At 39.1% G+C, this 72089-nt stretch overlaps 1 protein-coding gene across 1 annotated transcript; it reads left to right on the plus strand.

Annotated features, from left to right (window-relative positions):
- Positions 1–38066: 38066 nt before the first annotated feature.
- Positions 38067–58890, plus strand: RNF103 (ring finger protein 103). The gene is made up of 4 exons (XM_021697778.2): positions 38067–38807; positions 41352–41491; positions 50586–50701; positions 56369–58890. Exons 1-4 carry the CDS (start codon positions 38582–38584, stop codon positions 57936–57938), a joined length of 2052 nt encoding a protein of 683 aa, XP_021553453.1. The 5' UTR covers positions 38067–38581; the 3' UTR covers positions 57939–58890.
- The last annotated feature ends 13199 nt before the right edge of the window (positions 58891–72089 follow it).

Genomic DNA, 72089 nt, shown 5'->3' on the forward strand with positions numbered 1-72089 from the left:
TGTCTTCTGCCCATTTTTTTTTTAAAGATTTTATTTATTTATTTGAGAGAGAGAGAATGAGAGACAGAGAGCACAAGAGAGAAGAGGGCAGAGGGAGAAGCAGACCCCCTGCTGAGCAGGGAGCCCAATGTGGGACTCGATCCCGGGACTCCAGGATCATGACCTGAGCCAAAGGCAGTCGCTTAACCAACTGAGCCACCCAGGCGCCCTCTTCTGCCCATTTTTTAACTGGATTATTTGTTTTTTGGGTGTTGAGTTTAATAAGTTCTTTATAGATTTTGTATACTAACCTTTTATTAGATATGTCATTGAAGCAAATATCTTCTCCCATTCTGTAGGTTGCTTTTTAGTTTTGTTGATTGTTTCATTCACCATGCAGAAGCTTTTTATCTTGATGAAGTCCCTATAGTTCATTTTTGCTTTTGTTTCCCTTGCCTCAGGAGATGTATCTAGTAAGAAGTTGCTACGGCAGATGTCAAAGAGGTTACTGCCTGTGTTCTTCTCTAGAATTTTGATGGTTTCCTGTCTCACATTTAGGTCTTTAATCCATTTTGAATTTATTTTTGTGTATGGTATAAGAAAGTGGTCCAGTTTCATTCTTCTGCATGTTGCTGTCCAGTTTTCCCACACCATTTGTTAAAGAGACTGTCTTTTTTCCATTGGGTATTCTTTCCTGCTTTGTCAAAGATTAGTTGACCATGTAGTTGTGGGTCTGTTTCTGAGTTCTCTACTCTGTTCCATTGATCTATGTTTCTGTGTTTGTGCTAGTACCATACTGTCTTGATCACCACAGCTTTGTAATATAGCTTGAAGTCCAGCATTTTGATGCCTCCAGCTTTGCTTTTCTTTTTCAAGATTGCTTCAGCTATTCAGGATCTTTTCTGCTTCCATACAAATTTTAGGATTGTTTGTTCTAGCTCTGTTAAAAATGCTGGTGGTGTTTTGATAGGAATTGCATTAAATGTGTAGGTTGCTTGTAGTATAGACATTTTAACAATATTTGTTCTTCTAATCCATGAGCGTGGGAGATTTTTTCATTTCTTTGTGTCCTCTTCAATTTATTTCATAAGTGTTCTATAGTTTTAGAGTACAGATATTTTACCTCTTTGGTTAGGTTTATTTCTAGGTATCTTATGATGGTTTTTGGTGCAGTTGTAAATGGGATCAATTCTTTGGTTTCTTTCTGTTGCTTCATTATTGGTATATAGAAATGCAACAGATACCTGTACATTCATTTTTTTATCCTGTGCCATTACTGAATTTGTGCATCAGTTCTAGCAATTTTTTTGTGAAGTCTTTCAGGTTTTCTACATAGAGTATCATGTCATCCACAAGTAGTGAAAGTTTTACTTCTTCCTTGCCACTTTATGATGTTGAGGTATATTCTCTCTAATCCTACATTGTTAAGGGTTTTATTTTTAAAGATTTTATTTATTTATTTGAGAGTGAGTGAGAGAGAGAGCATGATCTGGGAGAGGGGCAGAGGGAGAGGGAGAAGCAGATTCCTGTTGAGCAGGGAGACCAATGTGGGGCTCAATCCCAGGACCCCAGAATCATGACCTGAGCTGAAGGCAGACATTTAACCAACTGAGCCTCCCAGGTGCCCCTAAGGGTTTTTGTTAAGAATGGATGCTGTACTTTGTCAAGTGCTTTTTCTGCATCTATTCAGAGGATCAGATGGTTCTTAACCTTTCTTTTATTAATGGGATGTAGAATATGATTGATTTGCAAATATTGAACCACCCTTGTAACTCAGGAATAAATCTCCCTTGATTGTGGTGAATGATTTTTTTAACGTACTGTTGGATTTGATTTGCTAGTATTTTGCTGAGAATTTTTGCATCCCTGTTCATCAAGGATATTGGCCTGTAATTCTCTTTTTTAGTGGGGTCTTTGTCCAGTTTTGGAATCAAGGTAATGCTGGCCTTGTAGAATGGGTTTGGAAGTTTTCCTTCCATTTCTATTTTTTTGGGACAGTTTGAGAAGAATAGGTATTAACTCTTCTTTAAATGTTTGGTAGTATTCCCCTGTGAAACCATTTGGCCCTGGACTTTTGTGTTTGTTGGGAGTTTTTTTATTACTGATTCAATTTCTTTGCTGGTTATCAGTCTATTCAACTTTTCTATTTCTTCCTGTTTCAGTTTTGGCAGTTTATATGTTTCTAGGAATTTATCCATTTCTTCCAGATTGCCCAATTTGTTGGCATATAATTTTTCATAAGATTGTCTTACAATTGTTTGTATTTCTGTGGTGTTGCTTGTGATCTCTCCTCTCTCATTTGTTGTTTTATTTATTCGGGTCCTTTCTCTTTTCTTTTTGATAAGTCTGGTTAGGGGGTTATCAATTTTATTAATTTTTTCAAAGAACCAGCTCCTGGTTTCATTGATCACTTCTACTGTGGGTTTTTTTTTTTTTTCAGTTTCTGTATCATTTCTTTCTGCTCTGATCTTTATTATTTCCCTTCTTCTGCTGGCTTTAGGCTTCATTTGTTGTTCTTTTTTCTAGCTTATTTAGGTATAAGGTTAGGTTGTGTAGTATTTGAGATCTTTCTTGCCTGTTGAGGTAGGCTTATATTGCTATATACCTCCCTCTTAGAACTGCCTTTGCTGCATCCCAAAGGTTTTGGATGGTCATGTTTTCATTTTCATTTGTTTCCATGTATTTTTTTATTTCTTCTTTAATTTCCTGGTTGACCCATTCATTCTTTAGTAGGATGTTCTTTAACCTCCATGTATTTGTGGTCTTTCCAAATTTTTTCTTGTGGTGGACTTCAAGTTTCATAGCGTTGTGGTCTGAAAATATGCATGGTTTGATCTCAATCTTTTTGCACTTGTTGAGGCCTGATTTGTGACCTAGTATGTGATCTATTCTGAAGAATGCCCCATGTGCACTCAAAAAGAATGTATATTCTGCTGCTTGAGGATGTTCTGAATATATCTATTAAGTCCATCTGGTCCAGTGTGTCATTCAAAGCCATTGTTTCCTTGTTGATTTTCTGCTTCAATGATCTGTCCATTGCTGTAATTGGTGTGTTAAAGTCCCCTACTATCATTGTATTATTATCAATGAGTTCTTTTGTGTTTGTTATTAATTGTTTTATATATTTGGGTCCTCCCAAGTTGGGGTCATAAATAGTTACAATTGTTAGATCTTCTTGTAGGGTAGAACCCTTTATTATGATATAGTGTCCTTCTTCATCTCTTGTATAGTCTTTGGTTTAAAATCCAGTTTGTCTGATACAAGTATGGCTACTCCGGCTTTCTTTTGATGTCCATTTGCATGATAAACAGTTCTTCATCCCCTCACTTTCAATCTGCAGGTGTCTTTAGGTCTAAAATGAGTCTTCTTTTATGCAGCCTATAGATGGATCTTTTTTTTTTTTTTATCCATTCTGACACCCTATGTCTTTTGATTGGAGCATTTAGTCCATTTACATTCAGAGTAGTTATTGATAGATATGAATTTAGTGCCATTTTGTTACTTGTTTTGTCACTGTTTCTAGGGATTTTCTCTATTCCTTTCCAGTCTTTGTCACTTTTGGTCTTTCTTTCCCAGTCAAAGAGTCCCCTTTAATATTGCCTGCAAGGCTGGTTTAGTAGTCATGAGCTCCTTTAGTTTTTGTTTGTCTGGGAAACTCTTTATCTCTCCTTCTATTCTGAATGGCAGCCTTGCTGGATAGAGTATTCTTGGCTGTATATTTTTCTCATTCAGCACATTGAATATATCATGCCACTTTCTTCTGGCCTGCCAAGTTTCTGTGGATAGATCTGCTGCTAACCTTATTTGTCTTCCGTTGTAAGCTAGGGACTTCTTTTGTCTTGCTGCTTTTAGGATTTTTTCCTATATCTCTATATTTCACAAATTTACCTACAATATGTCTGAGTGTTGGCCTGCTTTTGTTGATTTTGATGGACATACTCTGTGCCTCCTAGATTTGGATGTCTGTTTCCTTCACCAGATTAGGAAAGTTTTCAGCTATAATTTCCTCAGATAAACCTTCTGCCCCCTTTTCCCTCTTTTCTTCTTCTAGAACTCCTAAGACACAAATGTTATTATGCTTTATGGAGTCACTAAATTCCCTAAGTCTACATTCATGATCTAATATTTTTCTTCCACTCTTCTTTTCAGCTTCATTATTTTCCATAATTTTATCTTCTGTATCACTTATCCATTCCTCTGCTTCTTCCATCTTTGTGGTCATTACATCCAGTTGGTTTCAAATCTTGGTTATTGCATTTTTCATTTCAGCCTGCCTAGTTCTTAGGTCTTTTATCTCTGTGGTAAGAGATTCCCTGGTGTCTTCTGTGCTTTTCTCAAACCCAGCTAGTATCCTTCTGATTCTTGTTTTAAATTCTGGATCAGGCATCTTACATATTATATGTATAATATTACACATAATAAATATATATATAATATATATATAATATTACATATTATGTCTGTTTCAGTTAGATCCCTGGCTGTGACCTTTTCTTGTTCTTTCTTTTGGGATGAATTCCTGTCTTGGCATTTTGTCTAGGTCTCTGTCTTCTGTGTGTTAAGAAAGCCTTTTATGTTTCCAGCTCCTGAGAGTAATGGTTTTATGAAGAAGAGGTCATATACTGTCCAGGGCCTGGCATTTCAGGAAGTGTCTCTGGTATATGCTGTATGCACTCTGCTGCTGTGTTTTGGCTGCTCTTTCCCTCAGGTCAGTCCTCTGCAGAGTTTCTACTTGACTGCAGTGGGAGTGTTTGGACCTTGGCCAGAATATGGCGAGTTTTAACTAGGTGTGCTCTGGTCTGCTTGTTAAAAGAGACCTGATGCTATTTCCACTGCAACTGAAGCATTGCAGGACTCTATGGTCAGTGGATGTCGTGTGTGTAGGTGTTTGTGCTGGTCTTCTGGGGGAGGGGCCTCCTGCACTGGTTCTCAGGCACACTTGCCAGAGAAAAGCAGTACTAGCAGAGCACAGGGGGGCATGCTTGGTGTAAGCGGTTTAGGCCACCACTGTTGGCGCTGGCAGGATAGGACTCCTTGGGCTCTATCCTAGGCAGGCCAGCTGAGTTTTGAAACTCCAGATCGGGGACCTGGTGTGGCAGGGACCCATGCTGGTTCTCTGGGGGAGGGTCTTGCCATGCTGGGACTGATGTAGGTTTGTCCAAGAAGGGCAGTTGCACCAAAGCACAGGCATGTGGAATTTGAAGTAAAGCACAGCAAAGAACCAGTGTCTGGGTTAGCTGCCCTCAGCAGATGTCTCTGCACCTACACTTTGGGTCAGGGAGGGAAATGGCACCTACCAGCTCTTTTGTCCCTGGAGAGGCAATGCTACTTCTCCCAGATGTGCTCCAAGAAGAGGAAACTATCTCTTCCAGTGCGTCCCAGGGGATCATTGGATTGAGCCATTTGCCCTGGGGCTATTTGCCCTCCTTTTCCATAGGGGCACTGCAGGGCCCTCAGGGCTCCACACTGGCCACCAGGGACTTCTAAAACTCCAGTCTTTGAGCCCTGCTGCTTATGAAAACTCAACAAAATCAGCCCTTCTGGTTTTCCCAGTCAGTGGCTTTGGGGAAGTGTTTTTTTGTGTGATCCCCTGTGCACTCCTCTCCCTCTCTCTCTGTGCCCATCTGTTTCTCCCCCCGCTCCACCACCATGAGGAGGGCTCCCTCCCCTCCATAGCACCCACAATCCCATTTCTCCCCAAAACCATGTCTCTGCACCTCCTCCCTTCCATCTCCTACCTCCCTCTAGTTGTGCAGTTTGTTCTCGGATCGATTTCTTGGGTATTCAGAATGAGTATCTTGGATATTCAGAATGATCTGATGTATATCTAACTGTGTTTGAGGCATGAGGCAAGCCTAGGGTCCTCCTACTACTCTGTCATCTTAGCTCCTCCTCCTCTTTAACATTTCTTAAAATGCAGATTGGCTCATGATAAATTCTTTCATCTGGTATGTCTGAAAAAGTCTATGATTTTTCCTTTTTCTTTCCCTTTTTTAGTTTTTTTTTTAAATGAGATATAATTCACATACCATAAAATTCACTATGGCATAAAATTCAGTGGTTTTTAGTATATTCACAAAGTCATATGTTGGCAAAGTACACAAAATTATTACCACTGTCTAACTCCAAAACATTTCATCACCACCACCCCCAAATCCATACCCATTAGTAGTCACTCCTCATTCTTCCTTCCTACCAGACCCTACTAAACACTAATCTACTTTCTGTCTCCATGTCCTTCATTTTTGAAAGATATTTTTCCTAGGTAAACAATTCTGACAGTTATTGCGTGTTTGTTTGTTTTTATAGTTCTTTAAAGATATTTTTCTGTTATTGTCTCATATTATTTTTTACAAGAAAACTGCTATTTTCCTTATATGTTTTCCCCTGTGATGTAGCTTTCCCCTCTGGCTGCTTTTCAGATTTTCTCTTTATCACTGTTTTTGAGCAACTTGATGATGGTGTCCTGGTATAGTTTTCTTCATATTTCTTGTTTTGGAGGTCCACTGAGTATCTTGGATTTGTGGGCTTATATTTTTCATCAAATTTGAAAAAATTTTTTTGGTCATTATTTCTTCAGATACTTCTGAGCTCCCCTAGTTCCCTTTCCACCTCATCTGAGGACTCTAATGACATATGTCTTAGGTGTGAAATTGTCCCACAGCTTAGTGATGCTCTTTCCTTTTTTAAATTTTAATTCCAGTATAGTTAATGTACAGTGTTATATTAGTTTCAGGTGTACGATATAGTGATTCAACAATTCTATATGTTACTCAGTGCTCATGGTGGTAAGAGTATTCTTAATCCCCTTCACCTATTTTACCCATCCTCCACCCGTCTCCCCCTTTGGTAACCATCAGGTTCTTCTCTATAGTTAAGAGTCTGTTTTTTGGTGCAAATATTATCTCCCACTCAATAGGTTGTCTTTTAGTTTTGTTTCCTTTGCTATGCAGAAGCTTTTTATTTTTATGTAATCCCAATAGTTTATTTTTGCTTTGGTTTCCCTTGCCTCAAAACATATCTAGAAAAATGTTGCTATGGTCAATGTCAAAGAAAGAACACTGCCTGTGCTGTCTTCTAGTATTTTTATGGTTTCAGGTCTCACATTTAGGTCCTCAATCCATTTTGAGTTTATTTTTGTGTATGATATAAGAAAGTGGTCCAGTTTCATTCTTTTGCATATAGCTGTCCAGTTTTCCCAACACCATTTGTTGAAGAGACATCTTTTCCCCATTGCTTTTTCTTGCCTCCTTCATCAAAGATTAATTGACTAAACAATCATGGGTTTATTTCTGGGCTTTCTATTCTGTTCTGTTGGTCTATATGTCTATTTTTGTGCCAGTCCAAACTGTTATGATTAACTACAGCTTTGTAGTGTATCTTGAAATCTGGGATTTTGATTCCTCCATTTTTTTTTTTTTTTCAGTACTGCTTTGGCTATTCAGGGTCTTTTGTTATTCCATATAAATTTTAGTATTATTTGTTCTAGTTCTGTGAAAAATGTTATTGGTATTTTGATAAGGATTGCATTAAATCTGTAGATTGTTTTGGGTAGTATGGACATTTTAACAATATTTTTTCTTCCAATCCATGAGCATGCAATGTCTTTCCATTTGTTTACATCGTCTTCAATTTCTTTCATAAATGTTTTATACTCTGGAGCGCCTGGGTGGCTCAGTCGTTAAGCATCTGCCTTCGGCTCAGGTCATGATCCCAGGGTCCTGGGATCGAGCCCTGCACTGGGCTCCCTGCTCCGCGGGAAGCCTGCTTCTCCCTCTCCCACTTTCCCTGCTTATGTTCCCTCTCTCGCTGTCTCTCTCTCTCTCAAATAAATAAATAAAATCTTTTAAAAATTAAATAAATGTTTTATAGTCTCAGAGTACAGGTCTTTCATCTCCTTGGTTAAGTTTGTCCCTAGGTATTTTATTATTTTTGGTGCAATTGGAAATGGGATAGTTTTCTTAACTTCTCTTTCTGCTACTTCATTATTAATGTATAGAAATGCAACAGATTTCTGTATGTTGATTGTATCCTGCAACCTTGCTGAATTCATTTATCAGTTCTAGTAGTTTTTTGGTGGAGTCTTTAGAGTTTTCTGTATGTAGTATCATATCATCTGCAAATAGTGAAAGTTTTACTCCTTCCTTACCAATTTGGATGCCTTTTATTTCTTTCTGTTGTCTGATTGCTGTGGCTAGGACTTCCAGTACTATGTTGAATAAAAGTGATAGGAATGGCCATTTTTGTCTTATTCGTGATCTTAGGGGGAAATCTCCCAGTTTTTCCCCATTGAGTGTGAAGTTAGCTGTGGGGTGTTCAGTCTTTTTGAATTTGTTGAGACTTGTTTTGTGACCTAATATGTGATGTATTCTGGAGAATGTTCCATGTGCACTTGAAAAGTATGTGTATTCTGTTGTTTTAGGATAGTATGTTCTGAATATATCTGTTAGATGCATCTGGTCCCATGTGTCATTCAAAGCAACTGTTTTCTTGTTTATTTCCTGTTTGGATGATCTATCCATCGATATAAGTGGGTTATTAAAGTCCCCTACTATTATGGTATTACTATCAATTAGTTCTTTTATGTTTGTTGTTAGCTGCTCTATGTATTTTGATGCTCACATGTTGGATGCATAAATATCTACAATTGTTATATTTTTTGTTGGATTGTTCCCTTTATGATTTATAGTGTTCTTCTTTGTCTCTTCTTACAGACTTTGTTTTAAAGTTTATTTTGTCTGATAAAAGTATTGGTACCCTGGTTTACTTTTCACTTCCATTTGTATGATAAATGCTCTTCCATACATTCACTTTCAATCTGCATGTATCTTTAGGCCTGAAATGAATCTCTTGTAGGTAGCATATAGATGGGTCTTACTTTTTTATCCATTCTGTCTCTCCATGTCTTTTGATTGGAGAGTTCAGACCATTTACACTTAAAGTCATTATTGATAGGTATGTACTTATTGGCATTTTGTTGATTGTTCTGTGGTTTTTTCCTCCTAGTTTTTCTGTTTCTTTCTTCCCTTGCTAACTTTTCTCAGTTTGCTGGCTTTCTTTAGTGATATACTTGAATTCCTTTCTCTTCATTTTTTTGCATCTCTATTACTAGTTTTTTATTTGTGGTTACCATTAAGTGTGTATATAACATCTGCATATAGCAGTCTATGTTGAGTTGACTCCATTCTTTACTTCTCCCCCTGCACACATACACACGTTTTAGGTATATTATGTCTTATTTTACATCCTTTTATTTTGTCAATCCCTTGATTGATTTTTATAGATATACTTTTTTAATTGCTTTTGTGCTTCCTACTTTTCTTACTCCTACTTATGGTCTTTCCTTATGGGGTTTCCTGTGTATGTAACTGTTTTCTTTTCTCTTACTCTTTTACAATTCTCTCCTTATCACTACTTTTTTCTATTTTAATTGCTATTTGTCTTGGCATGGACCTCCTTGGGTTGATTTTGTTGGGGTCTCTCTGTGTCTCTTGGATCTAGATTCTGTTTCCTTCCCTGGTCTTGGAACGTTTTCAGCTATTGTTTCTTCAAATAAGTTTTCTGCCTCCTTTTCTTTCTCTTCCCCTTCTAGGATCCCTATAATGCAAATATTATGCTCCTTGGTGTCATTGAGTTCCCTAAGTCTCTTTTCATTCTTTATTATTATTTTTTTCTCTCTCCTATTCAGCTTAATTGCTTTCTATTACTCTGTCCTCCAGATTTTTGATCCATTCTTCTGCTTCCTCTAGTCTACTATTTCTTCCATCTAGTGTATTTTTAATTGCATCTATTGAGTTCTTCACCTCTGATTGTTTTTTTCTTATGTGTTTCCTTTGTTAGGTCTCACTGAGGTTCTCCACTCTCTTCTCAAGTCTGGTGAGTATCTTTATGACCATTACTTTAAATTTTCTATCTGGCATATTATTTATATCCATTTTGTTTAGGTTTCTATCTGGCATATTATTTATATCCATTTTGTTTAGGTTTCTTGCTGTGATTTTTTTCCTGTTCTTTCATTTGGGACATATTCCACTGTCTCCTCATTTTGTCTAACTCCCTGTGTCTGTTTCTATGTGTTAGGAAAGTTGGCTACATCTCCTGATCTTGAAAGTAGTGACTTTACAGAGAAGAGGTCCTCTAGTACCCTGCAGTGCAGTTTCCCCTGTTCATGAGAACCTGGTGCTTCAGGGGTGTCTCCTATGTGTGTTGCATGCACCCTGCTGTTGTGGCTGAGCTGCTTTTGCCTTCAGTCATCTACAATGGCTCTCTTTGCCTGTTGTGGACAGGATTTGGTCCTTTGTTGTTAGTGGGCCAGTCTGGGGCTGCCTTGTGTTTGAGTTGAGTCAGATCAAATGTTTGCCAGAGATGCAGTAGCATCAAACTCCAGGGCACTTTCCCTTGATAAGCTTTCATCGTTGAGTGGGGCCTGCAGTCAGACCAGATGTATGCTCCCAGCCCACTGCGGGGATCTCAGTCAGACTGGTGCTTTTGCTTATCTTTCCCTCTTTCCAGGATAGAAGTCACTTTGGAGTGGTTCTGGCCCTGTTGAGTCTGCTTGCACACTGCCAGGCATGTGGCACCATTTTGGATAGGCTCAGTCCATATAGGAGAGGGCAGGTCCACAGGAGAACATGGTGGGCACAGCCAGCAGTGCCAGCAAGGTTTGTGCTGGCCCGCCCAAAACTCCTGTCAAGACCACCAGGTTGGAGGTGGCAAATCCACAGAAGCACATGGGCAGAGCAAGTGGTGTTAGCAGTTAGGTGAAGAGTGTTGACCCTGGGCTTGTTCTTGCAAGTGTCCACTTGTCTAGGCTGGGGGTGGGGGGAGGGAATTGACGCTCCCAGCTCCTTTGTTCCTGAAGAGGTCTCCCAATAATTCCTGCTCCTCCAGCACACCACTGAGATTAGTAAACAAATCTTCCCCCCCCCCCCCCCCCCCCCCCCCCCCCCCCCGCCGTTTTTTGAACTGCTGCCTACTGTATCTCCCCAGGGCTGTTTGTTGTGCTATCTCTTTAAGGGTGAGGACTCAGTTTCCTATCACCCTCCAGCTCTCTTAGAGCTCATTGTGCTGATTTTTAAAGTTCCAGGTGTTAGGGCCTGCTAATACTAAGAACTTGCAAAATTTGGCCCTTCGGTTTTCAAAGGCAAACCTTATGGGGGTTCATATTTCCCATGCCCAGGGTGCCTGGGGTGTCTATTTCTTCCCCCTCAACTTCCCAACTATACCTCCACCCTTCCTATCCTCTTCAGTGTGGGTTCTCTACATTTAGCTATGGAGAGTCTGTCTCCCATTCTTTGGGTCATTTTCTGGGTTATTTACACTGATGTGGGTGTTATCTAGTTATATCCATGGAATGAGGTGAGCTTAGGGTCCTCCTACTCTGCCATCTTCTCTGGAACCCTCCTTTTTCTTTTTTAAATTCAACTTTCCTCTCTGTATTTCATTTGAATGGTTTCTAGTGCTAGATCTTCACAATCTTACTAATCTTTTTTCAGTCATGTCTAATCTGCCATTAATCACATTCCAATGTATTTTTCATCCTAGACATTGTAGTTTTCATCTCTATAATTTCAGTTTGGGTGGTTTTCTATCTTCATGTTTCTACTTAACTTTTTGAACATGGAGAATACAGTTATAATAACTTTTAATTTAGTTGATTGCTTATTCTAACAGATGTATCAGTTCCAGTTCATTTTTGATTGATTGATTTTTCTCCTCATTTTGGGACATATTTTCCTGCTTCTTTGCATGTCTGGCAATCTTTGACTGGATTACAGACATTGGAAATTTCACCTTGTTGGGAGATAGATTTTTCTTAAGACTTTATCTTTTTAGAGCAGTTTTAAGTTTACAACAAAATTGGAAGTACCAAGATCTCATATACTCCCTGTTCCCTCACATGCATAGATTCCCTCATTTTCAACATCACTCACCAACATGGCACATTTGCCAAGGATGGATCTACATTGACACATCACAATCACCCAAAGTCCATAGTTTACCTTAAGATTCACTTTTCATGTACATTTTATGTGTTTGGATAGAAGTATAGTGATACATATCCATCATCATATTATACAGAGTATTTTCACCACCCTAAAAATCCTCTGTGCTCTGCTTACTCATTTCCCCTCCTCAGTCCCTTTCCCAGGTGAATATTTTTGATCCCTACAAATATTCTTAAGCTTTGTTCTGGGATGCAGTTACATTACTTGAAACAATTTAATATTTTGGAGTCTTACTTTCATGATTTGCCAGGTGGGACCAGACCACTGCTTAGTTTGGAGTTAAGTGTTCCCCTATTGAGGTAACATCCTTCTTTGTATGCTATTCAATGCCCTGTAAATCATGATGTTTTTCAGTCTGGCTGGTGGAAAGAGGCAGTCCTTGGTGGAAAATGCCAGTCACTGTTACCATTAATTTTTGTGGGTGGTTCTTTACCTGACTTTGGGTACTTCCCTAATACACATGTGCTGATCAGTAATCAAGGGGATTATTCTGAAAATCTTCAGAGTAGTCTTTCTGTGAAACTTCCTCCTGGTACTCTATCCTGCAAACTCTAGCCCCTTTGGTCTTTATGAACTCAGCTTCATCTCCTCAATTCAAGCAGACCACTGGCCTCTCCCTGGGCTCCTCCTCCCTGTCATTGCCTTGAAACTCTCCCCACACAGCAAGTTGAGACAAGGAGCATCCCATATACACACAATTGTATAACTAAATGTTTAAGGATATATAAGTAGTTCAGAGGCATGGATTTAGCCTACAATGGGTGTTGAGAAAGGGGGATTGTCAGCATGGGCTGAAGCAGCTGCTTGTGGCTTGGATGACACGGGGCTTGAGCTAGTCTCAGTAGAGGAAGAAGCAGGCCTGGGAGCAACTTCAGGAGAGGTTATCTCCTAGTGGGTGATACCATTAGCTGAGATTCTAGTGACAGAAGAAGCAGCATGATGGGGACCTGAAGTAGCTTCATGGAGAGGAAAAGAGCTGAAAATTTAAAAATGGTTCTAAAGTGGACAAATGGAGAACAGAGGAAGATATTCCAAGGAAATAGTTTGAAGAAATGCTAAGATGTGGGGAAGTAAAGGTGAATGTAAAGAGGAAATCAGATATGGGAGACATTTCCAAAGAAGGCTCTGTGGAACTGGGTGTTGCATTTGGACTCAGATAGATCATGGTTTGAATCCCAGGTCTACTTCTTCCTACTTCTGTGATTCTGGCAAGTTACTTTCCTGATCTGTAAAATAAAAGCAGATCTTGTTCTAAAACCTGAAAACAGCTTCGGACCTTGTTGGCTGTCAAAGTTCTTGTCAAAGCACAGATTATGCTCAGTTCACAGGATCTGGCTCTGTTAAGCACCAGGAAATTTCTGGAGTAAATAATACAGAGCTATTAACCCCTTACATTTGTTCAACAGGTATTTGAACCAGGTATCATTCTCGCTGTTGGAGATAGAGCAGAGAACAAATCAGGCAATAGCTCTTTAAGAGGTATTAATAAATAAATTAATTAATTTTATTAATTAATTAATAAAACCCTTTAAGAGTTTACGTTCTAGTTGTGGGATGTTAGATAATGTGTTAGTAAATGAATAAATTAGAGATTATAATAAGCGCTATGGTAGAAAGAAAATAGGGCACTATATTAGAAAGTGACTTGGGGAAGAGGCAGAGCGGGAAGAAAGTTACTTAAGCCAGGATGGTTAGGAAAGGCCTCTCTAACAAGGTAACACTTGAGCTGAGTCATGAAGGATGAGACTGAGCCAGCTATTTGTGTTAGTTACCTATTGCTGCATAACAAACTACCTCAAAACTTAGCAGCTTTAAACAATAAATGTTTATTACCTCATGATTTCTTTGGGTTGATGATCAAGATGTGGCTTGGCTGGGTGTCTCTGACTCAGCCTCTCACAAGACTGAAATCCAGATATTAAGTGGGCATGCAGTCAACTCAAGGCTCTACTGGGGAAGGATCAGCTTACCACTTCACCCACATGGCTGTTGGCAGGCCTTAGGTCCTTGATGGCTATTGGTCTGAAATATCAGTTGCTAGCCACATGGGCCTGTCTGTAGGGCAGCTCACAACAGGCATCTGGCTTCCTTCAGAGCAAGCCAGTGACAGAATGAGAAAGAGTGCATCCCAAATGGGAACCACCTTCTCTCTGTAACCCATCCCTTCTACTGCATTCTACTTGCCAAAAGCAAGTCACTAAATCCAACCCATTCTCTAGGGGAGGGGATTACACAAAGGTATGAATACCAGGAGGCAGGAATGGTCAGGGCCATCTCAGAGGCTGCCTACAACACCATACAAAGAACTGGGAAAGAGTGTTTAAGGCAGAAGAAAGAGAAAATGCAATGGTTCTGAGTGGGGGACATCCTACTTGTGTTTGAGGAAGCCAATGGAGGTAGAATGGACTAAATCAAGTTAAAACAAAAAAATAGTAGGAGATTAGGTAGTCAGAAGGCAGACCATGCAGGGCTGAAAAGAAGTTTTGATTTTATTGTAAGTGCAGTGGGGAGCCAGTGAAGTGTTTTAAGTAAGGGAGTCAGTGATGTATTCCACCCACTCAACATTTTCCAGACCTCTATGGTAGATGTAGCCCCAACAGGATTTGATGGAGCAAATGTGGTGAAGGAAAGGGTTTTTCTGCTAAAAAAAAAAAAGTGGCACCTAAATACCTATTCAGCTAAGTATAAAGACATCAGGATCCTAATAAACTATTCTCAAACTATCCTTCCAGCCTAATCTCCCACCACTCCCCTAACCTCTAGTCAAAGTGAAGTTTCTTGAGCATGCGCTATGTCTTCCTGTCTTGAGATTATGCCATTTCCTCTGCATGGAGGTCTGTCTCTACCATCTCTACCTGTCAAACTTAGACATTTTTGTCAAGACCCTTCTTAAATGCCACCTCCTATGTGAAGCCTTTCCTGATTCTTTTCTTCTTTGAGTCCCCTCTGTTCTTTGTTTAATCAGCTTTGGGATTTTACCATGTCTTTCCTACTATCAGTAGTTCATGTCTAACTTGTAAGTTCCTTGAGATCAAGAGCTCTGCTTGCTTTATTTCTGTAGCCTGCACTACCCAGATCTTTAGCATATATAATCAGTACTCAACAAATGTTTGTCAACTTGAATTAAACTGGGAACTAGATGATTACAGCACTTTTGTTGGCTGAGAGGGCTTCCTGAGAAATAAGAATTTCTCTTTGGTTGATATTAAGTTATAATTTTCCTATTACAACTCACAAGTCCTACATAGTATGTTCTTTGACTATAACGGAATTATTATAAATTATTATAATTAATATTAATTATTAGATACTAATAACAGAAATTTTTCTTAGAGAAACCTCCAAACATTTGGAAACTAACTAGCACACTTCTAAATAACACATGGGTGAAAGAAAGAATTAAAGGGGTAATTAAAACATATTTTGAACTGATAAAAATAAAAACATAACAAGTGAGAATTTGTAGGATGCTACTAAGATAGTTTTGAGAGGGAAATTCATAGCATCAAACACCTTTTTTAGAATAGAAGAAAGGTTTCATGGGCGCCTGGGTGGCTCAGTTGGTTAAGCGACTGCCTTCGGCTCAGGTCATGATCCCGGAGTCCCAGGATCGAGTCCCACATTGGGCTCCCTGCTCAGCAGGGAGTCTGCTCCTCCCTCTGACCTACCCCCTTTTGTGCTCTCTCTCTCAAAAAAATAAAAAATAAAATCTTAAAAAAAATAGAAGAAAGGTTTCAAATCAATAACCTTAAGACACACACACACACAAACGGCAAATTAAACTAAAAGTAAGCAAAAAAAAAAGAAAGAAAATAGTAAATATCAAAATATAAATCAATAAAATAGAAAACAATAGAGTAATCAATAGAATCAAAAGCTGCTTCTTTGAGAAAATCAATAAAGATAAAACACTGTGAGACTTATAAGAGAAAAAAGAAAGAATACACAAATGACAACAAGAACAAGATAGGTGACATCACTTCAGATTCTACACATAAAAGGACAATAAGGATTATTTTTTTTTAAAGATTTTATTTATTTATTTGAGAGAGAGAGAGCATATGAGAGGGGGGAGGGTCAGAGGGAGAAGCAGACTCCCTGCCAAACAGGGAGCCCGATGCGGGACTCGATCCTGGGACTCCAGGATCATGACCTGAGCCGAAGGCAGTCGCTTAACCAACTGAGCCACCCAGGCGCCCCAATAAGGATTATTATAAACAACTTTATGTCAATAAATATGACAACTTAGATAAAAAAACAGTTTCCTTGAATTACAAAAGTTATCAAAGCTCACTCAAGAAGAGATAAATATCTATATCTATATTCCTTATATCTATTTAGGAAAATGGGATAGTTCAAAACCTCCTCCAAAGAAACTCTAGGTTGAGATGACTTCATGAGTAAATTCTATCAAACATTTAAGGAAGAAATAATGCCAATTCAAACTCTTCCAAAAATAGCAAAGAGAAGAGAATAGTTCCCAACTCATTCTAGGAAGCCAGGATAAAGTAGTACATTTAAAATGAAACAAGACAAAGACATTACAAGAAAAGAACACTGTAAACCAAAATCCCTTATGAGCAAAAATTCCATACAAAATGTATAGCAAATTGAATTCAACCCTATATATATATTTTTTTTTAAAGATTTTATTTATTTATTTGAGAGAGCGAGAATGAGAGAGAGTACATGAGAGGGGGGAGGGTCAGAGGGAGAAGCAGGCTCCTCGCTGAGCAGGGAGCCCGATGCGGGACTCGATCCCGGCACTCCAGGATCATGACCTGAGCCGAAGGCAGTTGCTTAACCAACTGAGCCACCCAGGCGCCCTATATATATATTTTTTAATGCTATATTAAAGAGATAAAATATCAGGTGACCAAATGAAGTTTATCCCTGGAATGCAAGGTGGTTTAACATTTGAAAAATCAATCAATATACTTCAGCTTACAAATTAAAAATAAAAATCATGTTGCTTATCTAAATAAATGTCAAAAAAGCACTTAACAAAATCTAACATTCATTCCTGATAAATACTCTCAGTAAACTAAAATTAAAAGGGAATTTCCTCAACTTCATAAAGGTCATCTAAAGGAACTAGAAAGAATGGCTGCTATTATTACTTTAATTCAACACTGTACTAGTGGGTCTAGCCAGTGCAATCAGGAAAGAAAAAAAAGGCATTCAGATTGAAAAAGGAAGAACTCCAACTGTTTTTGTTTGCAGGTGACATGATCATTTATGTAGAAAATATGATGGAATCTTTTTAAAAAAGCTATTAGAGTTAATAACTGAGAGGCACCTGGGTGGCTCAGTCAGTTAAGCATCTGCCTTTGGCTCAGGTCATAATCCCAGGGTCCTGGGATTGAGCCCCACGTGGGCTCCCTGCTTGGTGGGGAATCTGCTTCTCCCTCTCCCTCTGCCCCTCCCCCACTCAAGCTCTCTCTCTCTCTCTCTCTTTCTCTCCCTCTCAAATAAATAAATAAAAATCTTTAAAAAAAAAACCCTAACAACTGAGATCAGTAAAGTTGCAGGTTACAAGATCAATATAAAAAATCAATTCCATCTCTGTGTACTGGTAACAAAATAATCAGAAGCTTGAACAGAAAAACATTACCATATATAATAACATAAAAATATGAACTACTTGGAGATAAACTTGACAAAGAAGTGAAAGACTTGTACACTAAAACTATAAAATATGGCTGAAAGAAATTAAAGAAAACGTAAATAAAGGAAAGGGTATATCTTGTTCATGGATCAGAAAACTCAATATCATAAAGATGTCAACACTCTTCAGATGAATCTATAGATGCAATACAATGCCAATCAAACTCCCAGTTGGATTTTTTTGTAGAAGTTGACCAGCTGATTCTAAAATTCTTACAGAAATGCAAAGAATCTAGAATAGCCAAACCACTCGAAAAAGACAAATTTGGAGGTATAACACTACTGAAAGAAATATTATGGGGGTGCCTGGCTGGCTCAGTAAGTTGAGTATCTGACTCTTGATTTCGGCTCAGGTCATGATCTCATGGTCATGGGATCAAGCCCCACCTTGGACTCTGTGCTCAGCAGGGAGTCTGCTTCTTTCTCTCTCTCCCTTTGCACCTGCCCCCACTTGCCCGCTCGCACTCTCTCTCTAAAATAAATAAATAAATCTTTAAAAAAAGAATTATTATAAAGTTACACTAATAAAAACAGTGTGGGTAGAGATGCCTGGGCGGCTCAGTCAGTTAAGCATCTGCCTTCGGCTCAGGTCATGATCCCAGGGTCCTGGGATAGAGTCCTGCATTGGGCTCCTTGATCAGCGGGGAGCCTGCTTCTCCCTCTGTCTGCTGTTCCCCCTGCTTGTGTGTGCTCTCTCTCTCTCTGTGACAAATAAATAAATAAAATCTTAAAAAAAAAAAAACTACCTCTGATAAAAGATTTGTTTCCAGAGTATATATTCTCAAAATTCAACAATAAGATAAACAAACCAATAAAAAAAAACTGAGTAAAACAGTTGAACAGATAATTTAAGATACATAGATGGCAAATAAACATAAGACAAAGATGCTCAATGTTATTAGTCATTAGGGAAATGCAAATTAAAACCACAGTAAAAAAAAAACATAATGAATAACACTATATAGCTATTAGAATGGCTAAAATTAAAAAAAAACAAAACAAAACATACCCTACCAAGTTTGATGAGGATGTGGAAGAGCAGAAACTCTTGTGAACTTCTGGTGACAAGGTCAATGTTACACCCACTCTGGAAGACAATTTGGCAGTTTCTTAAGAAGTTGAACATACAATGACCATAGGATCTGCCCAATCCATTCACAGGTATTTACTTAAGAGAAAAATAAATTTATGACCACACAAAGACTCGCACACAAATCTTTACAGAAACTTTATTTATAATAGCCAAAATCTTGAAACAGCTCAACTGCTTTAATTAGTAGGTGAATAGGTAAACAATGACATATCCACAAAGTGGAATTCTACTCAGCATTATAAAAGAATGAACTATTGGAGGAAGGAAAGATGGCGGAGGAGTAGGGGACCCTATTTCAACTGGTCCCCGGAATTGAGCTGGATATCTACCAGACCACTCTGAGCACCCACAAAACCAGCCTGAGATGTAAGAAGATCTGGATCTCTACAAGCAGAATATTACAGGCAGTTGGTTTTGAGGTATGAAGAGGGGAACCCTGATTCCGTGAGCAGATATTGGAGGATAAACGGCAGCGGGAGGGTGCCTGGCTGTGGGGACCTTACACCGCCGGTGAGCGACAGCCTTGCGCGCTGTGGACGGGCACAGACTCACAGACCGGTAGCGGCGGGGAAAAGATTTAGGGCAGCCCCTGGGGCAGGAACCCAGAGCAGTGGGGTCACGAGTGCGATCTGGGGGCGGCTGGCAGTTTTAGAAGCACAAAGGGCAGAGACGTGCTCCGACCTGGAGGCAGGACTGGGGGCACTGCAGAGGGGCACACAACCCAGGATACTGCAGTTTATAGCAGCACAGACAGAAATGGAGATGGTGTGGCCTGGAGAGCTCACTGAAGAACAGACTGTGGTCTCTCTGCTCTGATGCAGAGGGCTGGAAACAGTCTCTTCTGCTCTGACTCTCAGAAGAGTCGCAGAAAGCTGCCAGGGAAAGCCGCCAGAGAACAAAAGCCCCAAAAACTGATTCCCACTGAGCCCCTCCCCCACCACAGAGGGGCAGGGCAACTCCGCCCAAACAGGGTTTCCTGAGTAACAGTGCGGCAGGCCCCTCCCACAGAAGACAGGCTGGGAAAACAAGAGGCCAGCAACCCTAAGGTCCCAAGAAAACAGGTGCATCTTGCTTGGGTTCTGGTCAATAATTTGGACTCTATACATTCCCTCAAACACCAATCAACAGAATGACTAGGAGGAGGAGCCCCCAAAATAGAAAAGACTCTGAGATTATGACTTATGCTGCAGATTTACAAATAGATGCAGATATAACCAAGATGTCAGAGATGGAATTCAGGCTAGCAATTGTGAAGACAATGGCTAGAATGGAGAAATCAATTAATGGCAACATAGAGTCTCTAAGGGCAGAAATGAAAGCTGAATTGGCAGAACTTAAAAATGCTATCAATGAGATCCAATCCAATCTAGATAATCTAACAGCTAGGGTAAGTGAGGCAGAAGAACAAATAAGCGACCTAGAAGACAATTAATAGATAAAAAGGGAAAACAGGAGGCCAGGGAAAAACAACTCAGAATCCATGAAAATAGAATCAGAGAAATAAGCAACACCATGAAGTGTTCCAATGTCAGAATGATTGGAATCCCAGAGGGAGTGGAGAGAGAGAGAAGACTAGAAGATGTATTTGAGCAAATCGTAGCTGAGAACTTCCCTAATCTGGGGAATGAAATGAACATTTGCATCCTAGAGGCAGAGAGGACCCCTCCCAAGATCAAGGAAAACAGGCCAACACCCCAGCATGTAATAGTAAAACTTGCAAATCTTAGAACCAAGGAAACCATCTTAAGGGCAGTTAGAGGGAAGTTATTCCTTACATACAGAGGAAGGAGCATCAGAATAACGTCAGACCTATCCACAGAGACCTGGCAAGCCAGAAAGGCCTGGCAAGACATATTCAGGGTACTAAATGAGAAGAACATGCAGCCAAGAATACTTTATCCAGCAAGGCTTTCATTTAGAATGGATGGAGAGATGCAGAGTTTCCACGACTGGCAGAAACTGAAAGAATATGTGACCACTAAGCCAGCCCTGCAAGAAATATTAAGGGGGGGGTTCTATAAAAGGAGAAAGACCCCAAGAGTGATATACGACAGAAATTTTCAAGGACAATCTATAAAAACAACATCTTCACAGGCAACATCATGACAATTAATTCATATTTTTCAATAATCACTCTCAACATGAATGGCCTCAATGCTCCTATAAAATGGCACAGGGTTGCAGATTGGATAAAAAGACAGGACCCATCCATATGCTGCCTACAAGAGATTCATTTTGAACCTAAAGATACATCCGGACTGAAAGTGAAGGGATGGAGATCCATCTTCCATGCCAGCGGACCTCAAAAGAGAGCTGGGGTAGCAATTCTTATATCAGACAAATTAGATTTTAAACTAAAGTCTGTAATTAGAGACACAGAAGGACACTATATCATTCTTAAAGGGTCTATCCAACAAGAAGATCTAACAATTGTAAATATCTATGCCCCCAACATGGGAGCAGCCATCTACATAAGCCAACTGTTAACCAAAATAGTCATATTGATAACAATACGTTAATTGTAGGAGACCTCAATACTCCACTCTCAGCAATGGACAGATCATCTAAGCAGAAAATCAACAAGGAAACAAGAGCTTTGAATGATACATTGGACCAGATGGACCTCATAGATATTTACAGAACATTCCACCCTAAAACAACAGAATGCTCATTCTTCTCGAGCGCACATGGAACTTTCTCCAGAATAGACCACATACTGGGTCACAAATCAGGTCCCAACCTATACAAAAGATTGAGATTATTCCCTGCATATTCTCAGACCACAATGCTTTAAAACTGGAACTCAATCACAAGAAAAAATTTGGCAGAAATTCAAACACTTGGAAGCTAAAGACCACTCTGCTCAAGAATGTTTGGGTCAACCAGGAAATCAAAGAAGAACTTAAACAATTCATGGAAATCAATGAGAATGAAAACACATCGGTCCAAAACCTATGGGATACTGCAAAGGCGGTCCTAAGGGGGAAATACATAGCCATCCAAGCCTCACTCAAAAAAATAGAAAAATCCCGAATTCACCAACTAACTCTACACCTTAAAGAACTAGAGAAAAAGCAACAAACGATGCCTAAGCCACACATTAGAAGAGAAATAATTAAAATTAAAGCAGAGATCAATGAATTAGAAACCAGAAACACAGATCAGATCAATGAAACTAGAAGTTGGTTCTTTGAAAGAATTAATAAGATCGATAAACCACTGGCCAGACTTATCCAAAAGAAAAGAGAAAGGACCCAAATTAATAAAATTATGAATGAAAGGGGAGAGATCATGACTAACACCAAGGAAATAGAAACAATTATTAGAAATTATTATCAACAACTATATGCCAATAAACTGAGCAATCTGGATGAAATGGAGGCCTTCCTGGAAACCTATAAGCTGCCAAGACTGAAACAAGAAGAAACTGACAACCTGAATAGGCCAATAACCAGTGACGAGATCGAAGCAGTGATCAAAAACCTCCCAAAAGAGGCGCCTGGGTGGCTCAGTCGTTAAGTGTCTGCCTTCGGCTCAGGTCAGATCCCAGGGTCCTGGGATTGAGCCCCGCATCAGGCTCCCCGCTCCACGGGAAGCCCGCTTCTCCCTCTCCCACTCCCCCTGCTTGTGTTCCTGCTCTCACTATCTCTCACTCTCTGTCAAATAAATAAAATCTTAAAAAAAAAAAAAACTCCCAAAAAACAAGAGTCCAAGGCCTGATGGATTCCCTGGGGAATTCTACCAAACATTCAAAGAAGAAATAATACCTATTCTACTGAAGTTGTTCCAAAAAATAGAAACAGAAGGAAAACTTCCAAACTCATTCTATGAGGCCAGCATTACCTTAATCCCCAAACCAGGCAAAGACCCCATCAAAAAGGAGAATTTCAGACCAATATCCCCGATGAATATGGATTCCAAAATCCCCAACAAAATCCTAGCTAATAGGATCCAACAATACATTAAAAGGATCATCCACCACGACCAAGTGGGATTTATCCCCGGGATGCAAGGGTGGTTCGACATTTGCAAATCAATCAATGTGATAGAACACATTAATAAGAGGAGGGAGAAGAAACATATGGTCCTCTCAATTGATGCAGAAAAAGCATTCGACAAAATACAACATCCTTTCCTGATTAAAACTCTTCAGAGTATAGGGATAGAGGGAACATTCCTCAAGTTCATAAAATCCATCTATGAAAAACCCACAGCGAATATCATCCTCAATGGGGAAAAGCTGAGAGCCTTTCCCTTAAGATCAGGAACACGTCAAGGATGCCCACTCTCCCCACTGTTGTTCAACATAGTACTAGAAGACCTAGCAACAGCAATCAGACAACAAAAAGAAATAAAAGGTATTCAAACTGGCAAAGAAGAACTCAAACTCTCTCTTTTTGCAGATGACATGATACTTTATGTGGACAACCCAAAAGACTCCACCCCCAAATTACTAGAACTCATACAGCAATTCAGTAATGTGGCAGGATACAAAATCAATGCACAGAAATCAGTTGCTTTCTTATACACTAACAATGCAACTGTAGAAAGAGAAATTAGAGAAATGATTCCATTTACAATAGCACCAAAAACCATAAGATACCTCGGAATAAACTTAACCAAAGAGGTAAAGGATCTATACTCTAGGAACTACAGAACACTCATGAAAGAAATTGAAGAAGACACAAAAAGATGGAAAAATATTCCATGCTCATGGATCGGAAGAATAAACATTGTTAAAATGTCTACGCTACCCAGAGCAATCTATACCTTCAATGCCATCCCGATCAAAATTCCAATGACATTTTTCAAAGTGCTGGAACAAACAATCCTAAAATTTGTATGGAATCAGAAAAGACCCCGAATCGCCAAGGAAATGTTGAAAAAGAAAAACAAAGCTGGGGGCATCACGTTGCCCGATTCCAAGCTATATTACAAAGCTGTGATCACCAAGACAGCATGGTACTGGCACAAAAACAGACATATAGACCAGTGGAACAGAATAGAGAACCCAGATGTGGACCCTCAACTCTGTGGTCAAATAATCTTCGACAAAGCAGGAAAAAACATGCAATGGAAAAAAGACAGTCTCTTCAATAAATGGTGCTGGGAAAATTGGACAGCCACATGCAGAAGAATGAAATTCGACCATTCTCTAACACCATTCACAAAGATAAACTTAAAGTGGATGAAAGACCTCAATGTGAGGTGGAATCATCAAAATCCTAGAGGAGAACATAGGCAGTAACCTCTTTGACATCGCCCACAGCAACTTCTTTCAAGATACATCTCCAAAAGCTAGTGAAACAAAAGCAAAAATGAACTTCTGGGCCTTCATCAAGATAAAAAGCTTTTGCACAGCAAAGGAAACAGTCAACAAACAAAGAGGCAACCCACAGAATGGGAGAAGATATTTGCAAGTGACACTACAGATAAAGGGCTGGTATCGAAGATCTATAAAGAACTTCTCAAACTCAACACCCAAAAAACAAATAATCAAGTCAAAAAGTGGGCAGAAGATATGAAAAGACACTTCACTGAAGAAGACATACAAATGGCTAACAGACACATGAAAAAATGTTCATCATCATTAGCCATCAGGGAAATTCAAATCAAAACCACATTGAGATATCACCTTACACCAGTTAGAATGGCCAAAATGGACAGGGAAAGAAACAACAAATGTTGGAGAGGTTGTGGAGAAAGGGGAACCCTCTTACGCTGTTGGTGGGAATGCAAGTTGGTACAGCCACTTTGGAAAACAGCGTGGAGGTGCCTCAAAAATTTAAAAATAGAGCTACCCTATGACCCAGCAATTGCTCTCCTGGGTATTTACCCCAAAGACACAGATGTAGTGAAAAGAAGGGCCATATGCACCCCAGTGTTCATAGCAGCAATGTCCGCAATAGCCAAACTGTGGAAAGAGCCGAGATGCCCTTCAACAGATGAATGGATAAAGAAGATGTGGTCCATATATACAATGGACTATTACTCAGCATTCAGAAAGGATGAATACCCAACTTTTACATCAACATGGATGGGACTGGAGGAGATTATGCTAAGTGAAATAAGTCAAGCAGAGAAAGTCAATTATCATATGGTTTCACTTATTTGTGGAACATAAGGAATAGCATGGAGGACATTAGGAGAAGGAAGGGAAAAATGCGGGGGGGCATTGGAGGGAGAGATGAACCATGAGAGACTATGGACTCTGAGAAACAAACAGGGTTTTAGAGGGGAAGGGGGAGGGGGGATTTGTTAGCCCAGTGATGGGTATTAAAGAGGGCACATACTGCACAGAGCACTAGGTGTTATATGAAAACAATGGATCGTGGATCACCACATCAAAAACTAATGATGTATTGTATGGTGACTAACATAACATAATAAAATTAAAAAAAAAAAGAATGAACTATTGCTACATATAACAACATGGATGAATCTTAAAATCATGCACCATGGAAGAAGCCAACCAAAAAAAAAATGTACATATTGTATGATTAAACTATAGAAAATTTAAAACTAATCTATAGTGACAGAAAAGAGACTGGCGGCTGCTTGGAGATAGGGGTTAAGGAGGTGTGGGAGGGAGGAATTACAAAAATACAAGCAAAAACTTTTGGAGATGATAAATATCTTCACTATCTTGATTATAGTGATGATTTTACAGGTATAAATATGTGTAAAAATTATGTACTTTATTTTTTTAAAGGTTTTATTTATTTATTTGAGAGAGAGCGAATGAGAGAGAGAGAGAGCAAGCATAAGCAGGGGGAGAGGCAGAGGGAGAGGGAGAATCAGACTCCCCGCTGAGCAGGGAGCCTGATGCTAGAACCCTGGGATCATGACCTGAGCCAAAGGCAGACGCTTGAGCGACTGGGCCACCCAGGCACCCCAAAATTATGTACTTTAAACATGTAGTTTATTATAGACTCTCTATATAAACTTTAGTAAAAATATATATGAATAAACTTTATCTGTATATAAATTATACCTCTTTATTGAGTATACCTGACATATAATAAACTATACATAAAACTTTTTTTTAAACTTGGACCCAGAAATGAACATGTCACTTCCTGTCATGTTTCACTGGCCAGTGAAAGTCATATGTCCACTCCTAACTCCAAGGGACCAGGAAAGTAAGTATATTCTTACCACTTGCCTGGAAGAAGAGAGCTGACTCTTTGTGTATATTCCTAATGACTACCATACTCAGCAGTAAGCATGCTGTTTTTTTATAAACATTATATGTGCTGCCTAAGCGAGCACTGGTTGTTTATAAATAGAACACTAGCCCCAGTTGTTACGTAATAGAATTCACATTCATTTGCAGAACCACAGACAATAGTAGACTTAGTAGCCCTTAACTCAAAAGTCCTGCAAAGATTCAGCTGGTTGTTTATAATTTAAATCAAATTGGCCAAGTAACCCAGACCTTTTGCTACTAATTCTGAAATTAGTGCTTCTTAGAATCTAAGAAAATAAATAGAACTAGGAGAAAATGTGAACCACCATTTGATCTAGCTTCTGTTTCCCAGTCAATTAAGTGTAACCTAAGGCCTACAAGAGAAATGGAGGGTTAGAGATTCCTTTATGACAAGTTCCTTTTCTTACATTTATTCTCTTCACAGTTAAGAAATTGTTTCTCATGTTCAACTAAAAAAAATTTTTTTTATTTAATCTAATTTCCTTTTGTTCTGTTCTTATCAGTCACTTTGATGTACTGGTCTGACATATTAAAGCAAAAGCTCTATGGCATAGAAAAAGGCTAACATTCTTAATGTACTAAAAACTCTTGCACATCAGTATGCATAAAAGACAAACATTTTGTTTATTTTTCTAACAACATGGCAGACTGTGTTAATACAGCTCCTATCTCACCTCAGCGGGCCTTCTTTCTGAAAAACACATTGAAATGCTGTGTCTGCTATATTATCTTCTGTACTTTTTTTTTTTAAGATTTTATTTATTTATTTGACAGAGGGAGACACAGCGAGAGAGGGAACACAAGCAGGGGGAGTGGGAGAGGGAGAAGCAGGCTCCCCGCTGAGCAGGGAGCCCGATGTGGGGCTCGATCCCAGGACCCTGGGATCATGACCTCAGCCGAAGGCAGGCGCCCAACGACTGAGCCACCCAGGTGCCCCTATCTTCTGTACTTTTTATATGTACTTTTAAATATTTCTAATTTTTTTTTTTTTTTAATGAGATAGAGAGAGCATGAGAAGGAGGAGGGTCAGAGGGAGAAGCAGACTCTCCGCCGAGCAGGGAGCCCGATGCGGGCCTCGATCCCGGGACTCCAGGATCATGACCTGAGCCGAAGGCAGACGCTTAACCGACTGAGCCACCCAGGCGCCTAAATATTTCTAATTTTTTAAAAGAAAAACAAACATCCTAATTAAAAATGGTCTAAGGGTACAGGCAATTCACAAAAGAAAAAAATATGTATATGAACAATAAACATAAGAGGTAAGGAAAGAAGTAATATATTATTCAAAAGAAGTAATTAAGTCAAAATAGAAATTAGATGCCACTCCAGGTGTACAATTGGAAAATATTTTTTAAAATGAAAATGTCCAGTATTATCAAGGGTATCCCACCTATATTCACAGTAGGATAATCAATTAGTACAAACTTGTTCATTGTGTGAGAGTGGTGGGTTTGGGCATATTTTCAATTTTCTTCTTTTCGCTAATATACATCTTCTAAGTTTTCTTTAATAACCACATACCACTTTAGTAACAAAACAAACACTTTTAATTGAAAGCGATATTGCTTTTTTTAAAGTTCTCTTATCCTTCTGTTCTCCATGCTAACCAATTCCAATTTCTTTCATCTTTTCGTACAAGCCCTTTTTTCATTCTGAAATTCTATTTATCAAGATTTTCAGAACTTTCTTCATTTTCTCTATGTCCTTAACTCAATTGAGCTTACTTTCTAAAGTATTTTACCATAACTGGTTTGAACTTTTGAAAAGTGCTTTCTGGTTTCTCTTTTAAATAATAAAGGTAGTCAGGCCAACAGTTAGCTCAGCTGGTTAGAGCGTGGTGCTAATAATAAAGTTATATTTGCATTGCATTTCACCAAAAGCATCCATTAGTCAGACTGACATTTAAGATCATGTTATACTGTGTTCTTTTATCCAAAAAAAATAGACTTATTAAGTACCTTTTAGGTATTCTGATACTGTTACAGAAGAAATGTATGGGTATCAGTGTATGTGAGTAAATACATATATGTGTGTATGTCCATTTGTATAAAACATGTGCCACTCACTGGGTTTCGTGCCTTATAAGCTTGGCTTCACTAAGTACTCACAACGATTTTATGAGATTACTGTTATTATTTCTATTTAACAGATAAGGCTTCGAGAAGGGCTGTAATGTGCCAGAGAAGAGCTGGTAAGCTAAGCCTTGCAGATGGCATCCAGGAAGGGAAGCAGTTTATGTACAGAAATAAAATTATGTACAGGCAGCCTATGAGAAATGCCACAAATGTGATAAAAAATGTAGAATTTTCTGGACCTTCATTGAATTCAGTAAGTCTGCCCCACACAATCGGCCTCATGGGTGTGTGAACAGAGCAGTTGCACAGGAACCCAAGTGCGGAAGGACCCTGAACACTTGGAGTTTAATGTTCTGCAGTTGTGGTCTTGAAATTCTAAGTAATTTTTCCTTTGAATTTGTGTTTTGTAAGTGAAATCTGATGAACATCAGAGCATGTGCCAAGACCTTGGAGCCTTCAGCTCACACGTGGTCTGCCTGCTGTCAGCTCCCCACCTCCTGGCAGCCAGCTCCCCATCTCCTTGGCAGTCTGCTTTCTGTCACCTGGTGCCTGGGGCCCTGTCCCCCCTCCCCCCACCCTCCCCCCACCCCCCACCCCCTCCCCAGGTCGACCCTTCCCTCTGTGAATGGGGCAGCAACAGAGCTGTTTTTTCACAGTATGGAAGGGGGTGTGGGGGTGTCCATGTTCTGCTGTGGCCCTCTGCACCCAGTGGGGCCCTGGACTCAGGCCTGGCAAGGATTGGGGTCCGGCATGCTCACCTGGGGTGTTCTGAGGCAGGACATGGCAGCAGCCATCCTTACCCAGGGCTGGCAGCACCGTAATTGTTTGGAGGGTGACTCGCGGGGGACAGACCTTTTGCCCACCTCCAGTCCAGGTACTGAGCAAGTCCCAGTGCTGAGGTTGCAATCCTTTCGGGGCCCACCGTCAGCTGCAGGGTCTACGGCTGGAGAGAGGGAGTCTGAGTGCCTGTGAAGACCTGCACTTACCCTGTGAGTAGCCCCTGACCAAGGAAGAGTTACATTAAATGGCAAATCAAAAACACCATGACAGGTCAAGAAAGCCACCAGAAAAGAAAGGAAAAACTTTATATAGTACCCTTGTTTTGAAGATTTATTTATTTGAGAGAGAGAGAGCAAGAGCGAGAGCGAGGGTGCGCCCTCCCCACCCCACCCCCCTGGGTCAGGGAGGGGCAGAGGGAGAGGGAGAGAGAATCCTCAAGCAGACTTCTTGCTGAGCGCAGAGCCAGAGGGGGGGCTTGATCCCAGGACCCTGAGATCATGACCTGGAGATCAAAAGCCAGCCACTTAACTGACTGAGCCATCCAGGTGCTCCCATACAGTACCTCTTAAGGGTGCCTTTTTCCTGCATTTTGAACAAGGGGCATGCATTTTCATTTTGTACTGGGCAGGGGTAGGGGTGGGGGTGTTACTTACGTAGCCAGCCCCGCTGTGCTATGGTCAGACCTGTGTCATTGTAGCTTCAGGTCATCAGAGGAGGAACAGTTTACTCCCGGAGGCAAGGTGACTTTCTATTTGCTTACTCCTCCCTTATTTACCTTTGTCTTGCGAGTGTTTTAGAGTTGCACTGCTTGCTGTTCCTGGGTTGGAAGATGGGGGCTCTGGAGACTCTGGCTGGCTGGCCAGCCCGCCAGCGGAGAAGGGCTGTTTACCATATGGATGGCAATGTGGAGCAGCCTGCCCCAGGGTGCATTCATCTCAGCTTTATTGAAAGCCATTTCCTGCAGGTATCTCTCTGGCGAAAAGACGTTTCTTTTTTTTTTTGAAGATTCCAGCTTGAGTGCCAAATAGGTCTCTGAATATTGCTTTGGGACATCTTTCATTCCAGCAAATAATGGCCTTAATGCACTGGAAAACACAACTTGGTACCAATGCTGTGGTGATAGTCAGGAGGGTCCTCTCCACACAGAAAGGGCAGGCTGTACAGTTCTCACAATCACAGCAGGGGATGTTCCTGGGGGAGGCATTTGGGAAACTGCTTTTCTCATGGAAACAATGTAGTAGCTACATGCCTAATACCTTAATCTTAACGCTTCTCTTTATTTTATTTTATTTTTTTTATTTATTTGCAAGAGAGAGAATGAGAGACAGAGAGCGTGAGAGGGAGGAGGGTCAGAAGGAGAAGCAGACCCCCCCCTGAGCAGGGAGCCCGATGCGGGACTCGATCCCGGGACTCCAGGATCATGACCTGAGCTGAAGGCAGTCGCTTAACTGACTGAGCCACCCAGGCACCCTTAACGCTTCTCTTTTAATGAACATAAATGCCATAAACAAATCGGCTAGAAAGTATGTAATTGTGCACTGTCCAATAGTAAGCTTTCAAAATGTGAATCAATTGGACTGGCAATAAAGAAATAGATCATTTCAGTTATCTTTGTTTGGTTGTTTGACAATTGTTTGCTATGTACAGAGAGGGGGAACGCCAGGGGACAATAGCTTCAGCGGGTGGTACGTATGCACTGCTTGGCATCATCTCATAACAGGGCAAAGATCTCCCAGAAGACATATCTGAAAGGTGAGCTGATCTAAGTCAAGGGCTACCCATAGCATCATTTTATTAGTAGTTATGAATGAAATTTACATTTATGTGCTGAAATGGGAAATATCAAATATGTTTATATGCTGGAGACAGACTTAAAATGATTCCCTTACCTGCCTTGAATCTGTGCGTAGCGGGGTGTATCAATCAGACAGAAGATGATAAACACCTAACCTGCCTACATAGGACTTAGATTTCTAGCCTTTTTTTTAAACCATTGCTGGCCATTTTTACCACTCTCCCCCCCCCCCCTTTTTTTTTTAACCAAAATGTGTTCTTCATAATGGGGTTAGAGATCAAAGCAAAGAAAATGGGGTTATTTCCTTTTCATAGGCCACTCTCCTTGTCCTCACCAGAAGGTAAATTGGTAAATGTTGGCATCCCTTTTCCTACGCTCCTTGTCTACAATTCTGAGATTCTTGCAAGCCCCTCTCTTGCTCCTCTGGCTCAGGGGAATGGATCGTGTCTCATATTTAGAGATGTATAGATAAAAAATAGAAACTGAAGATAAGAACAAATCCGAGGGGCCCCAGAGCCTACTACAGTACAAAGGTCTCAGGGCCGTTCTCTCGGTCACCTCTCCCCCTGGCTACCTAATCTGGAGAGGGCTGAAGGCTGCTTATGAGGGCCAGTCTTGAAAGAGGTATACATCCCTACTTCCCTTCCCTGCTCTCAGTTCAGTCACTTACCCAATCTAACTGCAAGAAAGGCTAGAAGCTGTTCTCTGTCTAGACTGCTGGTCAGAGGCCATGGTGTAGGAGACCTGCATCACTACCTCTACTACACTAAACAGTTGGTGCCACAGAATCCAGGAAAGGTTCAGAAATTGGAAGCATGACACTTTGGAAGCCAAAGGTGGTGGGTGGGGCTGAAAACTGGAGGATTTGCGAAAAATTTCATGAGGTACAGTTTGACCCTGTACAGCCAAGCACTTGCCCCTCTCTGCCCCTAGAGGATGGTGGGAGGTTTGTCCTCTGAAATGAACATATCGGTTCTGGACTTAGAGATTCCTGGCATGGTCATGTGAGGGAGATGAGGAACCCTAATGGCTGAGACTTGATATTCCCAGCCTCCTTCTCCCACTCAGGCCCAGGATGTTGATAATCATACCTGAATTTTCCAGGCAGGATTCCTCTCTGAAGAAAGTGAACAGTTGAGGAGAAAAACTTACAGATCCTCCTAGTGAAATGGCTGTATCTTTACCATTTACCCTTGAGTGAGCCCCACCCATTCTCAGAGAACTTTTCAGTACCTCACATTTATGAACCTATGAACAAGGAGAGAGCCAGGGATCACCAAGTAATTAAAGACAGGCTCTAAGGCGAAAGACTAAGTCCAAAATAAACAGATTGAAAATGAACCCAGGTCTAAGAGGCAATGCAAAAAGCAAAAGAAAACTTGGGAAAATTACTATTAATTAATATCTTCAGAGAGATATGTGAATGTATTGCATGCATTTAAAAAAAAAAAAGAACATAGTGTTACAGAAAAGTCACATCCCTGTCACAAGAAAGAACTTTTGAAAATTAAAAACAGGATAGACAAAATTAATAATTCAGTAGAAGGGGTGAAAAATGAAGTTGAAAAAAACTCCCAGAAAGTAGAACAAAAGGCAAAAAGAGGAAAACTGGAGAAAGAAGAGAATAAAATTATAGGATCAATGTAGGAGTTTCAACATCTCATTAATAGGAGTCCCAGAAAAGTGAGAAACGGACAAAGGAAATTATCAAAGAATCTCCCAGAACTGAAGGTAACAAGTTGCCATATTAAAAGGCCCCACTGGGCACTCAACACAATGAAGGAAAGGAGACTTGCACTTAGGCACATTATCATAAAAGTTCAGAATACCAAAGATGAAAAGAAAAGCTGGATCAATGCCTTCAAAATTCTGAGGGGAAGGGATTTCCAATTTAGAATTCTATACTTGGCCAAACTATCATTTAAACATGAAGGGTAACTGCAATTAACTCTTAAATGGCTCAAGAAAAAAAATGTATATACAATATAGAGAGCAAACATGGCAAAAACATTAACTGGTGAATTGGTGAAGGGTATAAAGGAGGTTTTGGTAATATTCTTGCAAGTCTTCTCTAAGTTTGAAAAAAGAAAAGAATGAGGATAGAGTAAAGGGATTTTTAACTAACTGAGCCACCCAGGCACCCAGAGTAAAGGGATTTTTAGATGTATAAGGTCTCCAAAGTTTATCTCAATGTCCACTTTTTTAATATGTCACTGCAGGATGAGATGTGTTCCAAGCAAACAAGGAAGTGAAAAAACAAATATGCAACCATGGGATCAAGAAAACAGAATCCAACATAGAAGGGTTGTGAAAGGGAAGTCCTGGGATGAAGCTGCATCATAGTCTGGAGAGGAGCCAGTCTAGCCCGGAGCAGGAGGACCCAGACAGAGGATTTATTTCCAATAAAATATGGAATTGATACATAAACCATTTGAGTAGTTTTATAGTTCAGACAGAGAATTTGGGGGTGAATAAATGGACAGGGCCTTCAAAGATAGAACAAACCAAAATCCGAGTTAATTATTAACTCCAGGGAAAATGAACAATTGCACAAGAAAGGAAATATAAATGATGTGGTTCAGCCATCAACAAGATTTATGTGGTCCCATTAATATAAAAATGAATAGAGAATATAATCACTTTGGGAATGAGGGAGGGAAATGGTGTGTGAGTGGAGGGCATAAAAGAAATCATTCCTCATTTTCTGTAGTAAGAAATCAATAGATAATGTATCAAATGAAGAGATCAAGAAAAGTAGTAGAAACCTCTAATTTGGGATTTACAAAGAAAACATGAGAAAAATGCTTCAAAGAATTGAAGGTAGTGTCTCTGAGACATGGTAGCTTTGGAGTGGGTAAGGATAAGCAGAGGATGTGTTTTTCATAAACAGGGTTTGTTGGAAGAGTCCCAGTTTATTCTTGTTAGTCTGGCATAATGTTATTACCATTGTCCCTTTCACTTTCAAAATTATTCCAATTTGGATGAAGCCTTGAAGTGTTATTTGACTTTTTTGTTGTTGTTATTTGACTTTTTAAACTATGGATAGGTAATACTTTGATAAAAATAAAATTAAAAGAGAGAACTCTTTGGATCCTAAATAAAATAACCATATTTCATCCAGCTCAGCCAAAGACTTTGATTTTCTTTTCTCTAAAATTAATTCTTCATTTTAAATTAAATACAAGCAGGCTTCCAGTTATGGAATGAAGTCACAAAAATAAAAGGCATAGCACGGGGGATATAGTCAATGACATTATAATAGTGTTGTATGGTGACAGACGGTAGCTACACTTGTGGTGAGCACAGCATAACGTATAGAGAAGCTGAATTACTATGTTGAATACCTGAACCTAATGTAACGTTATGTGTCAACTATTCTCAAATACAAAAATTTTTTAAATTATTTTTTTTAAGATTTTATTTATTTATTTGAGAGAGAAAGAGCACAAGCGGGGTGAGGGGCAAAGGGAGAAGCAGACTCCCGGCTGAGCCAGGAGCCTGATACGGGGCTCGATCCTGGGACTCTGGGATCATGACCTGAGCCAAAGGCAGATGCTTAACCGACTGAGCCACCCAGGTGTCCCTCAAATACAAAATTTTAAAAAATAAATGAAAGTTATAAAAGAAAACAAATTACGATATATATTGAATTGAAACCTTTAAAGCCAGGAACTAGCTTCTATTTTTTTTCTATATTTTCATTTGTACCTCTCAATAGAGTCTGCACTTTATATTGCTTTAGAGAATTTGTATCTGTATTTTTCTTGTATTTCTGCTATTAGGTCTACAAGAGGCCTACATTTTTTTTTAATTTTAAATTTTTTTTTTTTTTTAGGTTTTATTTATTTATTTATTTGACAGAGAGAGCACACGCACAAGCAGAGAGAACAGCAGTGGGAGAGGGAGAAGCAGACTCTCCGCGGAGCAGGGAGCCCAACGCCAGGCTCGATCCCAGGACCCAGGGATCATGACTTGAGCTGAAGGCAGACGCTTAACCAACTGAGCCACCCAGGTGCCCCTTTTTTTTAATTTTTAAAAAATATTCAATTTTGGAAAGTTTCCCTTACTAGACTTCAAATAACCTGGCAACAAGGTCCTGTTTGACTTCATCCATGCACATGTCTCAGTAACAAAGCTCAGTGACTTGCTCATAAATACTGCTTGAATAAAGGAATGAATGCAAAATACCTACCTGCATACATACAAGCAATATGTCTGTTTCAAAGCACTTTTTACCTCCACTGCCTCATTTAATCCTTACAACTGCTTTACGGGATAAATATACCATCCTATTTTACAGATGATAAAAATGAGGTTTAGACAGATCTTGTGACTTTCTAACAAGGTGATACAGCTAGTAGATACTAGGAGACACCGGACCAGGCCCACTAATGATGGTTCCCATGCTCTTGCCACAATATCAAATGATAAGGATTTAAGTCATTCCACAAACAGAACCTGAGATGCAAAATCAAGAACTCAGGTTAATAGTCTGGCTGTTAGAGAAACAGATTATGAAAACCAATGAATAATTCAAACATCCTTTTGTCAGACTGGTCTTTGAACAGAAATTATAATTAGTCTGCCCAGTTAGGCATCGTGGAAACTGAAATCACCCTCATGGAAGGACAGCCCAGCCTCCCTTGGAGTCTCAGAGGATGAATCCCTGCTGCAAATCTCCAGACCAAGGAAGCAGTCCTAGTGGTTGTTTTATTTTTCAAAACATATCTTAAAGTTATAAAAACAATGCGTGATTATTTCAGAAAAAAATAATGAAATAGAGATAAAACACAAAATTAAAAAATTTCAATTATCTAAATCCCATCACCTAAAAATGAACACAGCTTACATTTCAGTGTATGTATCTCTACCTTTGTCTAATACTAACACAAAAAAATAGGATCATATGATGCAAACTTCTTAGTAACCTGCTTTTCTCCCCCAAACACTCTATTTTGGGCATAGGTTCATGTCTACAGCCATTTGTCTATATGGTTCTTTTAGTAGCTGCCTAGTAGCTCACCATTTAGATTACTGTATTTGACTAATCTTCTGTCACTAGATATTTGGGTTGCTTGTTCTTTCTCTTTTTTTCTATTATTAACAATTAATAATTTTTTTCCATTATTTCTTTCTATTTTTTTGTTCTATTATTATTCTTCTACAGCAACAACAAAACTCTGCACACACACCTCTGTGCACATGTCCAATTATTTCCTCAGGATAACTTCCCTGAAGTGAGATTACTGGGCCAAAGAGCATGTATTCAGGGTGCCTTCTAACTCCTATTGTAAATTGCCCTCCTGAAAAGTTGTACATCCTATTGATAAAGGATGTAAATGCCTGTACCAATGTATCCCACCAACCCTGTGCATTTTTTGATCAGTGCTGTTACCTTTTCTAAGAGTTTAACCAGGAGGGAACAAGGCAAGCGGGTTGAGATCGGATGCAGTTGAAACAAAAAGAAATGCCAAAAGAGTTCTTTAATTCCTTCTTTGGAGCCCCTCCCACACTCTGGTACTTTTCCAGTTTGAAACTCTAGCCTGGATGGTTCCATCCTCAGCTAACAGCCCAACTTTCCCCACCTGTCCCTCTTTTATATTATTTGATTAGGGGTCAGTCTCTCTTTACTAGTGAGCAAGCACATTGCTTTGAGATGAGGGTTCACCTTATATGTCAAGGTTTGGACAGCAACATTGCCCAGTAACAGGGTCACCTTGACATGCCTAAGGATTCCGAAATTTCAGAAACAGCCTTGTTAGAATGAACTGTTTAATACAATCTCCCACACTGATCTGCCAGCCATGGAAACAAGGCCACATTGAGGCTGGTTAAGACACAGGATCAGAGGCCTAGAGCTGGTTGTACATTCCTACACCTCCTCCTTTGATTCTTCCTCCCTGCTCCCTGGGCCCATCCCCTCCTAAGTCCTCCTCCACTGAAATGCCTTTGTGTGCTTTATTTTAAAGGGGTGCCATTCTGAAGTTACATTCTCATGGTCCATTCTTTGCTTTCCATTTCTCATTTGCTCCATGATGGAGGATCACATCTCCATTCTTCCTAACCCCCACCCCCAGTTCAGGACATTTGACAGCTTTGCACAATGACTAACGTTTCTCTTATAATTCCTGGGTCTTTTCCTTCCTCATCAAGGGAGCTGGTAGAAGCCAGACTCCTCAGTTTAATTATGCAACCCTTTTCTCCCTCACGACTGGCAGAGTTCGGCAGAAAGAGTATGCTCCACTGAGGTTAAATGCAAAACTGGATAGTGCATAGTCACCCACATTACTCACTTTATGTATCTTCCTGTTGCTGGCACTGGCCACACTCAGGGAGGGTAACAAAAGAAAAGACATGTAAACTTTGTACAGGGACATATCAATACTTAGCAACCTTTGTCCTGGAAACTCACCGCCTCAATACCTGGCTTTTAACACCCCTAACACTGAAGAGGAGGAGGAAAAATTATAACAGGCGGGACAAGTGGGCCTACTTCTAACTCCTGTTTCGGCCAAACCTCCTCCAATACACGTTGTGCACAAACTACATTCTCACTGAGAAACGGAAAATCATTGTTTTCTACCCGCTCAAACGAGTGCCCAAATTTTTCCAATTCACCAGAACCTAGCATAAACGTACTCATCTAGTTTTACCGATTTTAAGAGGATCATTAACTGCCCTATTTGTACGAAAAATACACAGAAAGTGACAGTCCAAAGTCCAACCCTTAGCCAAAATCATGTACTAAACATCTTCAGGGCAAAAGGAAAGACAGCGGAGAAGACACCGGAGAAGCAACTTTGGGAGCTGTGCCGAAGCCCAGCCAAGGTTGGGGCGCCGCACTGCTTTCCAGCCCCCTGGCTTAGCCGCCTCCTTCCCCCTCCGCACCCACTTCTCCCCTAAGCGGCCGGGTCGAGCGCTCCATCTTGGCCCCGCCCCGGCCCCGCCCGAGGCCCCGCCCCGCCGCCGACGTCAGTTGTTGTGTCTCGGCCCGGGCAGGGGCCCCGGCTGGTCCTCTGCTCCCGAGGCGACTGTCGCGGCCTCGCGAGGTGGCTGGGGCGTTGGGGACGGCGGCCGAGACCCGCGCCGCCCATCTGAGCGGGGCGGGCGCTCCGTGGCTAGGAAGCCGCCCCGGGGCCGCCCAGGGAGCCGTCTGGGGCCTATTTTTGCTTTTCTTCTTCAGGACCGTCGGCCCGCGCGCCCTATTTCTCTCTGCAGAGACCGCGACGCCCCCTCCCGGGCCGGGCCGCGGTGCCCGCCCGCCTGAAAGGCGCCGCCCGCCGGCCTGAGAGAACCTGGAGCCGCTGTCGCCGTGCCCGCCGCGCCTCTCGCGGAGCCTGGGCGGCCCGCGGGGCCTGGGGCCTGGGCGTCGGGCGCGGCGCTGCGGCGGCCGCTCCTCCCCGCGCTGGGCCCGGGGCCTGGCCGAGCGCCGCAACCTCCTGACCGGCCGCCGGCGGCCGGCGGCCGGCCCCAACCGCCTCCCCGGCTCGCCGCCCCTCCGGCCCCGGCCTCCCGCCAGGACCCAGCTTCCTTTGTGGATCTGAATGATTTTGGGGGGCCTCCTCCCTCCCTCTTGAGATTACGGTGCTGGAAGGCCGGCCCGCCACCTCGGTCAGTGCCCCCCGCCCGGGTAACGTCCCTCGTTTTGTTCCTCCCCGCCGGCCCTCCCCCGCCCCGCTCCTTTCGGTGTTTGATGGGTTTTTTTAGTTTTTGCCCTTTTATTTTTCTCGTCTCCTGACTGGAAGGCCCCGCGCGAGGCTCTGCGCCCGGGCCCCTCCTCGTCTTTTCCTCACCCTCGCACAAATAGCCAACCCCCCAGCCCCCCGGCCGGCGATGGCGCGACAGTGAGGGCGGCGAGGCCGGACCACGCTGGGACAGTGCCCGCGCCCCGGCGGGCGTGAGCACACACTCCCCCGCTCTGCGCCCCTTTTTCGTCTTCCGAGCTCTCTGAGAAGAGAGAAGACGCAGGGGAAGATGTGGCTGAAGCTCTTCTTCCTACTCCTCTATTTTCTGGTCCTGTTCGTCCTGGCCAGGTTTTTTGAGGCCATTGTGTGGTATGAAACTGGCATCTTTGCCACCCAGCTGGTGGATCCGGTGGCGCTGAGCTTCAAGAAGCTGAAGACCATTCTGGAGTGCCGGGGGCTGGGATATTCAGGGCTGCCCGAGAAAAAGGATGTCCGGGAGCTGGTGGAAAAGTCAGGCGAGTATCGGGCGCCCCTGGGGTCCCCTCCACCCGGTGGAGGGGGCGACTTGTACTTCCTCGTACTTGGTGGTTCCTCCAGAATGAGGCATTACCTGGAAGGGTTAAGCAGACTACTCCGAGAGCTGTCCAGGTTTTCTTGGGGGGAAGAAAAAAATCCCAGTTTTGAGAAGGGGGCTGGAATTATTTGCACGGGTGTTGCTGTATCTTTTTAAGGTGTGTTTGTTTTTTAAATAACATATAAGTGCAGCTTCTTAGCATTGTTTACTAAGAAACAATTTTTAAAAAAATAGGGAATGTCAGCTGGTTACAGACAAACTGGAAAGCACTTTTTGTCGGTTGAAATTCACAGGGATATAAGAAAAGGAAAACCCCAAAAAGTTGTCTGTAGATAGCATTATTTGTCACGATAGTAATCATAGCGTTATAACAGGAGGGGGAAATATTGGAATTCTTAATATTAAAGAGGAATTTAGGGCTAAGATTTAAATTTTAAATCATGAGTTTAAATATAGAGAAAGTGTAAACTGTACAGCATTAGCTTTTCATACTTCAAGTTTGGTGAAAATAAAGTGAATATGTTTTGTGAATGCGTATCTTGGTTTTTTTTTGGAAGAGTTTATATTTCTTTCAGCATTTAAAAAAAATCCTTACGCCTTGGATGTAAACTTTTCTTTTTCCTTTTAGAAGTCACAGATACAGCTGCATCAGCTTAAGTGGTTTGAGAAATAGAATGGAAATAGTGCTAAGAGAATATTTATTTAACATCTTAAGCAGTGCATTGTCAGTGACTGTTGGTTTGGGGGTAGGATTGAATAAGAAATATGGTTAATTTTTTCACCCCTGGACAAAATATATCTTTGTTTAGGTAAATGTCCTAGAAGGGGAATGTACTGTAGCTTGAGAAAGACATTCTGGGTTGCTGTAGGAAGCAGTTGAAACTGATGGTTATCTTTTTTGTTTCAAATATATCTGCTGTGTCTTTTACAAGACAGTTTTTTTTTTTTCCTTATTTAGTACCCTATAGCCATTGTTGTGGGATAGACGAGAATACTAACTCCAGAGGACTTTAGCACTACATATTTGCCAACCTTGAGGGTTATCAAATTTGTATCTCACTACAGGGGTAGAGGAGGGGACCGTCTGTAGATGCGATGCTTTTTTTAAGAGAAGACATAAAATCCATTTTTTTTCTTGCCTCTTGTTTACTGACTGGTTTATGGTGACTTACTTCTACCACAGGGGTGGGGGATGGGAAATGGAGTAAAGATCTCTAATAAATGAATTTTCTAGGTTTAGAAGTATCTTAACTGCCAAAGCTAAATCATTTCTCATGGTAAAAAAAAATTTAACAACACTTTTTCTTTTGACTTTTATTTAGTGTTGCTTTCTTTGGGCCTAAAAATACTTGTCGCTTCGGGTGTACAAGGAATGCACGTATCATTTAAAGAATACACACAGCCCACAAAAGTATGACTCAGATCACACATTTTATAGCAAAGAAGTCTTGATATAGCAATTTAACTTTATCATTTAAATATTCGTTGTGAACGATTTTGCTGCTGTCATGCTTGTTTTCACATTTAAGGCAAAAATTAAAATAATTCGACATTAGTGTTTACTTTTTTTTTTTTTTAAGATTTTATTTATTTATTCATGAGAGACAGAGACAGAGGGAGAGGGAGAAGCAGGCTCCCCGCGGAGCAGGGAGCCCGATGAGGGACTCGATCCCAGGACCCTGGGATCATGACCTGAGCCGAAGGCAGACGGTTAACCGACTGAGCCACCCAGGCGTCCCTAGTGTTTACTTTTTATTTGATGATACAAGCTCTCAATTTACACAGTAAATTTGAGTATGAATGTGGAGGTTTTTTTTCTTATAGGTAATCTTTTGTATCTAACCTTCAAGTCTTATAAACCTTATTGCTATTTTAAGCAGGTGGAAATGGCAAATTCTGTAAACCCATTTCTAAATCTTGTAAGTTATAAGTATATAAATCATACTGTTTAAAAATTATTTGAAGCCCGGCATGTTATACACAAAACTAAATAATACTGTGATGGCTTTTTGGACTGACCAGGAAATTAAGTAATTTCCTAACAAATTATGTGATGACCGCACTAGAATATAAGCTCCATGAGAAGATGGATTTTTGTCTGTTCATTTTTGCCTGACACGTAGTAGGTTTTTATGACATTTTTACTGAGTGAATCTTAAATGGGTAGGTATATTCAGGTTCTGCTTTTCTTTTCTATAGACTGAAATAGAAGTACTGTGACATGATTTTTAACAGTGTAAAATGGAATTAATCATTGAAGTTAGGAATGTAGAATTTTTTTTTTTAAGATTTTATTCATTTGAGAGAGAGAGAGAGCACAAGCAGGGGGAGAGGCAGAGGGAGAGAGAGAAGCAGACTCCCTACTGACCTGGAGCTCATGACCTGAGCCCAAGGCAGATGCTTAACCCAGATCTGAGCCACCCAGGAACCCTGAGAATGTAGAATTTTTGAAATCTTACTAGTGTTATTTTTTTCCTTTCTTCAGGTGACTTGATGGAAGGTGAGCTCTATTCTGCACTCAAGGAAGAAGAAGCATCTGAATCCATTTCTAGTACCAATTTCAGTGGTGAAATGCACTTCTATGAGCTTGTAGAAGACACAAAAGATGGCATCTGGCTGGTTCAGGTATCAGAAACAGTGACAGAAGTGAAATTATTTTTACCAGACTAGTATTCACCAGCTAGTGACACTTCTGTGTACTTGTGTGATGTTTCTTAAACATAACTCAGTCCTCATAGGGAGGCTCCAGAGTCCTCTGAAAGAGGTTTTGCAGACCAAGGAAAATGAGAAGTGAAGAGAGGGGGAAAGGAAGTTGTGGAGAAAGAGAGTCGACAAATCCATTGTAGTTGCTGGATCTTCATTAAAGTTAAGAAACATGGATATATTCCTTTTGTTGAGCGATTTGCCCTGTTTCAGTTTTGGTTAACCAGTTTTTAATTCAGTGATCCAAATGATTTTTGTATCTAAAGGAAGAACCCTGAAATAGAAGTAAGAAAATCCTGCTATTAGAGAAATAGCCAACTTTGTGACTATAGAGGACGAGATATTGTGGGGAGTGGTGGGGAGTGCTCATTACTCTGCTTATGAAATTGGTGAAATGATAATTTTAAACCCTAAACTCTTGTGATATCAAAACTGTGAAAATTAATTAGCATATTAGAGTTGTAGAGCTATGAAAGGCCTAAAAAATAGTCTTTTATGCTTCGCAAAGTGTGCTTTATGTACCACTGATGGTAAATGAGTGGGCACACATTATCATTTAAGGATTTTAATGCAAATTAGAAAATTCAATATTATATTGAACATGTCATAAATATGATTTAGGGCAAGGCTAAAGTTATTTAAATTGTTAAAAATATAAGATCACTTAAAGTAAAATATCAAGTAAATTAACAGCATGATTTTGGCTAACATTATGATTATTGAATCAGGATCAAATCCCAGGACCCCGATTTCTTGTCCAGTATTCTTGTCATTTCACACTGGGGTTAGCTGTTTGATTCAGGGTATAAAAATCCAAATTGCTCCTTCGTATTTCTTTCTGAGGACAATGATGTCAAAATATGGTAGAAAAAGCTAGGAGTTCAGAGAACTTAGATGCAGATCTGGTCCTGTCATAGATTTGCAATATAATTATGGATAGACAGATTTTCTGTTGTACCTGGCCTCAAATAAAACATATACCTCTAAAGAGGATGGAATAATACTGTGGTCCACGGAGCTAAAGATTAAAGAGTTGAGGTTTGGGAATTCTTTGGGTGATTACATTAGCTATTCATGACTTCCCTTTACATGCAGTCTTCCTATTGTGTTTGACCTTTTACCTGCCAAATAATCTAAGTCTGTAATTTTTAAATACAGCAAAGGGAGAACCTGGGAGGTTATGGGTATAGTCTATACATTATCCATCAAATTCTACTTTATTTCTCTGTGAATTAATTGGTATTAGAAAATAAACTAGCATCTCCAAAGCTTTAATTTATAAGTAAATAGTTATTCCATTTCCTTTCCCAGATATTTATATCTGATGGTCTGATCAAGAAAGACTTGTTGGCTTTGATCATTTTTAGTTTTATTTACTGAGGTTGAGTTGAATAGCCTGTCCCATTTACCTGTATTCTCTGTTTAAATGTTTGTCCATACATTGAATGATTCCATAGAGATGAATAATAAATAGATGCTGAACACCTTCCAAACTTGGAAAAGCCATTTCAAAAGTCTAAGTATATTCTTTTGGTATATAGGATTCTACCTATAGATAATTAACACATTCTGGTTCAATAATTAACATATATTCTAGGCTTATAAATGATATACTGTTCTTTAATTTTTTTTTTTAAGACTTTTTAAAAAAAGATTTTATTTATTTTTTTGAGAGACAGAACATGCACAAGCAGGGGAGGCGGGGCAGAGGGAATGGGAGAAGCAGACTCCCGGCTGAGCAGGGAGCCTGATGTGGGGCTCGTTCCCAGGACCCTGAGATCATGACCTGAGCCCAAGGCAGATGCTTAATCGACTGAGCCACCCAGGCGCCCCCACTGGGGTTCACCTGGGTGGCTCAGTCGGTTAAGCCTCTGACTCTGGGTTTTGGTTCAGGTTATAATCTCACAGTTGTGGGATCAAGCCCCTCATGCGAACGTGGAGCCTGCTTCAGATTCTCTCTCCCTCTCCTCCTCTGCCCCTTCCTCTGCTCTCTCACTCTCTCTCTCAAATAATAAAATCTAAAAAAATAATAAAGATAAACATGGATTAAACTCTGTTAATAAGTGACAAAATTCAAATAGTTTATTTAGCAGTTAGTTGTATGCCAGGCCCTGGAGATAGACTAGGAACATACACCAGGCTAAGTCCTTGCTCCTCAGGCAGCTCACATTCCAGTTGAGAGACGTATGCAATAAATAAGTAAATATTTAATATAGCATCAAGTTAGTAAAAAATGCTAAGAAGAAAAATAAGGAGACAGAGAGTGGCAAAAAATTCTGATAAGGGGACACTTGAATGAAATGAAGAACAAATAATAAATGATAGTGAATGTTAGCATTATAAATTCTAATCACTAAATTATTTTCCTCTGAAAATATTAAATAAGCCTCACAAGGTATTAGTAGTTGAAAAATGACTCCTAAGAAAAATGGAATGTATGTGGTTTTCCATGTGTTCGTGGTAGTAGGACATACATTTAATTTTTCCAGTGACCTTCAGGATTTGTACTGATCGCCAGTGTCTGGCTTGTGTCTCTTGGAGCCAGTCGCTTACATCTGTCAGATGGCTGGCTTGCATTAGAAGAACAATCTCTGGCAGGACAACTGAGAAGATTGAGATTGAAACCCTGTCTTCAGGCATTCTGAAGTCACCAGCTAAGCTAAACAGCACAGACAGTGGTGTAAGCACTTAAAAGAGGGCTGTTGGTTTTTTGTTTTTAAATTGAAAATGTCTGTTAGAAACAAGATTAAGTATTCTCTCGGTTGCTTGTCATTCTTTCAGCTTAGGTCATATTTATCTAATCTCTTTTGAAGGATAACTTTTAAAATTCTGTTCTTAGTAATTTGAATTATCATTCTTTTCTATTTATTTTAAAAGAAGCTGACTAATTTCAGTTTGCCCTGTCATTTTTTTTTTTAATTTTTGATTATGCATAGATCCCGGCCAGTTCAATCCTCTTCAGATTGCCTTTATTTTAGGTATGCTGTGTAAGAAATATTTAAGCACATCAGAATTCTTTCTTTTCCTCCCATTTTTCTAATATCATTCCTTACTCCTATGAATTATGGTTTTCTTTTATATTTATTGAGAAAAAAATGTAGTTAGATGGCATATAGTTGATAATTAGCACTTTAGGCTTCATAAATCATGTCACTGAAAGGATGTCTGGATTTACTTATTTAGAGAAAATGTGACTTTAATAAATGGGTATATGACTTAGCTATTCCATCACATGATCAGCTCATTATTTTTCTGGGATGGATTGGTAATCTAGGTTGATTATCTTTTTTGGTGACACCAATGTGGAATGGTGATACTACATGAGAAAAATTGAATTTGTACAGTTTATTTAATTCATCCTATATTTCTTATAATTTCTATCTTCTGTGCAATTCATACTTTTATTTTCTGCATGATACATGTTAATGGCCTTTTTATCTTTCTCTTAATTGTTTTAAGATATATTAATGCTCATAAATTATCCTTACATTGAACCAGAGTATTAGGATGCTCCTTTTCGTGTCAAGTTTTTCCATGTCTATCCTATATTCTCTGTAATATGAGGTGAAAAGAACTAATTTTAGTTTTCCAGGCAGCAACACATATGGGACATCTTTATCATCAATATACTATGTAACCCATGGAACAACTGAGTCCTCTTTTTTTCCTAACAGTTCTTTCTAACATTCTAAGTTTTCCTGCTTTGTTCCTAACCTCAGCTCATATCTCTCATCAGTTATTTATCTTTTGGTGTTCTGGATTCTTTGGTTTTACCACCACCCAATCTTCTGAGCATCACAAATTGAAGACGGTTATTGTTTTTTTTTCTCTCTCTCTTCAGAAAACTCTTAGAGAGGCAGATGGAGCAATGGCTAGGCTTCTGAAATGGAAAAGTTAGCACGCTCTTTGGGTTTTACGGGTTCATCCTTGTCTTAACATTTGTATTTCTCCTTTTTGACCTTGTTCAATGAAGGACTGTGGTATTTGTTCCCTACTGTCTTTATCCCCATCATAAGGAATTTACCGTCACTGGAATTGAGGTAGCAGTGAAAAGCATCATGTGATTTAAAGTAAAGCTTTGGGTCAATATTTACTGAAGTATTATGTTACTATATTTCCTGTTTGGGTAAAAAGAGTTAATAGCTATCTTAAAACTTGTTTAGCTTTGTTCTAGACAATAGTTCTGTCCCGGGAGATTCTAACCTATTTATTCCTTTCTTGACACTACTCTGAAGGTAAAATACATGGCAAGCCATTTTATCATTTATTTTGTACGGTGAAAAACTTTTATTTCTGTTTATTCATAAAGAAAGCTAGTGGGGATACCAAGGAAATAATTAAATGCCATTGAATTTTGTTTCTGTCAATCACTTGTCCTCACTTTTAATGATTTTATACAATTTGCATATATTTATTTAAGTTGGTCTGTGATTTTTAAAGTAGAAACTCCCCATTAATAATGAAATATTGGGGGATGCCTGGGTGGCTCAGCCGGTTAAGTGTCTGCTTTTGGCTCAGGTCATGATCCCAGTGTCCTAGGATTGAGTCCCGCATTGGGCTCCTTGCTCAGCAGGAAGCCTGCTTCTCCCTCCCCCACTCCCCCTGCTTGTGCTCTATCTCCCTCTCTCTCTTTCTCTGACAAATAAATAAATAAAATCTTGGGGAAAAAAATAATGAAATACTGAGAGCTGCAGAAAATACCATAGCCCAGCACTCCTGTTCTATGGAGTTTTGTTATTTAATTTAGCCTAGATTTATATGGCAGATGTTCTGATTAGTAATAAAACCCACCTCTAAAAATTAGGCAAAAGTATATGGTTTTTTTTCTTATACCAATATAACACCTATAATACATGTGGAAGGGAATAGACAATAATCTGAGGCCTAGTTTTTCTTTGTAAGTTTAACTGGACTACACAAGGTTGACATCAGAAAATATGGGCACTTAGCATCACACACTATTCGACACAGTTCCATGCGTGATGTGCTGGAGCCAGCTCATACTGCTTCATGAAGGGTGATTGTTAACATCTCTTCCCAGCTCCATGTTTAGAGATAACATGTTGGATGGGGCGCTTGGTTGGCTCAGTCGGTTAAGTATCTGCCTTCAGCTCAGGTCATGATCCCAGGGTCCTGGGATCGAGCCCCATGTCGGGCTCCCTGCTCAGCGGGGAGTCTGCTTCTCCCTCTCCCTCTGCCTGCCGCTCTCCTGCTTGTGCCCTCTCTCTCTCTCTCTCTCTCTGTCAAATAAATAAATAAATAAATAAATAAGATAACACGTTGGTAACTTGAAATCACCATATGGTAGTATTTATACCAAGGAAATCAGCAAGTAATAGAAATAAGAAGTCCCTTTTTCTCTTGGAGAGCTAGTTGTTAAACCTCTACCCAGCAAACCACTGGTTCCATCCATTCATCTAACCATCTAACAAATATTTATTGAAATCTAATGTGTGCCAACTGAACCTTAGGATTAGCACTGAGGGCACAAAGATGAATAACCTATAGCCTGTGCCTTAAGACAGCTTATAGTATGGTTTACTAAAATGTGTAGACCAGTAAAAATCTTAGTATATGATTATCTTTCAGCTGAGTTAGATGGCCCGTGATGGTGCTAGCATCTTGAGAGATCCTAAAGAACTCTATTAGATAGTGAAGTGGGACCTAGGAAAATTGTGGTAGTTTTTTTTCTGGAAAAAGTATATTTTTAAATTCGTTGAATTGAAAGTCCTTATGTCTGACCGGGGTCAAGAACATTAATATGCGGGGCGCCTGGGTGGCTCAGTCGTTAAGTGTCTGCCTTCGGCTCAGGTCATGATCTCAGGGTCCTGGGATCGAGCCCCGCATCGGGCTCCCTGCTCCGCGGGAAGCCTGCTTCTCCCTCTCCCGCTCCCCCTGCTTGTGTTCCCTCTCTCGCTGTGTCTCTCTCTGTCAAATAAATGAATAAAACTTAAAAAAAAAAAAAAAACGTTAATATGCAATTGCAAAGCAAGGTACTATTTATGCTAATGTTTGTCCGGAAAGTATTCCAGATGAGAGGTTGCTAAGGAAGGGACTTATAACAGATACCAAAAACTTGGTGGCTTTAGAGAACTTGTATAGTCAGAAGTAGAAGAATGAAGTTACTAAGCTGTAAAAAGCTGAAATAGTTCAGTTAAAGATAAATATTTAATGAGTACCCAAATGATTTAGGCACTATACTAGCTGCAGGAAATGCAATGGTGAGCAAGTGTAGGGATGCCAGTTAGAGAGGCAGATACCAGGGAAGGAGGGGGGAAAGATTCCTTTACTTCCAGCTTATGCTGCCAACTCTGTTCCAGACTTGGAACTTGGGCTGTACTTTCATCTAGTTTTTTTCTAGTCTCTGAAAATATTCCCCACAGAGAACACAATATCTTTCCTGAACTGCCGACGAATATATCTCTGCTTTTAGGAAGACCAGCAATGTGAGTGCCTCTCAGAATCATCGTGCATACTTTTGGATATGAGCTGTAAGTTGGGAACTCTTACTGGTGTGACACAGTAGTAATAGGCTTAGAGTATTTGATTGTGCCATGTGACTCAGCCAGATGCGTTATTTTGTGAAAATACTAAATTTTTAGTAGTGGTTTAATTCAGCCTCTACAAAATTTAATTTATGCTAAACCTTAAGTTGAATACTAGAACTATATAGGGCATTGAACAGAGCAATTTCTAATTGCATAAATATAACTTCAGAGTCAAATAAAATGCTTTCATGCAATGAATGCCTAGGGGAGTTTTCATTTTTGTGAGGCTCTCTGTGTTAGGGGTCATTAAACTCTTCAAAAGCAGGCGTGGGTACAGCTTGCTGAATAAATAAGGCCCTGGGGTTAAACATTGTCATGTACCTGCTCAGATGTCCTACCTCTGATCACAGACTTCTATTTTCTGTGCTGTAACCAGCAGTGCCTGCCAATGACCCCCTCTCATTCCTACTTCCTTTCCTAGCACTGGAGCTCTTGGAAGTCTGAAAGATACCTGTAAAGTGGTCAGGATATTCACTGAAAGATGCCCCTAGACTTAGGGCCATACCTTACATTGATTAAAACAACCTCTTAATTAACCCCTTGATGCAATGTCATTATAAACACTGATCTGAAATGTTTGGGTTATTTGCAGCCTTGATCAGGAAATGGGAGTGAAAAGAAGTTCTTTAAGAATTCTTTTAAAAAGTAGGGAGTATGGTGGTATGATTGCACAGAGACTTCTCAAACCTTCTCTAATCTGAAAAATAAGTCAAGATTTCTTTGATTACTTGATGGAAACAAGAACTACCATATTGACTCTTGAGTAGTAGGGGGAAAAAGAAAAGAAATGCTTGCCCTGCTTTTTCTTCCTGATTATTCAGATAAAATATATCCAGCCCTTTTGGACCATGGAAAAATGAGAGCTAGGGACTTAGTGGGTACCGTAACTGGCGTGAACCTCCTCAGAAAGAGCTTTCATGTCCTCAGATTGCCCTCTTCCCAGTTACCTCCACCATCTGAGCATTTGAATAAATGATTCGTGTCTCCCTCAATAAGGCCTTTATTTTCACTAAAAAGCACACAATGAATCATGGAACACTACATCAAAAACTAATGACGTAATGTATGGTGATTAACATAGCATAATAAAATAAAAATTTTTTTAAAAAGCACATCAAAACCATTTGTTTAATGCTTTCAATTGTGTATGCGTTGATGTATTTATGAAGCATCAGAGTTTTTACAAAATGTTACATGTAGCATGTATGTCTCTATAGATGTGGGGATGATGGTAGCAATGGTATATGGCAGGGGTTAGTGGACATAAAGTGAATTTCAAGTCATTTGTCACCACCACATGCTCTCTTTCTGCTGTCCTTGAAATTTATTAGGCTTCCCAGCAGAGGGGCCACAATGAGGTAGCTATACCACTCTTGTTTCTCCCAGGGGTACATATTGGCACTCACTTCACACGCACACCTGGGATTTCATTTCCTGGAGGCTTTGTGAACATGAAAATGGCCCTTCTTCCCAGAAAGGACCCCAGAGTATAGTGTTGTAATTTTGAATAGATAACATCAGTTACATAGCCTTTGTGAAAATAAACTTGGCCTATATACCCTAGGTTTAAAATAAATCAAACAGATGGTTTCGTGAAGACTTTAGACATTTTGGCTTTCCTTTAAGTTCCCATTTAGTTGTTTTTGTGTTTTTGTTCTTAACATATAATTTTGTTTTTTACTGGTATGTCTGTTGAAGTCCTGCCTTCATTCAGAGCAGAACGATTAGGGAATAAAAGGAAAAGGTGTTAACGATTAGAAAGGCTAAGAAGCCATGACACATTTTGAAGGTTAACTTACAGTTTTCCTTTTTCCTTTTATTTTTTAAAAAATCTTTTACTTCTCCCAATCTTGGTTGTGTTTGAAAGCTATTTGCAAGTTTGAAGTAGAAGTTCAAGAGTGTAGAATTCATTATGGTAACTTTTTTTTTTTATATGTTAGATCCTTTTCATGATTGTTAAGAAAAAGCCTTTGAAGTAAGAGTATTCATTTAGTTAAAGCATAGTTTAATAGAAAACATATGTTTGACTCTTGGCTCCATAATTATATTTTTAAAAAGTGAAATTTGAACTCATTGAACCCACATGTGATAATTTCTAGGAAGCTTTATTTACATTATTGTTTAAAATTTTTGGAGCATAGAAATGCCTCCAAAGGCCATTTTCTTCCTGTGTAACTTATTTCTAGAGAATAGGCCTACAGGGTGGAGAATGTGGCTAGCTTTTTAATATGGTTTTGATTCCCCTCGATGTAACTGCCACAGAGTGTGGAATTTTAATGCACTGTATTCAGTGTTTTAAGCCTTTTCAGTTGGGCAGTTGTTCCTTCTACGAGAATTGCAGTGGTAATATAACTGGGAACAGAATCTTTTTCCAAAGATAAAGATGTATTATAGATAATAACTGGTTGGTTTGACTTCATTTTAGGTAATTAAAGTTTCTGTTTGTTTGTTTTTTTCTGGGCAAATAGGTCATAGCAAATGACAGAAGTCCCTTGGTTGGTAAAATCCACTGGGAGAAAATGGTGAAAAAGGTGTCAAGATTTGGAATACGAACAGGCACTTTTAATTGTTCCAGTGACCCCAGGTGAGTTGATTAGGCAATTCTTAGAATTTGAGTTCTGACCAGAATTGTTTTAACTAATGAAGACAGTGATATTAGAAGCCTATTTGAACTGAAAGCTAATTATGTTTAGCACACTGTTAGTTACACAGGTGCTTGATTAATAGTTTTTGATAGATAAACTGGCAGGTACTTACTTTCCTTCTGAGAGAACTTTCTCTCTCTATTCCATTCTTCTATATTCTTTCTAACGGGGGTGACTCTTGAGTATGTCTTTAGTCCTTTTGGTTTCAATTTTCTTCCCCAAAAGACTGTAGCACATTTATAGCTTTGTACTGATTGAAATCTTTTGTCATAATTCTGACCTCTAGTTTGCGTGAGGACACTCATTTCCATCTGCCTTACCCCTAGATGTGTCCTTTTCTGTAAACCCAATGTCCAAATTCAGATTTCATTCTTTTTTTCTTTAATCAGACAGATACCCTTTCTACCTTTCCTTTTTCTGTTCTTTACTGTTGTGTTTTGTTTTGTTTTCCCATTTTCTCAGACAAGAATCCTTGCAGGCATTTCTCTTTTCTTTTGTCATCATCTCCAGTATTTCATCTGTTGTGTTATTTCTTGTTTCATTATTAAGTTATTTCTTTGAAATGCTTTTTATTTCAACTTCTAGTGCCATCAAGTTTTAACTTACATATATTCATTCATTTAATTACTCTTTCAGTAAATAGTTCATAAAAGATTAGCATGTACAGCATGTTCTGTTTGGTGCTGAGGAGGGGGCATATGATGTATATGTAGAAAACCTCACAACATTAGGTAGTTTCTAAGGTAAGAAATACACCTGACTTATCTATGTCCCTTACATGTGGCCCCAATGGGAAGCCCATTAGTGGTAGAAAACCCTCCTAAACTGTTAAACATCAGATTTTCCTTTCTTCTTTAAGCCCATGTTTGCTTTATTTTACCTCAAGATTGTTTTGCTGGTATTACAGGGTGTGATCCACACCTTAAGGTGTAGAATCCCCTAAGAGTTGGAGATAAGAAGGAAAGTTCTTGTATCTACTAACTCACAGTCTCCTCATCTACCCACAAAATTCACATTCTCTTCACCACAGAATCTTGATCATATTCTAATGCCTTTTGTTGAAATGTCCAAAACAGCCTTAGTGTTAATGTTCTAATGAAAAGGAAATCGTTGTTATTTTTGTCCTTTGTTTATCAAAGACAATTGCATTTGGTGTGATCCCATCATTCCCAAATAGACTCGGAGTGAAAGATCTTTCTCTCCCTTACTAGTGATTGCAATACCAGAACAAATGATAATGCCAATATTTTGATTTTTTTTTTTCAGGTAATGCCAAAAGTCAGTATCACTATTTTTTTGAAAAATATTCAGAATTGATTTTGTAAAAAATCTGTGAACTAATTAATACATTTCAATACTGTAACTTATAAATATATTAGAAAATATCAAGTAAAAATAAATTTACAAAATATAAAGGTTAAACACATATTACAGTCTAATATAAATTGTTACATAACATTAAGAATTCAAAAATAAACTAAGCAAAACAGAAAATGATAATCTATTAACATGAAAAACTAAAGGAAATAGTAGTGTTTGACTTTTTTGGATGTAATCTTATAAAGCAAGATGCATCAGAAGTATCATAATTGAGTCTAGCAGATTTTAATGCAAATTTTTCTAGCTTTTCTTTGGAAAAACTCTGAGTCTATACTAGCTGAAGAATGGTAAAGAGATACATTTAAGCAACTTCCATTTATTTTCCTCTAAATCCTTCATCTTCAAATAATCTCACCTCTTATTTATGATGGAACAGGTCATTTTTTAGCCAATTTTGATTTTTTTTGTTGATTGCATCTATTATTTTTTGTTACTAAAACACTTTTAGGGGCACCTGGGTGGCTCAGTCCATTAAGCATCTGACTTGTGATTTCTGCTCAGGTCATGATCTCATGGGTCATGAGATCGAGCCCTGTGTTAGGCTCTGTGCTAAACGCAGAGCCTGCTTGGGATTCTCTGCCTCTCCCTCTCCTCCTTCTCCTCCCTCTGCTTACGCATGTATGGTCTCTCTCTCTCTCTCTCTCTCTCTCAAGTAAATAAATAAAATCTTTTTAAAAAAACACTTTTACTTCACCTTCATTTTCATCACAAAGGTGAAGATTTTGATGCATAGTTACTCGTATCAGTTTCAATATCATTATATTCATGTTTCCTTTTATTGGGAAGGTCTTACAACTAAAGTAAGAACTATTCTTGCCATAACAGCTGTGCTTAGTCAGGATTATTTTTTTTCTTCTTTTGAGGATTTTGGAGATATAGAAGAACAAAATAGATATAGAAAAGTGTGTTCAGAGTGTCAATGCAGGGTCTCCTGGGTGGCTCAGTTGGTTAAGTGTCCAACTGTTGATCTCAGTTCAGGTCTTGATCTCAGGGTTGTGAGTTCAAGCCCTGCATTGGGCTCCATGTTGGGTATGGAGCCTACTTAAAAAAAAAAAAAAAAAAAAAAAAAGGAATGTCAATGCAGGGTGTAACTGGGCAGGGAATAGTGTTTTTCAGCAAGTGTTTTAATCGTATGTTGAATAATTGGGTCATCATCTTGATTTCACATTTTTAGAAACACCAAACTCTCTACTCCACTGTTTATACTGCTTTCTTTACCGGAGTTCCTTCTCTGGGGTGGCCTCTGGGCAGCCTCCTCCGGTGTGCTGGTCGCATTGTACAGCAGTACTTTCCTGACTTGGTTAGCTCCCCTAAGAATATTCAGGACCACCACCTCTGGGCAGTACCTGACTCTGTTGGGCAACAGTTTTAATTTCTTTCCCCGCATACTCAGCTTGCCTGGCCCAATTTCTCTCATTCCCCAACCAAGCAATATAGCTTACAGGGCTAAAAAGCCCTCTGGTATGTCTATTCTCTTTTCTTTGAGAAAGTAGAAAACACGATGGGGTGTGTCTTTAAGGAATTAGAGAGGTGGGGGATAGTAAAGAGCAGATGGAAAACATTGTAATTGCAGGAGCTGAGTGGCAAGTGGGTCAGGAGGGCTTATGGTGAGAGTAAAAGGGTAGAGGGCCTGTGGCATAAACAGAGAAGGGAAAGTGAAGGGGAGGTTGGAGAGCAGGCCTGGAAGGCCAACGAGGCCAATAACCTCTGAAGAAACCACATTACATAAACAGAAGTACTAAGGTTTCTTTTTAAGTACTGAATGTCACACAAGAAACTGGAGTAACAAACTCACTAAACATGTTTTCTATCATTTTTAGTCTTCAAATTCTCTGAGATCTCAAAAGGTTTAGGTTATTTTCATGGTATTATCAGTGTGGAAGGTTAAACCTTAAAGCTATCACCTAAGTGTAAACTGAAAAGAAAGCACATGATACATTTGTTTTCTTACATGAAGAAAAGTATGCACTAAGACCTTCTTTGCCTGTTTTACACAATAAGGTTTTCTGTTAGAAAGATTGGCATTTAATTTATGGCACAACTCAGAAGCCAATATTCTCTGAGGTAGTTATAGAAAGATAAAAGAATGATCAAGAGTAGAAATGTGTCATCACAAGTATCATATTAAGTTTAAAAATTAAAGCTACTTAAAGAAATTTAAGATGTAAATAAGGCAATTATCTATTTGACTTGTTGCTTTTGGGGGTGGAGGGTAAAAATAGAATTCATGTCAATGAGTTATTACTTTGCATTATACAAATACAGTGTTAAGGGTTTAAAGATACTGTCTTTGTAGGAATTCATAATTCTCAAACCATTCCACTTAAAGCAATATTGATATTAGTGGAATCTACGCTGTTAAGGAAGCAAATCAACTCAGCAAGAAGCTGAATCATGGTCTGTGATTCCGAGTCACCCAGATAGTTTCTCAGAGTTGTTACTAACTTTGTCTTTATGACATAACATGCTATCTTGATTTATCTGAAGTTATATCACAAAATTCCTGAGATACAACTAATTGTATTATCATTATAAAACCATATGACCTATGTTGAGACTTTCAATCTGATCATATAAATGTGTAATGTGCTTATTTTAAATAAAATATAATCCATGCTGGGACACCTGGCTGGCTCAGTCAGAGAAACATGCGACTCTTGATCTCAGGGTTGTGAATTTGAGCCCCACATTGGGTGTAGAGATTACTTGAAATAAATAAAACTTAAAATATATATTTATACACACACACAAACACACACACACACAATCCATGTTTACTAAGTAAAGCATAACACTTATGATTTTATGATTTTTATATTTTGAATAGCAAAATAAGAAATTGGACATTTGTTACCATCCATTTACAAATCTGTAACGAACAAAATGTACCTGCATGGTAGATTTTCTTTTTCCCATCTTTATTGAGGTAAATTTACATATCATAAAACTCCACATGGTAGGTTTTTGGAAAAAAAATACCTTTTTAAAAAAAGGGAAATGCTGCACTTACAATCTCTCCACTGTCATACAACAACTTTTTATTTTTCAGTATTTCATTTCTCATCTAGTTTTTTAGGGGGAGAGTGATGTCACAAATAATATAGCAAGAACTTGTCCATTTCCAAAAGGATTGGAGTCATGACCACACTGGTTAAATCTAAATAAATGGGGGCGCCTGGGTGGCTCAGTCTGTTAAGCGTCTGCCTTCAGCTCATGATCCCGGGTCCTGGGATCGAGCCCCGCATCAGGCTGCCTGCTCAGTGGAGAGCCTGCTTCTCCCTCTGCCTCTCACCCCGCTCATGCTCTCTCTCGCTCTCGCTCTCTCTCTCAAGTGAATAAATAAAATCTTTTTTAAAAAAGTCTGAACAAATGATTGAATTTTAGTTAAATTCTTCTATACTTACCTACCCTCTAACTGAATCTCTTCTTAATCTGAAAACTTACTTTGTTTCATCTGTATTAAATACTCTTCTTCATGATCTTCATTAAGGAGATGAAAGAATACAAAAAAGTATGGGACTTGCTCTTTCTTAGGTGAGCTTTTGTATGGATTACTTTGTAACCGTGCCTGCGTGCATCAGGTATTGGGTAGGTGCTTGGGTTAATAAATGGGTACAGCATGGCACCTACGCTCAAGGAACTTGCATTCAAGTCAGGGACTCAGCATGTAGGATAATCTATTCTCTCTTCTTTGCCCATTTGAATCTAACCACCTTCAAGACCTCATTCAGTTCCCAAACCTTTCAGGAAATCTTCACCAGCTCAAACTCTCAGTGATACTCCTTTTTTTTGAACTTCTTTTTTGTTATTTAGTAATTTAATATATATGGTTTTATACTTCTGTTTTGTTTCCTTAATAGGATTTTAAATTCCTTGTGAGCAGGAATTATTTTCTTTCTTTTGGATCTTATAAGCACATAATGAAGTAGTAGGTACATAATAGATGCTGAAGTATTTGCTGATTTCCTTGACTAAAGCCTTTTCTTTAAAAAAAAAAAAAAAGAGATATGAAACAAAACTACAAAAAGAGAGCTTGCTTTTGTTCTTGTACGACTGCCAGGTATTGGTATTACTTTTGATTATTTGGAGGTTATTTGGTTTTGAGGAGAGAGTATCTTTCAGTGCCAAAGAAATTTGTTAGGGGGAAACAAATTGTGCAATAGTGAAGATGAGCAAGCTAGCTCATCCATGAGCCTACCTTTTACTTACAGTTTACTCTCTTACAGATACTGCAGGAGAAGAGGCTGGGTACGATCCACACTCATTATGTCTGTCCCACAAACAAGCACTTCTAAAGGGAAAGTCATGCTTAAAGAATATAGTGGACGCAAAATTGAAGTAGAACACATTTTTAAGTGGATAACTGCTCATGCAGCTTCTCGGATCAAAACCATTTATAATGCTGAACATTTGAAAGAAGAATGGAATAAAAGTGATCAGTATTGGGTAAAAATATACCTATTTGCAAACCTTGACCAACCCCCAGCTTTCTTCTCTGCACTAAGTATAAAATTTACCGGAAGAGTTGAGTTTATTTTTGTTAATGTGGAAAATTGGGACAACAAGAGTTACATGACAGATATTGGTGTATATAACATGCCATCATACATTCTTAGAACTCCTGAAGGAATTTACAGATACGGAAACCACACAGGTGAATTTATATCCCTTCAGGCCATGGATTCATTTTTGCGCTCATTGCAACCTGAAGTAAATGATCTGTTTGTTTTGAGCTTGGTTCTAGTTAATCTTATGGCTTGGATGGACTTATTTATCACACAAGGAGCAACCATAAAGCGATTTGTGGTTCTCATAAGCACTTTAGGGACATACAATTCTCTATTAATTATTTCCTGGCTACCTGTGTTGGGCTTTTTACAGCTCCCTTACTTAGATAGCTTTTATGAATATAGCTTAAAATTGTTGCGATATTCCAATACAACCACACTGGCTTCATGGGTAAGGGCAGACTGGATGTTCTATTCTTCACACCCGGCCCTGTTTCTCAGTACATACCTTGGACATGGTTTACTAATCGATTACTTTGAGAAGAGACGGCGCAACAACAATGATGAAGTCAATGCCAATAACTTAGAATGGTTATCAAGTCTGTGGGACTGGTACACCAGCTACCTCTTCCACCCGATTGCTTCTTTTCAGAACTTTCCTGTAGAATCTGATTGGGACGAAGACCCTGACTTATTCTTGGAGCGGTTAGCTTTCCCTGACCTTTGGCTTCACCCTCTGATACCAACTGATTATATAAAAAATTTGCCAATGTGGCGATTTAAATGTCTTGGAGTCCAGTCTGAAGAGGAAATGTCGGAGGGTTCTCAAGATATTGAAAATGACTCAGACAGTGAGAGCACAGACACTTTTAGCAATGAAAAGGAAGTATTTGAAGATAAACAAAGCATAGTTCACAATTCTCCAGGAAGAGCAAGTCACTGTGATGCTGAGGCTTGTTCATGTGCCAATAAATATTGTCAGACCAGCCCATATGAAAGGAAGGGGAGGTCATATGGATCATATAATGCTAATGAAGATATGGAACCTGATTGGTTAGCTTGGCCTGCTGATATGCTGCACTGTACTGAATGTGTAGTTTGCCTAGAGAATTTTGAAAATGGATGTTTGCTAATGGGGTTGCCTTGTGGTCATGTGTTCCATCAGAATTGCATTGTGATGTGGTTGGCTGGGGGCCGACACTGTTGCCCTGTTTGCCGGTGGCCTTCTTATAAAAAAAAGCAGCCATATGCACAACATCAGCCCTTGTCAAATGATGTCCCATCTTAACCATGTGCAATTTGTCCTTTATAAGCTTTGAGTATCTTACAGCTTGCCTTTTTAATGTTAGTCACAATGTTTTTGTGGTTTGAAGTTTAGTTTAATGTTAGTGCAGTGACAGGAAATACACATTATGCTAATGTTGATAATTACTTGGTTGCCTTGTGTGTCAATTGAATGCATACTTAATTGTAAAAATTTTTATTTACAACATTGGAAATTCAGAAGTTAATGTTTTTTGTAAGCACAAAAGAAGTATGATAGAAATTTATCCTAGCAAGACTTTACGAGGTAGGATCAAATTCTAATGGAATTGAGGCAGTTTCTAATCCTAAATGTTTCCTCCCTTTTTACAATCTCTGTCCAGCACCTCTTGGTTAAATAATGTATGCTCTGAGACATGAAATTAAAACAGACCTATGAAATAAATTATTTTAAAACCAGAAGATTACAGTTTTTCCAATGTTAAATTGTTTTTGATGAGGTGACTGAATGCTATAGGTGTTTTGCTGGTTTGTTAATTTCACAGGTAAGTCAAATGGAATCCTTGACTCATGAGGAAAAACAAAAAGATAAATTATGTTGCTTATACTAGCCAGAGGTGACATTAGTCAGCCTCTTAGCTTGGTTAGCGTTGATGGGAAGGAATTTCATGGTGGGCTCTTTTTTTTAAGTATTAAGTCGTTCATGAGTAGTATATTAATCTAAGTAAAATCAACTATACCATATTAGCCACATGTTGATTACTTATGTTTTTCCTAACTTTGATTTTGAAAAATTAAAAAACTACAGAAAAATTGGAAGCAGTACAGTGAACATCCATTTCTCTAATTCACCAAGTGTTGATATTTTGTTACCTTTGCTTTATCTTCTCTATGTGTATATTTATCTTTTTTCTTTTCTCTGGTTTGTTTTTTGTTTGTTGCTGATCCCTTTGAAAATAAATTTTAGTCACCCTGATTCTTCTTTACCACTGAATATATCACCATGTATCTCCTAAGAACAAGAACTTCTTTTTACATAACCACCATACCATTATCACACCCAAGAAATTTATTAACATTGACTCAGTAATATTTAATATCCAATCCCTACTTCCCACTTGCTTCCAAAATATCCTCTATATGTTTTCATTTTTTTTTTATTGTGAACCTCAGGCAAGGTTCATGCATTGGGTTTGGGCTTCTTCTTTTCATCCTTCTCTCTAAAAGCAGTTCCCTGCCTTTTTTTTTTTTTTTAAGTCTTTCCTGATAAATTTTTGAAGAGTACAGGCTAGTTGGCTTATAGAATGTTCTACATTCTGGATTTGTCTGTTTCCTCATGATTAGATTTAAATTAATATTGCCTGGGTGGTATCTACCTCCCGTTTGTATGACATCAGAAGACATTTTGTATCAGTTTGTCCCATCATTGGTGAAGCTAAATTTGGTTAAAGTAATATCTTTCCATTGTAAGATACTTTTTTTTTTTTTTTTTTTTAAAGATTTCATTCATTTATTTGAGAGAGAGAGAGTGAGAGACAGAGAGCATGAGAGGGGGGAGGGTCAGAGGGAGAAGCAGACTCCCTACCGAGCAGGGAGCCAGATGCGGGACTCGATCCCGGGACTCCAGGATCATGGCCTGAGCCGAAGGCAGTCGCTTAACCAACTGAGCCACCCAGGCACCCAAGATACTTTTTCACTTAAGAGGGAACCTGTGAGGCTATGTGAATATCCAATTTTTAAAAAAATTTTTATTCCAGTATAGTTAACATTCAGTGTTATGTTAGTAACCCAATGGTTTTAACATCCACTGATGATTATTAGTCTAAATCAGTTATTAAATAGGAGTTGTACCATGGTGATTTTCTTCTTCTTTTTTTTTTTAAGAATGGTTGATTTATTAGAGACTGAGCGTGGGGGCAGGGATGGGGTGGGGTCAGTAGGGGCAGAGGGGGAGAGAGAGAGAGAATCTCAAGCAGACTCCCTGCTGAGCGTGGAGCCTGACTCAGGGCTCAGTCCCACGACCCTGAGATCATGACCTAAGCTGAAATCAAGAGTCAGATGCTCAACCGACTGAGCCACCCAGGCGCCCCATAACGTGGGGATTCTCTAATTGCATCCTTCATTCTACATTTTTTAGCTGGCATTTGTGTGTGTGTGTGTGAAGAACAGCTATTTTTCCATTTTTCTTTCTCACATACTTTGAATATTACTGGACTTACTGTCTTTTTATATTCAATGTGTTAAAATTCATTATTTTTGATTTCTGAATCCCAAATTTGGTAAGTGGGAGCCCCTCTAGGCTCTTCTGTGCTATTGATATATCCCTTTCAATCTTTTTTTTTTTTTTAAAGATTTTATTTATTTGACAGAGAGAGATACAGCGAGAGAGGGAACACAAGCAGCGGGAGTGGGAGAGGGAGAAGCAGGCTTCCCGCGGAGCAGGGAGCCCGATGCGGGGCTCGATCCCAGGACCCTGGGACCATGACCTGAGCCGAAGGCAGACGCTTAACGACTGAGCCACCCAGGCGCCCCTATCCCTTTCAATCTTGAAGTGCTTGCTTTTTGACACAAGGTGTCCCAAGCTCACTTTATATTTTCTCTGGCCCAGCACTGTGATCAGGTCTGAGTTTCATGGTGCACTTTTAAAATCTTTTCTTGACTGCCCCCCCCAAATGGTAAGAAAATATAATTTTCTTACTCTGAATTACTGCTGGGTTACTAGCAGAAACTTTTTTTGTTTGTTTGTTTCATGGTAGACGGAGCCTCATTTTCATACATTAATGAAAATATTAAGGACCAGCCATTAATATTTGGGAGCTCTTTTAAATTTTTAAATAAAAATGCAAACACTGCTCCTTGTGCTTTTAATTTTCTTTTGAAAAAAGGTAATCATGTCCTAGAGTTCTGCCGTTGGTTCACTGCTCTTTCATGTTTTCAGTGGATGTCCCCAGTCTACATGGCCAAAGTCCCCTTCCCACGTCTCCAGTTTTATATTCAGCCATCTGCTGAACAGCTTCTCCTGGGTGCATTTCAGTACTTAGTAAAACAGCTTTTCATTTTCTCCCCTACCCCCAGTCCTCTTAGGGTCCTGATTTCAGTCAATGGGTCATAGACCCATAATATTGTCCCATTATGAAATTACACAAAAGTATAGACATTTTAAAAGACAATTAAAATTTCTCCATCCTGGGGCGCACACGTCACACATTGGAGACTACTACCCTAGAAGATAAACCACAATCTCCTTACAACCAGCTTTCAAGGCCCTTCATAATCTTCCTGGTTGACTTCTTAGAGACATCATCACACTCTGGACTGCTTATCTCTCCAGGCCCATGCTCTGGTTTTTCTCAGTTTGGTGCTTTGCTCTCACCTCTACCTAGTGTTCTCATCCCTTCTCTGGTTTGTCTGGCTAGATCCCACCTCATCCAGAAATTCTACACCCTCCTACCCATCTTTTCCTTCCCCACCAGGCTTATAAAGAGACAAAGATATCTACACTGAAAGCTCAGGCAGCTGTCATCTTACTCAAGTGATCAAACTTAGTATCACCAACAATGGAGCAGATTGATACGTGCCCTTCTTCTAATCTTAGTGGTATCTTGCCCTTTCTTGGTACATGCCCTTCTTACATTCCACTGATACCTTGCACACGTCTGTCATACTTAACTGCATTGTCTTGAAACCATGCATGTGCGTCTTTTGGGTGAACTACTTTAAGGGAGCACCTGTGCACTAATCTAAATATCCACAGTGCAGGGCATAAAATAGATACACATTGTGAATGTTAGACACATAGTAAAAATAATACAATGAGGGGCACCTGGGTGGCTCAGTCGGTTGAGCAACTGCCTTCGGCTCAGGTCATGATCCTGGAGTCCCAGAATCGAGTCCCACATCGGGCTCCCTGCTCGGCAGGGAGCCTGCTTCTCCCTCTGACCCTCCCCCCTCTCATGCTGTTTCTCTCTCACTCGCTCTCTAATAAATAAATAAATAAAATCTTTAAAAAAATAATAATAATATAATGAAATTGGGGAGGAAATAATTGCCAGAGGGTCAGGTCTCCAGGGAAGCTTGACTCATCCCTTAACTGTTAAGCATAGCAAATAATGCTTTTGTCAGATTTTCCTGGAGGTGGAGAATTGAAGGAAATATTCAAGGTTGACAGACTCTAAACTTGAACTGTGTTTAAAAAGAAAGTTCGAATTCGTAGAGCAACCTATTGAATTTAATGAACTAAATTTTCCAAGTGTGTGGGCTTTGTAGTTACTGAACGCTGGTTAACTGTAATAGTAGGATACCTGATTGTGTTCTGTTCAAAAGTTTTTCTACAGTCTTCTCTCATGTTTTTGTGTAAGTCTTTCTTTAAGGATAAGAGATCCCTGAGGGCAGGAGTAATGCTATAACCTACTGTTATATCCTTAACATATTAGACCCAGAGTCAACATTCAGTAAGTAATTATTGGCTTGAATTTTAAAAATCTATTTTAATTTTGCCCTTTACCAAACTTTTTACCACCCATCTAGTGTAGGTAGAAAAGATAAATTATATTTTTAGTACCCATTAGTACTGACAAAGACCTCGGTATTTATGGCCTGCTCCAAGACAAAAATATTATTATTATTATTATTATTTTATTATTATTTTTGTGTGTGTAGTCCCAGACCTCTTTTCATCTCCAGATTATTTGGGAGCCTAGAAGATTATTCATGTAGTCTTTCTCTTTGCTCCCACATTTTTCCCCTTGACCATTTTATTATTACTTAAAACTATTCAAGGGACAGGGGCGCCTGGGTGGCTCAGTCGTTAGGCATCTGCCTTCGGCTCAGGTCATGATCCCAGAGTCCTGAGATCAAGCCCCTCATCGGGCTCCCTGCTCAGCAGGAAGCCTGCTTCTCCCTCTCCTACTCCCGCTGCTTCTGTTCCCTCTCTCGCTGTGTCTCTCTCTGTCAAATAAGTAAATAAAATCTTTAAAAAAAAAAAAAAACTATCCAAGGGACAAAAGGTAGCAGAAGTGTTGGGTCCTTTTTGCTATTGGATTTGATTAAAATTTAGAGAAGAAAGAATGGAAATTTAATTGTTAAAATGACATTTTGAATCATCTTTTAATCATTCTATTCTTGTTCTTGTTGCCAAAATTTAAGTATACTGATTAATGTTCAATTTAGGCAATCTCTTTGCTTAATTTTTTGTGCCATCTTCTCACCCAAAGTTTTTATTGATTCGTATATAATAAATCATCCCTGTGCAACAGGTGGACAAGAAGGAATCCCCACTTAATAGGTGATCGAAATTCAGGACAACCAAGGTAGTTAAAGATATGACTAGGACACAGCTTCCAAATCTGAACGTCTTCAGGGCCCAGTGAAACAGGCTTAAGGAGGAGTGGTGGGGGTAACAGTGTGTTTGCTCCACCTAAACGTACCCAAATATTTTCTTAAAAGATGACGTCAGCAAGTCAAAGCTGTGGTGGATTCTTTAAAACCTCTGGATAAGATTCTATCTTGTTCAAGTCTCTCTCTACCATATTTTCACTTAGAAATAAGTGCATTTGTGGAAAAGACAATAGGAATAGTCTTTTGTCAAAATTACATTATCCTTTATGCTGATGCTAAATGGTGTACTTGTTACTGTCAAGTTCTCTTAGTTTATGTGATGATGGAATGATAGGTTCTTTATATTATATGCTGAACAAATGGTGCTTGAATATTCTCATTTATAGTCTGTTTTAAAACATACTCTTAGAGGGCGCCTGGGTGGCTCAGTTGGTTAAGCGACTGCCTTCGGCTCAGGTCATGATCCTGGAGTCCCGGGATCGAGTCCCGCATCGGGCTCCCTGCTCAGCAGGGGGTCTGCTTCTCCCTCTGCCCTCTTCCCTCTCATGCTCTCTGTCTCTCATTCTCTCTCTCTCAAATAAATAAATAAAATCTTTAAAAAATAATAAAAAAATAAAACATACTCTTAGAATTGACAATACCTAACTGAATTTATAACATATTTACCTAATAAGAACAAAAATAAGCTTAAAAGTAGAGAGGCACCCAACAGATGTCAAAGGTCAGGTACTACCTGAGGGTTTTCTTTTTTTGTTTGTTTCTTTTTTAATTTATTTTTTCCAACTTTATTGAGATAAAATTGACATATAATATTGTGTAAGTTTAAGGTATACAATGTGTTGACTTGATAGATATATATTGCAGTTTGATGACCATGGTAGCATTAGCTAATACCTCCATCACATCACATGATTTGTAATAACATTTAAGATCCACTCTCTTAGCAACTTTCAAGTAAATAAATACAATATTTTAACTATAATCACAATGCTGTGCATTAGATACCCAAAACTTACTCATCTTCTCACTGGAAGTTTATACTCTTTGACAAACATCTTCCCATTTCCCCCACCCTCCAGTCCCTGGTAACCACCGTTCTACTTTCTGTTTCTATGAGTTTGGCTTTTTTGTTCTTTTTTTTTTTTTGTAGATTCCACATATAAGTGATATCGTATAGTTTTTGTCTTTGTCTAACTTACTTACCATAATGCCCTCCAGACCCATCCATGTTGTCAATGATGGCAAGATTTCCTTGTTTCTTGTGGCTGAATAATATTCCATTGCATATATGTGGTATATACAATGTGGTGGTACAAATACAGTGGAATATATACCATATTTTTATCCATATATCTGTTGATGGACACTTAGTGTTTTCTTATAAGCATCTACTGAATGAATGAAGAATCACACAGATGCTTACTCAGAATTTATTCTTACTTTACAAAGAACTTGAATGAGCTTGGTGATTTAGCTTCCCAATCTATAGAATAGAAACTACACAGAGAGTTTGAAGTAAGAGGTAGACCCTATTAGAGGCAGGGCAGGCAAAGAAGTCATAGTTACAGTAGTTTGACAGTTAGAGGTAAAAGGTATTAAGAAAAAAAAAAAAGACCCAAACACAAAACAGTAGTTTGTGGCCAGTAAGTACAGTGTCTCCTGAGAGAATATCACTATCTTACCAAACGATTTTGTGTTCGTCCAGAAAAACATTTTACCACTGCCATTTGCACAAGAAGTCAGAAAAATTCATTTTTTTATATTCAAAATAGTTTTAAAACTATTAAATTTTAAAATGTTCTGAAACCTTAAAATGTTTCAACAAAGTAAAAAGTTTCTGTTTCCTGGAAAACCCATTTAGGGAGATGGGGTGGCAAAGACAGAAATCTTGTTCCTTGCCTCCCTTATAAAAGGTTAACTCCTGGCAGTCTCACCAATTATCCATAACATGCTGCCAGTTGTAGAATAGAAAGATGATGTTCATGTACAATGTATATTTAGTCACCCTCACTACTGTTGGTAAAATTCTATGAGCTCTTCTCATTTGGGAATGTACTTTGAGACCATCATATATTTGTTGATAAAGCAGGGTCTGGTGATATATTTCCACATGGGTAACTTATTTGGGGTTTTATGAAGTCCTTTCACAAAAACAAAGTAGTTGGGTTTCAGACCAGCAAAACAGAAGTTAGAATTCTGGTATTTTCAGGGCTGCTTTTGTCTTTATTGTTTAAATGCTCCCCATTTAGTTTTACTTAATTCCTGAGTCAAGTGGCTAAAACAGTAGGTTTCTGGAACAAAATGCCTCAAGCTGACTCCCAGCTTTGTTGCCAGAGGCTTGGGTAAGAGACCCCTCTTGCCAAACACAGCAATATTTTGGGCTTTTAAAGCAGTATTGTTCAAATTATTTGTTAGTATCAACATGGTGGACTGTGACCAAACTTGATGTATATTGCTTTGCTTTAAAAGCACTTTATCTTGCCTGATGAGAAGGAAAAAAGAAAGAAGTGTGTCATTCTTAACAGTTTTCCTGTTTGTTTGTTTGTTTTCCTGTTTAAAATAATAGAATCTGAGTGTCAGAAGCAAATGTGTTTTGTCCAATCTTCTGCCTTAATTTAGGTTGTGGATGTCCCTGTCATGAATAAATTGGCACACTCATCATCTAACAAAAGGCATGCTACATTTGCAAAAACCTACAAACAGTCCACCTGCCAGGATTCACAGAAAATCATGCAGTTACCTGGCAATATAGCCATAACAGGTGCTGAATGCCCAGATTTGGATACATCCCACGTCACCATGGGAAGGAGAATGAAATTAGGAGTTCATCTGTTAAAAAAAAGCTAGTTCTAATATAACCTCACTCTGAAATATAATATGATATCTACATCTATTCATCAAAATGGCACATATTTAACCACGATTTTTATTTAGAGAGAAACCTGTGAACTGTAAGGTATTAAAGCCCAGCCTCATGAGTTCAGCGACCAACTCATCCAGTTACCCTGAATTATCTCCAAAACAGGGAACAGGGGAGACATGAGATCAGCTTTCTTCTACTTCCACTGAGCATATTCTCTGCTGTTACTGAATCAGGGCAGATCTACACAGACTACTGTATTTTCATGACTGGGGAATGGTTGAGAGGTAAAAGACCGCTTACGGCATAATATGCACCAGACTGGGTTATATAGAAATTGGAGAAAGGACCCGTCATTTCAGAGTTTTCTGACAGCTAAAAAAGACTACAGGAATTAATTCAGTTATATTCCTTTAATGCTAAGGAGGAATATATGTAATTAACCCATTCTGGGAAAATACATGCATTTTATTTAGAATCTGGTAACCAGACCTAGAGTTTATTCAAACAGCTTGGAGTTCTTGGTCCAGGAGAATGTGGTGTTAGCTATAAGATGCTTGTTTATCTGAGAATTAGTACATAGTTTGAGTGCGGACTAGTGTTTCTGAAATAATATTCCCAAATGGTGAACCATAGGTAGAAATCAAAAAAGGCTTTTGATGCCTCATAACTTTATTGATTAACTAAAAAAGGGAGAAGTAGGACAAGAGAAGGATGGAACAAATGGACAGTACCTTCTCCATCTATTCCTTCTTTAACCACTTCCAGTCATTCAGGGAAAATACATTCTTTTCTCCATTTAGTTAAAGTTTTTACTGAGAGGCAATACATCTCCATAAAAGTATATAAATATTAAATGTGCAGGTTATTAATTTCTCATAAACTCAACGCTCACATAACCCATCACCCATATCAAGAAACAGAGTAACTGTCACATCCTAGAAACCTCCTCTGGTTTCCTCCTTGTCACGACTTTCACCATCCTTCCCAAATTTAATCTCTATGACAACTTCTTAAATCCTGGGGTAGTTTTGCTTATTCTTGAATGATATGTGAATGGAATCCTGTAGTATGTTGTATTTTGTGTATAGCTTCTTTCATTTAAAATTGTATTTGTGTCATCTCTTATGTACAGCAGTACTTTGTTCATTTTCATTACTGCATAGTGTTCTATCATCTGAACATACCACAGTTTATCCATTCTATCAAAATAGACATCTAGCTTGTGCTCGCTTCGGCAGCACATATACTAAAGTAGACATTTAGCTTATTTCCGGTTTCTGACCATTGCAAATAGTACCACTATGAGCATTCTTGTATGTGACTTCGGTTCACATTTTTGTTGAGGGTAGAATTTCTGAATTAGTATGCCTGTGTTCAGTTTTGGTAGACACTGGCAGTTTCCTATAGTTGTATCAATTTGTATCCTCCCCAGCAGTAGCAGTATATGAGAGTCCCAGTTGTTCTACATTCTTGCTAAAATTTGACGTTATAATTTTTTTCATTTCTGAAATTCTGGTGGGTGTATAGAGATATTTCTTTGTGATTTTAATTTGTCTTTCTCCAACAACTAATGAGGCTGAGACCCTTGTCCTATGTTTACTGGCCATTTGAATTACCTCTTTTGTGAAATCTTTTGCCCATTTTTCTATTGGGCTGCTGTTTGTCTTTTTTTGTTGAATTATAGGAGTTCCTCATATATTCTGGATATAAGTCCTTTGTCAAATATATGTATTGCAGATATTTTCTCTCAGTCTGTGTCTTTCCTTTTGGGAAGAAGAGAGGGATTTTTTTAAACTGTTGTGTTTTTTTTTTAGGACTTTATTTATTTATTTGAGAGAGAGCAAGTGCATGAGCAGGGAGGAGGGGCAGAGGGAGAGGGAGAAGCAGGCTCCCTGCTAAGCAGGGTTGCAGGGCTCGATCCCAGGACCCTGAGATCATGACCTGAGCCAAAGGCAGACGCTTAACCAACTGAGCTACCCAGGTGCCCATAAACCATTTTTTTCCTCAGAAAATTTTAATCCCAGGGGTGCCTGGGTGGCTCGGTTAGACATCCAACTCTTGGTCTCAGCTCAGATCTTGATCTTGGGTTTGTGAGTTCAAGCCCCGTGTTGGGCTTCATGCGGGGCATGGAGCCTACTAAAAAAAAAAATTTTTAAATCACATGCAAAAGTGGAGAGATTCATACAATGAATTCCCATGTAGCCAATTTCAACAAGTCTCAACTCCTGGCCAATCAATTTCAGCTATTATCCCCAATAAAATCACTCTCTTGCATTGCCCTAATCTCTCCTTTTGTTTCATTATTAACCTTTTAGGCCTTTATTTCTTTATTCAACATTCATTTGTTTATTATGCACATATATTTGGATTAGTTCCAGTTGAATTTTTTTTAAAGATTCTATTTATTTGAGAGAGCACGAGCAAGCACGGTGGCGGTGGGAGGGTGGTGCAAAGGGAGAGGGACACGCCAATTCCACGCTGAGCATGGAGCCCCACGAGGGGCTCGATCCCACAACTCCGAAATCATGACCTGAGCAGAAATCACGAGTCTGGGACTTAACTGTCTGAGCCACCCACACACCCCCAGTTGAATTAATAATTAATGAATGCATTTTGTGCTTATAGTACCTGTGCTTTCTGCCTACGGTGACTTTATTGACCACTCCCTCCTTGAAATTCCTTTCCCTCAGTTTGGGAACTACTGAAGTAGTTCTTTAGTACTACTCTACCGGGTTTTCCTCCTACTTCTTTGATCCTTTTTAAAAAATAATTTCCTTCCTGGGATCTTCCTCCCTTGCTTTTTCAGAGTTATTGTTCCTCTAGAGTTCTGTTCCAGTTCTCAATTCATTTGGGTGATTTCATCAATACTCATGTCCTTGACTCCTACTTATATGCTGATGGCTTCTGAATCCACATCTCCAGTTCAGAACACTCTATTCAATACCAGGTCCCTTTATAGAGCTATCTGCTGGGCATTTCACTTGGATGACCCATAAGCATCCATGGTAGACTTGCTGGCTATTGTTCTCCCCCTACCCTGCTATCTATTCTCCCATTCTTCTGTTACACTAGAATTTTAGCTGAATAAAGTCCCAGCTATCAACCATATTTCTCAGCCCACATTGTAGTTAGGCGTGACCAATTGACTAAATCTTGACAGTACGATATAAGCAAAAGTGATACGTGCCACTTTGGGATCTTGACTTAAAACATTGGGTATATGTGTTATCACTTTCTCTTCTCTACTTCCAACCTGCCAGATAATGGTGATAACTTAGAAGTTGGGTGAAATGAGTGCACAGAAATGCCTTACCAGCCTGGGTCCCTGAATGACCTCAAACAGAGCTACCTGGCTATGGAGATTACTAGACTCTTCCACAAAACAAACTTCCATTTAACTTAAGTCATTGCATTTTGAGGCCTCTCTATGATAGCAGATTAACCTTTAACTATGACAACATGTCAATCACATCGTATCCAAAATTTGCTGATTATCCTTTCACCTAAATATCCTATGTCTATAGGTCCATTACGAATAAAAGCTCCTGCAGTTACCTAGTCAGTGTTCCTGTCTCAACCAGTTTTCCTAAATGCAGTTCCTACTACTTCTTAAAATAACTCTGGATTTCTACTTCTGACCATGATGGAGTAACTGGTACTGGACTAGTCTTCTTGCCATAACTATAAGTCCAGACAAAAATACATGAGCAATTATTTTCAGGAAGTGGACAACAGGCAATATAAGGCTGAGATTGCTGAGAGGAGGGAAACTGACAGGGAAAAACCCCATGATTACTCAGCTCTCTGCCTAGGCAATTTCTTGACTGCAGTACACAGAATTCAAGTCCAAACAAAGCACAGTGAGAAGTTCCACTGAGATTCAACTATGATGTTGTATGTATTTACAGTTCATTTTTTGTAGTGCTGTATTAATTAGTATATTATTATATGAATATATCATAATTTATATATTCATTTGATTGCTGATGGACATTTGTTTCCAGTTTTTGCCATTATGAATAAAGCTGCTTTGAATATTATACATGTCTTTTAATGGACAAACACTTATGTTGAGTATATAATAAAGGATGGAATTGTTATATCATAAAGTTAACACATATAGTTAGCTTTAGTAGCTACTGCTGAAGAATTTTCCAAACTAGTTGTAACAACGTATACTCTAACCAGCAGTATATGAGTCCCCATATTTTTTTCCAGCACTTGATATTGTCAGTGCTTTTAATATTAACCATTCTTGTGGGGATGTAGTAGTATTTACTTAATGGTTTTAATTTTTATCTCTCCAATGAATCATGAAGTGGATCATCTTTTCATATTCTCAATAGCAATTTGAAGGTTCTCTCTTGTGAAGTGTCTATTCAGGTATTTTGCTCATTAAAAAATTGGGGTGGGCCTATTGTTATTAATACGAAAAAGTCCTTTATATATACTATATATGAGTGTTTTTATTTTGAAAATATAAAGCAGTTTTTGGTTTCCCTTTTCACCCTCATCTTTTAATGAATAAAAGTTCTTAATGTTAAAGAAGTCCAATTTAATGATTGTTTTATAGCTGTTTAAAATTTGTGTTCTGTTTAAGTCATCTTTGCCTACCCCAAAGTTGTGAAGATATTTTCCTATGTTTTGTTCTAGCAGCTTTGCTTTTTTACCTATCATATTTTAAAGATTTTTTTTTTTTTTTAATTTGAGAGAGAGAATGAGACAGAGAGCATGAGAGAGGGGAGGGTCAGAGGGAGAAGCAGACTCCCCACTGAGCAGGGAGCCCGATGCGGGACTCGATCCTGGGACTCCAGGATCATGACCCGAGCCGAAGGCAGCCGCTTAACCGGCTGAGCCACCCAGGCGCCCCTACCTAGCATATTTTAGTCTATGCTCCATCTCAAATGAATTTAGTGTGAGGTAGGGATCAAAGTTCTTTTTTTTTTCTTATGGGTATCTAAATTGACCTTGTGGAATTTAATGGAAAGAATATCATTTTCTCCACTGAATTGTGGTGGTATTTGTTATAAACCAGGTTCTGCTACTGGGTTCTCTATTCTGTTCCATTAGTCTCTATAATAATTTCACACCAACACCACACAACATTAGTTATTAGAATTTTATAATACTGTTGATATCAGGTAGCATAAATCTTCAAATGTTAGTATTTTGCATTTCCAAATAAAATTTTCAAATTAGCTTATCAAAATTCACCTCAGAAAACCCTTCTAGGTGTTGGGATTGCATTAAATCTATAGGTCACTTTGGCGGTGAATTGATGTCTTTACAGTACTGAGTTCCATTTCATGAATATGGTATATCTCTCCATTTATTTAGATATTCTTTAATTTCTATAAGCAGTGTTTTGTAGTTGTCTATAAAGGAGTTTTGTATATTTTCATTCAATTTATTCCTAATTGATTGACTTTTATGACATTATCAATAATAGTGTCATTTTATTTATTTTATTTTAAGTTTATTTATTTTATTTTTAAGTTTTTATTTAAATTCCAGTTAGTTAACATACAGTATATTAGCTTCAGGTGTATAATTTAGTGATTCAACACTTACATACAACACCTGGTGCTCATCACAAGTGCACTCCTTAATCCCCATCACCTATTTAACCCAACCCCCCACTGACCTCCCCTCCGGTAACCATCAGTGTGCTCTCCATAGTTAAGAGTTGGTTTGCCTCTCTCTCTTTTTTTTTCCCTATGCTCATTTGTTTTTCTTAAATTCCACATGTGAATGAAGTCATATGGTATTTGTCTTTTTCTGACTTACTTCATTTAGCATAATACTCTCTTGCTCCATCCACATCATTGTGAATGGCAAGATTTCATTCTTTTTTATGGCTAAGTAATATTCCATTGTATTTATATACCACATCTTCTTTATCCATTCATCAGTCAATGGACATTTAGGCTCTTTCCGTAATTTGGCTATTGTAGATAATGCTGCTATAAACATTGG

This window comes from Neomonachus schauinslandi, chromosome 10, assembly GCF_002201575.2.
Source record: "Neomonachus schauinslandi chromosome 10, ASM220157v2, whole genome shotgun sequence".
NCBI classification, from domain to species: Eukaryota; Metazoa; Chordata; class Mammalia; order Carnivora; family Phocidae; genus Neomonachus; species Neomonachus schauinslandi.

Excerpts from the sequence above, each read along its gene's own strand:
- RNF103 (XM_021697778.2), top strand. The coding sequence starts at position 38,582 with ATGTGGCTGAAGCTCTTCTTCCTACTCCTCTATTTTCTGGTCCTGTTC. Across the intron at positions 41,492-50,585 it reads ATGGCATCTGGCTGGTTCAG|GTCATAGCAAATGACAGAAG; the intron begins GTATCAGAAACA and ends CTGGGCAAATAG. Across the intron at positions 50,702-56,368 it reads AATTGTTCCAGTGACCCCAG|ATACTGCAGGAGAAGAGGCT; the intron begins GTGAGTTGATTA and ends ACTCTCTTACAG.